This window comes from Puccinia triticina, chromosome 11A (assembly GCF_026914185.1).
Source record: "Puccinia triticina chromosome 11A, complete sequence".
Lineage (NCBI taxonomy): Eukaryota > Fungi > Basidiomycota > Pucciniomycetes > Pucciniales > Pucciniaceae > Puccinia > Puccinia triticina.
In genome coordinates this window covers 2,065,745-2,137,833 of record NC_070568.1, presented here as the reverse complement: position 1 = coordinate 2,137,833, position 72,089 = coordinate 2,065,745, and the positions used below count along the sequence as shown (strand labels likewise).

Below are 72,089 nucleotides of genomic sequence, written 5' to 3'. Positions count from 1 at the left end.
TGATTTCGATGTGGATCCTGGAAGAGACACACCTACACTTTTCTCAGGAAAAACAAAAAGGAGTTCCAGAAAGCCGAAAGCAAGATTGCAGGAGCCTAGAAGTTAACGAGAAGGGAAATTCAGGCTGGGAAGATTAGAACAGAGGTTGAATCACTGGTCAGTCGGTTTCAGAAGTGATCGGATCGTGCGAAGAGGGTTTGTTCAACTTACCGGGAGGGGTGGCGGGAGCGGGGGTGCGGCAGATAATGCAGTAGTGGTTGCCGCCACCAATCTCCTTGCCGTGGTTGGTGCAGACGACAACTTGTGGGGGAGGCATTCTTTTTTTATGGGTGAAGAGGAGGGCGAGGTGATGGTTGGAGGTAGGTAGTGCGGTCTTGGTGGTTGGTCTTTTATAGACCGGTGCAGGTGGGCTCGGCGTCTTGCGCTGCGCACGCATTGGGGCGTGACCGCGTGATCTCAAAGGGGGCGCGCGCGACGTGTTTTCATCAAAGCACTCGCACGGAATACTAAACCGCATCGCGACTTTGCTGTACATGTAAACTACACACTCAGCATGCTTTTTCCCGTTCCCGGCAAATAATAAGAATCAGATATGCCTCCTTTCGGGAAGCTATAGGGCTAAGGTGGCCTGACGGACACATCCACCGAGACCTCAAACCCTCAGAACTATCGAGCTCAACCTGCCTCAGACTTCTCAACTGTGTACGGGTCAACCTAGGGAGGGTAAGTAAAATCAATTTTTCTATCGAGCTCAATTGGTTAATACCCCCGAGGAAAAAGCAAAACAGGATTACACTAGGGGAGGGGGGCAGAAGTCATGCAATAGGGCTAACTATATTATCCAAGGGGAGGTAAAATACAGTTTTCTATCGGGCTCGATGAGTGAATACCCCCGAGCAGAAACTGGAAAAGAATCACAACATGGGAGCGAGGTGACGCTGGTTGACAGCGGTAGGCCTTATATATATTGTTGTTTCTGGACATTTTGCGAGCCACTACATTTGTCTTTGTCTCTTAAGGCAATCCCGGGCACTTCGGAAGAGCTTGCACTCTGCTCGAAGACCAGGAAACAGAGGCAGCTCGTGTTCCCCAAATAACATTAAGCAAGGGTAAATTGTGATTTCTTTCTCTCTTTCGGAAAATACACCATGCACGATTGTAAAACTTGGAATATAGATATATGCATTCGGTGACTATGAGGATAAGAAAAGTTAGGATTGCTTGAGTATCCCAGGTTTGTTCCTGAAGGCCAAAAACAATTCAAGAAGTACTCTGAGGAAGGGCTTTCGCAGTTTGAGAAGGTCACAAATCAAAGGCATTGGATTTGAGAAACACCCGAAAATAAGGACAACTAAAGATACAAAGACCAGTTTAAAAGTCAGAAAAAAGTTTGAGAGAGTAGAGAGACCGCCGCCGTCTGAAACAAGATTTCGGGAAAAGAGAAATGATTCAGTATGGAATTCATCCCGAGAGATTTCAATACCAGCCAATGCTTTACCTCGATGTTCCCATTGAGATACTTGACTAGTTGGCCATGATGAGGAAGAACAGAGACTGATACTGAAGGAAAGTCACAGAGGAATTAGCCCGATGATGATGCCAAGCGAGGAAGATGTGGATACTAAAAGAGACCTACAACTTGCTCAAGTAAACAAGATTTCGAGAAAGGCCGAACAAAGATTCCAGAAGCGTGACGAGGGGGAAAGGACATTCAGGCTACAAGGAACATGAGAGTAAAAATGGTATGTTGGGTCAATCGAGCCGCTCTTGAGGACTCGGATTGTACAAAGAGGATTCTTTTCACTTACCGGCAGGGGTGGGGGGAGCGGGGGCGCGGCAGATGATGCAGTAGTGGTTGCCGCCACCGATCTCCTTGCCGTGGTTGGTGCAGACAACGGGAGGCATTTTTGTTTTTGTCTTTTTGTTTTTCCTGAGGGGGTGAGGAGGAGGGCGAGGTGATGGTTGGAGGCAGGTACTTCGGTCTTGGTGGTTAGTCTTTTATAGACAGGGGAAGGTGGGCTCAGCGTCTCACGCTGCGCAAGCTGCCAACACCCTCGTCGAGGCGACCGCCGCGTGATCACAAAGGGGCCGCGCGAGTCGGGTTTCGCATCAAAGCACTCGTACGGAATGCTGACCCGCCTCGCGACTTGGCTAGCCCCCTAAAAAAACTATACACCTTCTGCCGGCCTGGTTCGGACAAATATAAAAAAACACTAAATTATTCCCAATTCTCCTTTCGGGAAAGTGAGAAGGGTAAAATTAAGGTGGGGCAGCCGCATCCACCCGGACCTGGCACATTGGGAGGAATCAGACTCAACCCCATTTTGCTGCGAATGTCCTGGTTACTCAGCTGGCGGTGACAGACAAGTGACGCATATTGGTGTCCTATGCTTTAAGAAGCAAGAATACTGTTCAATCTCCCAATGTCCTGCCAGAGGAAGGATCGAGTAAGAGTGTCATCAAATTTTATCATGTTCATTGTACAGATCACATAAAATTGCAAAATTCTTTCCATGAAAAGACTATTTTTTCTCAGAGCTCGATCAAGGCAAGAGGCATTGAATTTCAAAAACATCTGCAAAAAAAGAGAGAACTAAATATACAACAATATGGCTGCAAATCAGAAAGGAAACTGGGAGAGTAAAGAAACCACCGCCGTCGGAAACGCCACAGTGTTAAGAGAAGAGAGGAAGGATATCAGTGTGTGATTCAACCGAAAGGATTGCAATAGTATCCAATACCTTACCTCGATTTATCAATTGAGATAATAAGATGCTCAGCCATGATGGTGCCCGAGTGTGATACACAGACTGATAGTGGAGGAAAAAATTGGTACAAGGCTGATTTCGAGTGAGGAGGATGTGGATGTTGAAAGAGACCTACGGTTTGCTCGGAGAAAAAAAGAAAGAGTTCCAGAAAGGCCAAAGTAAGTTTGCAGGAGCCTCAGGCGGGAGGAGAATTCAGGCTGGGAACATCAAAGTATAAGTGGAATCTTGGGTCAGTCGAGTCGTTCTGCAGGAGTCGGGTTGTGTGAAGAGGATTCTTTTCACTTACCGGGAGGGGTGGGGGGAGCGGGGGCGCGGCAGATAATGCAGTAGTGGTTGCCGCCACCAATCTCCTTGCCGTGGTTGGTGCAGGTAACGGGAGGCATTTTTTTGTTTTTCTGAGGGGGTGAGGAGGAGGGCGAGTTGGTGGTTGGAGGTAGGTAGTTCGGTCTTGGTGGTTCGTCTTTTATAAACAGGCGAGGGTGGGCTCAGCGTCTCGCGCTGCGCAAACTGCCAAGACCCTCGTCCAGGCAACCGCCGCGTGTCCACAAAGGACGTGCGACTCGTGTTCTGCTTATGCAACAAGTCACCGCGTGATCTCAATCTCAAAGGGCGCGCGCGGATCGTGTAGCACTCGGACGGAATCCTAACCCGCGTCGCGACTACGCTGTAAGTCTTCTCAGAAACTGGAGACACTCATCCGGCCTTTGCCTGGCAGTAAAGATTATTCCTCCTTTCGGGGAAGTGAGAGGCCTCAGGTGGTGTGACGGCCACATCCACCGGACCTCACCGAACTCAATCGCCTCAGAATTCTCAGCTGTGTGTGTTTCTGGTTCGACCTAGGGAGCTTAAACTCTAGTTTTCTCTAGAGCTCGATTGGCTCATACCCCATTATATTAGGGCAGGGGTTCGGAAGTCATAGGGCTAGCCAGGTCTTGCGGCCACATCCAACCCGACCTCATACATTCAAATAAATCAAGCTTTACAAAACTCAAACTTTTAAGCTGTGTGCGGGGGATTCTGTGAGAGGAATGTGATGAAGAGGACTTGGGGTGCTTACCGGAAGGGGTAGATGAAGCGGGGGCGCGGCAGATGATGCAGTAGTGGTTGCCGCCTCCAATCTCCTTGCCACCCTCGTTCTTGACGACGACAAATTGTGGAGGAGGCATCTTCTTTTTTGAGTGGGTAGGGAGGAGTGTTGGAGCTAGGTAGTCCGGTCTTGGTGGTGCGTTCTTTATAGGCTGCCGAAGGTGGGCTCCGTGCTTTGCGCTGCGCAAGCTGCCAAGACCCTCGTTCAGGTGATTGCCCCGTGATCGCAAAGGGGACGCGCGAGTCGTGTTCTCATTGAAGCACTCTGACAGAATACTAAGCCGCATTGCCACGTCGCTAGCCACATAAGAGACCTACCCAACTCGCCCCGCTGGAAGAGGTTGACCTATAATCGGTGGCCAATACTGTCTCAGTGAAACACACACAAAAAGACCACTATCTGGCGCTACGAGCACATGCTTGAGGTATGCATGTTATGTAGGATCAAGATGCTGGAAGTCGCCATCAACCTTTCAAACATCCTCCAACATTCCACCAATTATACATTCAAAGGATCTGTTCCGCTAGGGTAGCGGACGATTGCTGCGCTTAGCGAGTAGCGCAGCGGTGTTGTCGCTGCGCTATTCCTCTTTGGTCTGGCCATGTAGCGGTCAACTGCTGCGCTACGCTAAAAGGTTGCTTTTTTTAGTGTAGCCCAGCGGATACACCGTTGAAAAACTGCAGAAAGAGAATGATACATCATGATTTTGAGGTGATCTTTGATTGGATTGGATGATTACAGATATATGATTTGATGATTTTCAAGATACAGGGGAGGAAAGACAAGCACGTCAAGGAGGCCAGAGAAGGTGAAATTGAGAAGAAGAAAAAAAATCACAGGAAGGTTAATAACCATCAATATATTTGAGTGTTGTGCAGTAATGTGGTTGATCCTAGTTTGATGTGGGTTTTTGTGGTTCTGAGTGTCTGAAAAACTAGAGTATCCTCCAGAAGAAGGTGTGACTGTGCTCTTAAATTTTCAAACTTTGATTACATAATATCCTTAATATCCTATCTAAATGTGGTTGGCACATGCTGTGTTTCTTAACATGCACATTATGAGCAAGTAAATTCTGTGAAGGAGTGGTGTATTTGGTGGATAAGATGTCAGCCACAGAGTACACGTCAGTGGTCACAGTACTGTACACATACCAAGTACCTGCAATTGTCTACATTACACACAGTACTCTATTTTACATCTGTATTACACATATACATCTAGTTACATCAATGTACTGTCATTATAAGAGTTTAGTTACATGTAACATTAATATTACAGTACACCTTAATATTTATGGTTTTCAAAGTTGGAATTCACGCATGCATAAATGTGTAAATCATAAATTCATGAAAAAGCATAACTAACTATAAGAATACAAGTAGTACATACGGGCTACTTTATCTTAACAACAAAGTTTTATGAATTTATGATTTATGCATTTATACATGCATGAACTTCAACTTTGAAGACCATAATTACAGTACACCTGAATATTACAGTACACGGGAAATGAACTCGTAACAGGGTATCACTCATTTATCCCTTCTCACACTCATATTCCGTTACGCATAAGTGGGGACTATGATACAAGTAATACTAGAGTTCAAGGCGGCTACACTGCTGCACTTTCAGGGGAAGAGGGTAACATAACATAACCCACAACCCCACCCCACATCTCTTATGTGATGAACTGGATACTTCAGGAGGAAATATCCTCAAAAACATGTATGTAGATATTCAAACAGCAGCAAAATTGCATGCAATTTCACTTCAACAAATATGATGGATGATAGCCAACAAATGGAGAACCAAATTATCCCACCACCCCAAAAGTCTTTGAAAAATCTTCACAGCATAATCAAGTTTCAAGCAGTGGTATTTTCTCAGACAAAACATCATCTTTTATCCAAATCAGGCAATATGCAAGTGGAAACACTAAGCTGGATTACTGCAGCTCTTGAGCCCAAGAGTGACCATAATGACAGCTCATGGTAAAAAAGTCTGTGTTCTCTTCAAAGAGTGGGTGTACTCAACTGTCATGGTGTAATTCTCTCTTTCCATTTCATGTCACTTTCCTTTTCTTGTAACTCAAAATCCCTTGAATGTCACTTCATTTTGTTGTGTATTTATTCTTATGCATTGCTCATGCATATCATGTGACAACATTCTGCAAAATATTTATTTCACCAGGGGGGAAAGTGTGGCACTCTCTGGAGAGTGCCAGGCCGTAATTCTGTCAGTCAAATGGTCTGATGTGAGTTAGATGTGAGTTGCAACTCCTTGTTCAATTTTCTTCCCAACAGATGTGTAACTGTAGGTGAAGTGGTTGCGGGATGATCTGTAACTCAATTCCAACACATGGAAATATCTTAGTTGAAATTTTCTGTTTGGTTCATATCAAACAAAATCCAGGATGTGAGCTTCAATTCACAACATGTTTTGCCAAGAATGTAACTATCCTGATGCTCAATATATCCTTGACCAAGTGAGAAGGAAGATTTTTCAGGGCTGATTTTTTTCAATCAAAACCCACATAAAATCACATAATGAAAGATAGCTGTAAATTATAGCAACCGCAAAGACTCAGCTAACTGGTAGATTAATCCTTGTGGGATATTTCTGCCATGCTTGTTCCCTTTATCAATTGGGAGGAAATTTATGTAAAATTAAATTTCTCTTTTTTGAGTATCACACAGTGTCAAAGCTGGGAAAACCTCTGTAACCTGTCTTCCCTCCCTGTAATATGAAATGTGAACAATCAAAGAGGCCTTTTCACCAACCATGTTTACCAAGTGATGGTCCACTTATGCAGGCTAAAGTTTGCCATACGGTCAGCTGTTCATTTGGGTCCATGCACCTTTTGTATGTGAATACACATTGCAAAATTTTCCTTCACTTGACCTCCATCTGACTGAAAAATGCAGCAGCTAGAGGTTAAAATTATTAAGCTTCACAGAGGGAAGGGGGCAGATTGGTGGATATCAATAGATGCATCAACATTTTGATGATCCTGGAACCAGCAGGAGAAAGATTTCAATAGCTGGTCTGAACTCTGAGGTGAAAAGTCAACTCTGAAATGTCCACACACATCTCAGCATGCAGGGTCATACCGTTTGTCTTGCAGATTGGTCATCTTCACACCTTTTGCCTGACTGTTTTGGGCAATTTTTTCCTTCAGGTAGCATACCTTCATCACACCTACCATTATGTCCATGGCCATTGTGCAACAAAATGGTGTTGATTGCTCTTATCACATGGTAATTATTAGCACCAGGTGTAAGATAAGAATGATGCTCTTTTGACCTGCTGTATCCAGAACAATCAAAATCATCATCATTTTGTAGTGGCAAAAATGGTGTTCATATGTGTTTCAAATCACCAAAAAAGCTTGTGTTCCAGGAGTTTCAATCTGTGCACAAGTCAACTACGGTGGCAGCGGGGCAACAGGGATCAGCTCTGCATCCCCGGGTGTCCCCGGGGAGCGTGTTTTTTTTGTCGCTATGTCCACCGTCATGTTCGGCCAAACATCAGGGTGGACATTGGCGAGTTGCTTGTTTACACGGGCTCGATGACCTTTGTTTGCTGGTCATGGAGCTGGGAAAGCCCCAACTCAATGAACAGTACATCAAATACTGTTCATTCAGCTTGGCTTTTCCGAGGTTGGTGGACAGTACAGACTGCTCACCAAGCTCAGACAGGCCCAGAACAATGACCAATAGGTGCTGGTCATTGGACCAGGGCTTCTCCGACTGGATGGTCAACACAAACTGGCCATTGAGTTCAGAGAGGCCGCGCTTGACAGGCATCATGCCCTGGTCATCGATCTGCAGCCTCTCCGAGCTCAAATCCGATGACCAGTAGATACTGGTCATCCAGCGAGAAGCCCTGGCCCAACGACCAGCAAATGCTGATCATCTAGTCAGCCTTTCCGAGCGCGGTAGGCAGCCTACACTGGCCACTCAGCTTGGAAAAGTGCAGCAGGATGGACAGTACATACTGTCCATCAAGCCGGGACTTTCCCCGCGCTGAGTACAGTACATACAGTCCTTAAAGCTGGGAGAGGCCCGGCTTAATGACCAACATGCAGTACTGGTCACTGCTCTGGGATTTTCCCAGCCTAGTGAACTGTGATCAAGTGGAGGGTGTCTCCACTCAATGGCCAGTAGAACCAGTCACCGAGTAAGGAACCCCCCCACTCAACAGCCAGTATACACACCAGTCCTCGAGTGGAGAATCCCTCCACTCAATGACATTAAAAACCAGTCATCGAGTGGAGGATGTCTCCACTTGGTGGCTGGTAATTTAGATATGGTCATTGAGTGGACACAACCTCCAATCAATGGTTGTCCAACAGTCATCAAGTGGAGGGAATCTCCACTCAATGACTTTACAACCCATTCATTGAGTGGAGGGGGTCTCAAATTGATTCCTGAAACACACCACTAAGTGTAGAATACCAGGGTGTACCAGGCATCAAGTGGGGGTACTCTCAACTCAATTACCAACATGTTCACCATGGAGTGGATCAAAGATCAGCCTGAGTTGAACATAAGGTCAACATATTTGAAGCCTAAATCCCACATGCTCACACATAATTTGACATCAGACAGTCTTCCCAAAGGAACATACGGTCTGGCACTCTCCAGGGAGTGCCACACTTTCCCCCCTGGTGTTTGCTACTTGAAGATTGTTTTCCCATTCAAGAAATTTCATCATCAGTTCTAAGCCAAACTGGTCCTAAAGTTGAACACCTTTAGCCTCCCTTTTGAGTAATTCTTGCATCAATACATGATAATTATACTTGAAAGTTTGATAATTGAAGCTTATTAAACTCAGTGTGATCTTGGCGACTCTGCCTCTCTCAATTCTCCAGTTGTTATTTCTTTTTAGTATTTAAAAGCAAGGTGCAAATGTGATATGCTCTTTGATGTCTATCCCTGGATGAGATATTTTAGCTGGTGGGCTGTGTCTAATTGGTTTCAGAAGATACTAAATACAGGCAAAAAGTGGAATGAGAGATGAAAGATGGTGTCATGCTAATTCAAGGAGTGCATAAAAAAAGTGGGTAAATGTCAAATATAATAAGGGTTGAAGGATAGCAAAGCAAAATTGGAATTCTCAAAATCAACTCCTCTGAAAAAATGAGTTTCTTGTAATGCACATTATTGGCCCTCATGTAAAAAATTAAAGTAAAAGTCAACTTGGTATTACTGGTTTTAGAATAATGGAATGTGGAAATGTTGCAGTAAAATGAGTCAAACCCATTTTCTTGGAAATGGAAAAAAACCTCATATTAATCAGGAGTTGTGTATGACTTCAGAAAATATCCCCAAAATCATTTGTGCACATATGGCTGAACGTTATAAACAATTTTTGAAGGGTCCACCTAAGCCCCTGGCTCTGCATGAGCACTCAGGCTGGCATCACTTGGCTCAGTGATGAAAAATGTGACACACCAGCACACATGTGTAAATTTGTGTGGCACATTCTTCAGCTGCTAAATTTTGTCCCAAGGGAGTTAGAATTCTGGGACAAGTCCAGGGGAACCTCAGATTACCCAGGGTTTGTGTACGAATTCAGAAAATCTCCTCAACAGGATTTCTGTACTGATGGATGAAGATCAGATACCATTCTTAAAGGATTCAGCTAATTCAACCCTGGGATTTCAGGGCACTCATCTTGGCATGATATGGCTGGGTGATGGTCTACGTGTCACACAAACGCGCGCGCGTACGTTTGTGTGACACAATGTGTCACAGAAACCCGCACAGGTTACATGGTTGTGTGACAGCTGGCCCTACAGCACAAAAGTCAAACCGTAGTACCAGAGAAAAATCAGACCTCCCACTAGAGCTGACACTTTGCACCCGGGTACCCGCAGCGGGTGTGGGTACCTGCCTGAATGGACACCCGGAACCCGCTGGAAGTTACCTGCGTACTTCCATGGGTACCCGTCCACAGGTACCTAGTACCCGCCAATGGGCACTAGGGGCAAGCAGAGCTGTGCAGAATAGCAATTTGTGCGCGGGTACCTGCCTGAATTTGGACCCAGACTGGACACCCCAGAATAGCAATTTGTGCGCGGGTACCTGCCTGAATTTGGACCCAGACTGGACACCCGCACCTGCACCCAGCGGATACCTGCGCTCTTCCACAGGTACCCGCCAACGGGTACTAGGGACCAGCTCTACCTCCCATAGTATCACTACACTCCATCCAAAGTTTTCACCATGTGTAATAGAAACAACTTAGAAATAACTGGCAGCTTTTTGGTGTGTGCCCTGAAAATAAATACAAAAACCATTTCAGAGAAAACTACTGGGTATGGGCTTTCAAAGAGTTCAAAAATCATGATAATTGAGTTATGAGGAACTTTGGTCAAGCTTGAGGATCAAGTAAAACTTATCATTAAAATGGCCTTGTTTTCAGCATAGGTGTGGTATACATTTTACACATACATTACACAATACATCAAGTATTGTTCCAGATCCTTTCAGGATATTTTATGGCAGACATGAACCTTGCCTTCAAACCAGAATCTAAGTGAGATCCAACCAAATCTATGACTGAGTTAAGAGATGGCACTTGCACGCAAGTGCTGAGGAAACTCCCATGGTGACACAAGCTCTAAAACGTTCTTTTCTTTGGGCCATCAGATCAACCAGAAAGCTAACCAAGCCCTTGCCAACTTTGGCGCTCATTTTTTCCTCGGAGAGTGCGGGAATCTGGCCAAGTTGGGGGGCGATCTGCAGCTACATAAGAAGAGCAAATCAGGCCGCGTGGCTGTCGAGTCGGGCTCTAACAAGAGCAGCCGCGGCTGAGGCCGTCGCCAATTGAGACACCAACGGGGGAGATTTCCGTCTGCGCACCCGGGCTTGCATTGCTCCAGATCTCCTCTGCCTGCCCCTTCGCCATCCCGCAAAAGGATTACCCGGCCTTCCAGAAGTGCCTGTTTGTGATTGGTGATTGCGTCAACGGCTTCGGCGCCATGAAGGCTGGTCACATTGGTTGGAACATGGCCAGGTCTTCCCGTCGCCAATCCTTTCTCCAATTCTGCTCTAGAGGCCGGGCACCTGGACCAAGTTGAGCTCAAACAGCATGTATCCAGTTCGCCCATGATCAACTTCACCCTTGGCCTCATGAGTCGCCCTCTCTTCCATTGCTTGCCTATATTTTCCTCTGCACATCGGCTTCCTTTTTGGAAGAACCACGTCTTCCCCCAGCTGCGCTCCTCCAAAGAACCCGCTCAGGTTGCTGCCAGGGAGAAAACTGTTGTATCTGAAGCCAAAAGTGCCAATGGGCAAGGCAAAGGCCGGACAACCACCTTGAGAGAGATGTGGAGCCGCTATGAACTTTGATGAGGAAAAGATCTTTGATGGTCAAAAATGAAAACCAAGTTTGCAATGTTGTTATAGAATGCAGCTACCATTTCATTAAATTTTCCCCTTGCACTTTTACTAAAATCAAGGTCACACTGCTCAACAAGAAAACATACTCTTGCACCTGAGAGTGCCTGAATGATGAATCACTTGAGACCACCAAGTTTTAATGAGCTTATGAATGAGATGGAAAGAAATGTCTCATTGTCATCAGCTCAATTGAAACTTTGTAATAATCATATTCTCAGCTCTCTATTTGAGGATGAACAATGTGTTAAAGTTAGGATATCTTCCAAAACATATGAATGATAAAAACACTGAGAGGGGCTGAATTAACTAAGCCTCCTGGGACTGGGGGTGCAGATCACCTCAATGTGAAGCATCTCCCATCTCCAATGGAAGGCTTATGAGTTATTGGGATTCTTCTGCATGAGAGCTTTGGCAAATTCATGGCTTTTGGCCACCTTTTTGAATCCAAGTGACATTAAAGGCAGCAGGAGCAGGACCATCAAATCCATAATTTTGATAAGAATGGGAATGAAGTTACATATTGGGGAGTTCTACCCACTGCATTTGGGACTAAAACAATGATGATGAAGAGTGCTGAAATTTGAGGGCTTTGAATTGATATAACATCTGGATTGATAGAGTGCTCCAAAGAGGGAGAATTATATCAAGGAATTAAAGCCATTCAAATTTGGATTTGCAGCGGCAAAGCCGCCTTGGCCTCTAGTATATGAGAAAATGGTGTCATTATATTAATAAAATTAATACAATTAAATACAGAGGGGCCTGATAAAATCAGGAGTGTTGAATCCCTCAAAGGTATCTTGCAAAAACAGAGGATTTAGGTACCTGTTACACACTGGGGCCTGTGAACAGGGGTGTTTTGAATCCCAGTAAAGAATGGTGGAGAATCTCAAGAGAAGGGGTTTAAAATTACTAGTATAAAGCCCTTGAAGTCTTGAGGTTCTTCAGGGTAGAAACTGGGAAGTTGGAAGCGCTTGAAGAGGTTGATTCTGGAGGCTGGGTGGACACTGGGCAGTTTCTGGCGAAAAATGGGGCTAAAAAACAACTACTAAGGGGCTTACCAGACTAGGAACAGGCTATTGAGCACGTGTTGAAGGCGGGTAAGCTATAGTAGGTATGTCAAAGCGTGAGGAAAGGGCTTTTGGGGCGGACAGAGTGCCCTTTGGATACTCGTGGAAGCTCTCTGGGGCGCTCAGGGGAAGTACAGGGCTTCTGGCCAACTTGTGGGCGCTTTCACACGTATTTTTGGCCTGTCTGATGTCGCCATACACAGCGGGGCAGATTGGGCAAAGCCAATGCGTCCAGCTGGCGTCCCAGCACTCCATGCGCCACGGTGGCGTGACAGGGACCCAGGGCCGTACAGGCGCCACTCTGTCATGCTAGGGGGAGCCACCGGGACTGTGGGCATAGGTGGCGCCCCTCGGGTGCCACTGAGATGCCACAAGGTGGTGGCAAAAAAAATGCTTGAAGATCCGCAACTCGTCATCCTTGTTCGCTCCCTTGCGCCACCGCCCCTTGCTCCTGATAGTCAGATCCTGCAAGAGCAGCTCCAAGTTGGGAGTGAATCAAAAAGGAACTACTTTGGGGTGTATGAGGTTCAAGCCTTGACCAAAACAGATGCCATAGTCAATGTGGATGACTTCGCATGTGCTGTCTGAAACAAGTATGTTTCCAGGATGCCGGTCCCCTTGGCGCCCACCCGGGCCAACCTTTCGCCAACCGCGCCGTTGGGCCCACGTCAACCCAAGCTCAAATTCAAGTGGTGGTGTAGATCCGTACAGAGGGGGGCTGAGACGTGTGGTCATTTTTTCTAGAATGGGCCACAGTATTTCCCAATTTTCCCAATCTGGCGTACTGTATATGTACTAGTCTTTCTGTTGCATGAGGAACGTTCCATGACATCATTCCATGTGTAGGGCATTTGTACAACATTTAACGTGTCACGTTTTGGGCTGATTATGTCATATTCTTTCCAGGATGCGTACTTGTAACCCTTTGGGGACATGTAAAAGCCTGCACGGGGGTTTGCGCTCATATAATACAAAATGGTTTGTCACAGGTTTCTGTAGTGTGCAGCGCGCGGGCTCTGAGAAACCTGTCACACATGGGCTGTGTTATTCAGCGCACAGCACGCGGGTTTTGGCAAAGCATACCTGTATTGTGCTGTCTTCTAAGCTAAACATAACACTTCAGTTTTGTTACTGAAACTGCGGTATAAGCATATGTACATACGCTTATGAGCATACATATCACTCCTTTTGAGTGTACCTGTTAAATTTTCAATGCACATTTACACAAGGAAGCAGTAAAAATTAAGGGTACCTTGAAGTGAGGTACCCTAAGTTAAATTGGGTTTAGATTCAGAATCCGGAATCATATTCCAGGTTTTATATCTGTAAGTATAAGTAATAGCAGTAATAAGGTCTTATCTAATGATATTTCATGTTTGCTTTGGATATTATGTCACAGTGGCTCTGACATAGTAGCCAGCTGACAAAGGGTTCAATAAGGTCAAGCTCACTGTAATAGACGCCGACGGCCTCCTCCACAATAAACTTGTCTTGGCCACTTATAATCTGCTGTCAGCCATTAAGAGCAAAAGGCTGGGCTGGTGCCGTGTCCCCTTTGACTGGGTAATAAACCTCATCTTTGGCTCCAAGCATTGCCAATTTTCTTAACAAAAAAACATATTTGTTTAAGTTTAACTGGTAGGACATCAATGACCCTACATACAACCCAGACCTGACAATATCAAACATCCAGAATGGCTACCAAGACTTGACAGCCCGGCTCCTCAACTGCGACCCCAAAGCTTCCCAACTCAAGGTCCAAGTTTGGGGTGCGGACATGAACCCCTCCACTCTGGGCTTTCTTGGGTCTTGCTTCTAACAAGCAATCCTGGCCGCTGTTTTGGCTGTCCACATTGCGCTCTTGCTGTGATATTTACCACAGGCTTCTATGGAATCCAAAACCACCTGTCACTGAAATTCTTTCTGCTGGTCTTGGCCTTGTCAAGCTCAGAGCCCAACAAGCCAAGGGTATCAAGCGCCTTGCCAAGCACAATTCACAAGGCCACTTGACAACTCTGGGCATAGGATATGTCAACATTAATGGTGCATCTAGACTCAGAACCTCCATCATTGTGATTCTCTACTGGAGCTCTAACCCTTCCGTCTCCCCAACCCGCTCTCACACACCATATCCTTTGATTGATAGATATGTAATTGGCATGCCTGTTTTCCCATTGAAAACATCTGGTTTATGGATAGCCTTCATGGTCTTCCCACTAGCATTTAACTTTTTTTGGGTTAATGATGTGGATCATGGCCCCTCTTGCTCATATCATGCTATCACTCAAAGTCCTGAACTCCTGACATGTACAGTGGGTGCGCTATAATTTTTGGCGCACCATTTTTTAATTTTTGAGGGACAAGGAGGACTTTTAAAGCTCCATTTTATTTCTCAGGAGGGCTCAAGGGGTCAAGGAAAAAGATGCAAAAGACATTATAATTACACAGCAAGTAGAAGAAAAGATAAAACATGATGAAATTATCAGAAAATGTTTGACTTGCTGGATATTTTTTCAAAAAATATGAGAGAATCATGAGGGTATGCGGAGGGAGTTGGGAATGGTTTCATGAGGTATTGGGGGTGTTGCTGGTGTTGATTGCTGACCAATGATGAGAGGTGAGCTGGGTCATGGGTGATATGCCTCTCAGTTAAACTTGGGTGAACTTGGGTTGTTACATGTTTTCACCCCGCACCAAAAACTATAGCGCACCCACTGTACACATCTTAACTATGTTGAGATGTTTTCTCTTACACCACAGCAACCCAAGACTTGGGAGCGCGTAAACAAACATTGTGGACTTGGATAATGTATTAGACAAAGAACTTGGTCATATTTGTTTATCATCTGTCTTGACCTCCAACTGATTTCAGCAAGACTTTGCACCAGAGAAATTGGGGATGTGATGTTTCCTGCTAGATTTTGGGCTTTTGCTATTGTTGTCATGTCTTGTGTTGATAGCCTATCTGTGGCGGCTGACAGAGTCAAAGAGACACCTGGCAATGATTGATGAGCTGGCCCAGGACTAGGAGACACCTGACAAGTGAAGGCAACTGCGTGGGATGGGGCTCTTGGGAATGAGGAAGATGGCAGAAAGGAGTGGTTGCCTTGGAGGGGAAGGGAGGGGGAGCTCTTCCCTGCAGCGGCAAAGCTGCTTTGGCCTCTAGTTATATATGTAAGATACATTATTCATGAATCTTACACATGTAATACTTAGAATATTATTGTAGATTCTGAACCACTTTCCTTTTTCTCTATCCTTTTCTTCTGAGATCAAATTTGTATATACTCACAGAGAGATTTTGTGCTTCACATTTATCCTGTCTATTTGTTGATAAGTCACTGTTTTGCAACTTTTTTTCACATTTGTACCTTGAGGAAACCATTATTGTTGTTGTGGTGACTTTGCAGGGGGAACCCTTGTTCTGGATTTTTTTTGGATTTTGTAAAAACTGCCTCTTTAATAAACCTGGATATGTACATAATAAGTTCTGGTCTGTGGAGAGGAAGAGACAACCTGGGGTCTGGGGTTCTGGGGGTTCTGGATCAAATATGGTAGATTTTGGGATGAGGAAGGAGCTTGGATCTCCAGCCTCTCAAAACATGAGTGTGCAATCTGTGACATGTGTTTAGTCCATACAGTAGTTACACAGTGATTTCATTCTCACCCATCTTTTAACTTTTAAGTCAGGAATCAAACCTGAGAGAAACTTCACCGCAGGAGCTTTCTGGATGCAGTGCTAACAGTGAGCCATGGTTAGCTCCCAAGCTGATGTGGCATCCACCACATGGGTGGTATCCTGAGAGCTAAACTTGGCTTTCACCAAGCCTTGAGTTCTGTTGAACTGGCAGTACAGGGGTTTCCTTTTTCACCCTCTGCAGCACATTGGTGGATGCCAAATAGTGGTATTTATTAAACCTGAACCTAGAATGTTGCATGTATATAGTTAAACATGTTTTGTTGTACATGTATAAAAAAATGGTTCCTGGTCTTCAGGGTGTTGTACCCTGCAGCGGCGCAGCTGCCTTGGCCTCTAGTGTATAAAAAAAAAAACTGGATAATTCCCAATTCTAGTTTTGGGAAAAAGGTGGGACAGCCATATCCACCTGGCCCTGGAAAATTGGGAGCAATCAGGTGCAAACCTATTTCCTTGCAAATGTTCATCTTGCATTGCTGGAAAAACATGTTGGTTGGTTCTCAACCTTATCTACCTGCAAATGTCCTGTTTACTCAGCTTGCGTTACTGGAGAAGTGACACTGTTTTCTTATCTTAGCCCGTCGAAAAGAGACAAGACTGCAGTTCAGTCTCCTTATAACCCGCAAGAGGGAGGGTTGATCAGTCAAAGTGTTCATCATTTGTTCACAAGGTTATCATGGATTTTTTTTTCTTTTTTCAAAGCTTGAGTAAGGCAAGAGGCATTCAATTTCAAAAATGGCTACAACAAAAAAAACAAACAAAAAAGAAATAAATAGAAATATAGCTGCAAAGCAGGAAAACAAAAAAGGAAGAGTGGAGATACCGCCGCCGTCTGAGGTATATCGCAAAGTGTTAGGAAGAGAGGGAGAATATCAGTGTACAATTCAACTAAAGTATTTCAATAGTATCCAATCCCCACCTTGATTTTCCACTTTAAATATTTTGATTTTCGGGCATGATCAGGACCGAGTGTGATACACAGACTGATAGTGGAGGAAAATCACGAAGGAATTAGTATGAGGATAATTCGGGGCGGGGAAGGTGTGTGGATATTGAAAGAGACCTACACTTTGCTCGTGTAAAAAAGAGTTCCAGACGGAGCAAGGGTCCAGGAGCCTGATCAGGAGGGGGGATGAAAATTCAGGCTAGGGATACGAGAGTAAAAGTGGAATGTTGGGTCAGTCGAGTCGCTCTTCAGCAGTCAGATTGTGCGAAGAAGATTTTATTTCACTTACTGGGAGGGGTGGGGGGAGTGGGGGCGCGGCAGATGATGCAGTAGTGGTTGCCGCCACCGATCTCCTTGCCCTGGTTGGTGCAGACAGCAGTAACTTTGGGTGGCATTTTTTTATCCTGAGGTCAGGAGGAGGGCGAGGTGATGGTTGGAGGTAGGTAATTCGGTCTTGGTGGTCCGTCTTTTATAGACAGGGGAAGGTGGGCTCAGCGTCTCGCGCTGCGCAAGCTGCCAAGACCCTCGTCGAGGCGACCGCCGCGTGATCACAAAGGGGACGCGCGAGTGATCTCAAAGGGGGCGCGCGGATTGTGTAGCACTCGGACGGAATGCTAACCGGCGTCGCGACTACGCTGTAAGCCTCCTAAGAAACTGGACACACTCAGCCGGCCTTTGCCTGACAGTAAAGATTATTTCTCCTTTCCTGATAGTAAAGATTATTTCTCCTTTCCGGAAATTGACAGGGCTCAGGTGATGCGACGGCCACACCCACCGGACCTCACCGAACTCTACTCGCCTGAGCGTAAAATCTAGCTTTCCCTAGAGCTCGATTGGTTCCTACCCCTGATCAAAAAGCCGAATAGGATTACACTGGGGGAGAGGGTCGGAAGTCATAGGGCTAGCCAGGTCTTACGGCCACATCCAACCCCGATCTCAAACATTCAAAGAAATCAAGCTCTACACACCTCAGACTTCCAAGGTGTGTACGGGCTGACATAGGTGCCGTAAAATAAATTTTTCTATCCAGCTCGATAAGTGAATACGCCCGAGTGGACACGGGTACAGGAACAAAATCACACCAGGGGCGGAACAGCGCTCGGCCCTATTTCTCTGGTCCCTTGCCGAGCCAATGCATATATCTTGAATGCCCTGCCTTGGGATGAGGTTTCCCTCTTTTCGAAGACCCGGAAACACAAGCAGCTCATTGCTCCCCAAGTAACATCAAACAAGGGTAACTTGTACTATCTTTCTCTGTTATGGATAACACACGATGTAAGATCGGGAAGCTTGAATAAATATATGGATTCCGTGACTCTCAGGATCAAAAAAGCAAGAAAAGGTAACATTATGAAAGATGGCGATAAAGAGAAAAGTGGCGATAAAGAGAAAAGCGGCGATAAAGAGAAAAGATGGCGACAAAGAGAAAAGATGGCGACAAAGACAAATGATGAATAGATCAGAAAGGAGGGAGCTCCTATGTACTTAAAGCTGGGAGAGGATCAAAGAGAGAAATCAGTCCAATAGTCAAGCAATGTTGAGAGCACAACAAGTCTTACATTGTTGCGCAGATCTGTCAGCTTGATCATTCTGCGGTGATCAACTGACCGGAGTGTTGTTTGTGCGAATGGGTAGGAGGGAGAACTAAGGGCGACCAAAAATATTTAAGGAGTTAGTACAAATAATACCAGATGATTATTCATTGAAGCGAACCTACGCCGCGAGGAGGAGTACGATGGGGAGACTTCCAGGCGCCAAAGCATCATATAAATAAGACCAGGAGAGGGGTTCAGGCTGGGAATGGTGGGAAAGCAGAAGATGAGCCTGTCGAGGGGATCTAAGCTAGCGAGTAATGCGATGAAGAGGATTTGGGGTGCTTACTTGGAGGGGTAGGTGGAGCGGGGGCGCGGCAGATGATGCAGTAGTGGTTGCCGCCTCCAATCTCCTTGCCACCCTCGTTCTTGACGACGATAACTTGTGGAGGAGGCATCTGTTTTTAGTGGGTAAGCAGGAAGGTTGGAGGTAGGTAGTCTGGTCTTGGTAGTGCGTCTTTTGTAGAGCGGCAAAGGTGGGCTCAGTGCTTTGCGCTGCGCAAGGTGCCAAGACCCTCTGACCGCCGCGTGATGACAAAGGAGGACGGGCGAGAGGGGACGCCCGAAAGCACTCGGACGGCATACTAAACTGCATAGTCATGCCGGAAGCCACCTGAGAAGCCTACTCCGCTTGCCTTAATGCTTGACGAGTGGCTCTCATCTGTGGCCGATACTTTTGCGGTGAGACGCACCCACTATTTGGCGGTCTGAGAGCATAATCCAGGTATGTAGGATCAAGGTGATAACAACCTTTTAACGGCAAGGATGCAATGAAGGATTGCTTGAGTATCCCAGGTTTGTTCCTGAAGGCCAAAAACAATTCAAGAAGTACTCTGAGGAAGGGCTTTCGCAGTTTGAGAAGGTCACAAATCAAAGGCATTGGATTTCAGAAACACCCGAAAATAAGGACAACTAAAGATACAAAGACCAGTTTAAAAGTCAGAAAAAAGTTTGAGAGAGTAGAGAGACCGCCGCCGTCTGAAACAAGATTTCGGGAAAAGAGAAATGATTCAGTATGGAATTCATCCCGAGAGATTTCAATACCAGCCAATGCTTTACCTCGATGTTCCCATTGAGATACTTGACTAGCTGGCCATGATGAGGAAGAGCAGAGACTGATACTGAAGGAAAGTCACAGAGGAATTAGCCCGATGATGATTCCAAGCGAGGAAGATGTGGATATTGAAAGAGACCTACAACATGCTCAAGTCAACAATATTTCGGGAAAGGCCGAAGAAAGAGTCCAGAAGCGTGACGAGGGGGAAAGGAAATTCAGGCTAGGAACATGATCAGAGTCAAAATGGAAATTTGGGTCAGTCGAGTCGCTCTTCGGGAGTCGGATTGTGCAAAGAGGATTCTTTTCACTTACCGGCAGGGGTGGGGGGAGCGGGGGCGCGGCAGATGATGCAGTAGTGGTTGCCGCCACCAATCTCCTTGCCGTGGTTGGTGCAGGTAACCGGAGGCATTTTTGTTTTTTGTTTTTTGTTTTTGTTTTTTTGTTTTTGTTTTTGTTTTTCCTGAGGGGGTGAGGAGGAAGGCGAGGTGATGGTTGGAGGGAGGTAGTTCGGTCTTGGTGGTTCGTCTTTTATAGACAGGCGAAGGTGGGCTCAGCGTCTCGCGCTGCGCAAGCTGCCAACACCCTCGTCGAGGCGACCGCCGCGTGATCACAAAGGGGGCGCGCGAGTCGGGTTTCACATCAAAGCACTCGTACGGAATGCTGACTCGCCTCGCGACTTGGCTAGCCCCCTAAAAAAAACTGTACACCTTCTGCCGGCCTGGTTCAGACAAATATAAAAAAACACTAGATTATTCCCAATTCTCCTTTTGGGAAAGTGAAAAGGGTAAAATTAAGGTGGGGCAGCCGCATCCACCCGGACCTGGCACATTGGGAGCGATCAGACTCAACCCCATTTTGCTGCGAATGTCCTGTTTACTCAGCTGGCGGTGCTGGACAAGTGACGCATATTGGTGTCCTATGCTTTAAGAAACAAGAATACTGTTCAATCATGAAAAGACTATTTTTTCTCGGAGCTTGATTAAGGCAAGAGGCATTGAATTTCAAAAACATCTGCACGAAAAGAGAACTAAATATATAACGACATGGCTGCAAATCACAAAGGAGAGTAAAGAAACCACCGCCGTCGGAAATGTATCCCACAGTGCTAAGAGAAGAGTGGAAAGATATCAGTGTGTTATTCAACCGGAGGGATTTCAATATCCAATACCTTACCTCGATTTTTCAATTGAGATAATCGGATGCTCAGCCACGATGGTGCCCGAGCGATAGACTGATAGTGGAGGAAAAAATTAGTACAAGGCTGGTTTCGAGTGAGGAGGATGTGGATATTGAAAGAGACCTACGGTTTGCTCGGAGAAAAAAAAAAAAGAGTTCCAGAAAGGCCAAAGTAAGTTTGCAGGATGCAGGAGCCTCAGGCGGGAGGAGAATTCAGGCTGGGAGCGTCAAAGTAAAAGTGGAATCTTGGGTCAGTCGAGTCGTTCTGCAGGAGTCGTGTTGTGCGAAGAGGATTATTTTCACTTACTGGGGGGGGGTGGTGGGAGCGGGGGCGCGGCAGATGATGCAGTAGTGGTTGCCGCCACCGATCTCCTTGCCCTGGTTGGTGCAGACAACAGTAACTTTGGGAGGCATTGTTTTTTTTCCTGAGGTCAGGAGGAGGGCGAGGTGATGGTTGGAGGTAGGTAGTTCGGTCTTGGTGGTTCGTCTTTTATAGGCAGGGCAAGGTGGGCTCAGCGTCTCGCGCTGCGCAAACTACCAAGACCCTCGTCCAGGCAACCGCCGCGTGTCCACAAAGGACGTGCGACTCGTGTTCTGCTTATGCAACAAGTCACCGCGTGATCTCAATCTCAAAAGGGGCGCGCGGACACTCGGACGGAATCCTAACCCACGTCGCGACTACGCTGTAAGCCTTCTAAGAAACTAGAGACACTCATCCGGCCCTTGCCTGGCAGTAAAGAGTATTCCTCCTGTCGGGGAAGTGAGAGGCCTCAGGTGGTCTGACGGCCACATCCACTGGACCTCACCGAACTCAACTCGCCCCAGAATTCTCAGCTGTGTGTGTTTCTGGTTCAACCTAGTGAGCTTAAACTCTAGTTTTCCCTAGAGCTCGATTGGTTCATACCCCCGACCAAAAAGCCGATCAGGATTATATTAGGGCAGGGGTTCGGAAGTCATAAGGCTAGCCAGGTCTTGCGGCCACATCCAACCCGACCTCATACATTCAAATAAATCAAGCTTTACAAAGCTCAGACTTCCGCGACTCTGAGGATCGAAAAGGTAAAGTTACAACAGATGGTGATAAAAACAAGAGATAGATAAATCAGAAAGGAGGGGATCCTATGTACCGAGAGGGCCGAAAGGGAGAGAACGATCAAGAGATCAGCCCAATAGCCAAGCAATGTTGGGAGGATAGCAAGTCTTACATGGTTGTGTAGATATGTCGACTTGATTTTTCTGCTGTGATCAACAGGGCTTTTTTTTTTTTTTTTTTTCGGAGAAAACGTGAGGGGCGAGCTAAGGGCAACCAGAAATGTCTGGGGAGTTCAGTGCAAATGAGACCAGATGAATATACATTGAAAGGAACCTACGGCATGAGGAAGAGTATGGTGGGGAGACTTCCAGGCGCCCGACCATCAGATCAAGAAAAGCAGAAAAGGTTTTCAGGCTGGGAATAGAGTGAAATCAGAAGCCGAGTCCGCCGAGGGATTCTGCGAGAGGAATGTGATGCAGAGGACTTGGGGTGCTTACCTGAAGGGGTAGGTGAAGCAGGGGCGCGGCAGATGATGCAGTAGTGGTTGCCGCCTCCAATCTCCTTGCCACCCTCGTTCTTGACGACAACAACTTGTGGAGGAGGCATCTTTTTTTGAGTGGGTAGGGAGGAGTGTTGGAGCTAGGTAGTCCGGTCTTGGTGGTGCGTTCTTTATAGACCGCCGAACGTGGGCTCCGTGCTTTGCGCTGCGCAAGCTGCCAAGACCCTCGTCCAAGCGACCGCCGCGTGATCACAATGGGGACCCGCGAAAGCACTCTGACGGAATATTAAAACAACGCAGCCATTTCGCTAGCCACCTCAGAATCCTACTCAGCTTGCCTTGTTGGACGAGTGGCATTTATCGGTGGCGAATATGCCGAGGTGAAAGTTAAACGTAGGCAACAAGCCCACTATTTGGCAGTATGAAAACATGATCATGTAGGATCAAGGCGTTGGAAGTGGCCAACAACATTTCACCACTAAGTATACATACAATGAAGAATTGCTTGAGTATCCGACGAGTGCTTTGAGACGGAATGTAAATGGGCTTTCCCACTTTGAGAAGGAAAAAAATTGAAGGCTTTGAATTTCAGAAAGGCCGGAAAACAGGGAAAACTAAAGATACAAAGACATGGTGGAAAAGCAGAGAAACAATTGGGATAGTGGAGAGGCCACCGCCGTCTGAAGTATATCACAAATTGTCAGGGAAAGGAGAGGGATTCAGTGTGGAATCCAACCCGAGAGATTTCAATAGTATCCAATACCTCACCTCGATGTTCGCATTGAGATACTTGGCTGTTCGGGGGTGATTTGAACTGACTATGATATGTACACGCACTGAAATTTGTGGAAAATCAAGTCAGGACAAAGGAACAAATACAAGGCTGATTTCGATGTGGATCCTGGAAGAGACACACCTACACTTTTCTCAGGAAAAACAAAAAGGAGTTCCAGAAAGCCGAAAGCAAGATTGCAGGAGCCTAGAAGTTAACGAGAAGGGAAATTCAGGCTGGGAAGATTAGAACAGAGGTTGAATCACTGGTCAGTCGGTTTCAGAAGTGATCGGATCGTGCGAAGAGGGTTTGTTCAACTTACCGGGAGGGGTGGCGGGAGCGGGGGTGCGGCAGATAATGCAGTAGTGGTTGCCGCCACCAATCTCCTTGCCGTGGTTGGTGCAGACGACAACTTGTGGGGGAGGCATTCTTTTTTTATGGGTGAAGAGGAGGGCGAGGTGATGGTTGGAGGTAGGTAGTGCGGTCTTGGTGGTTGGTCTTTTATAGACCGGTGCAGGTGGGCTCGGCGTCTTGCGCTGCGCACGCATTGGGGCGTGACCGCGTGATCTCAAAGGGGGCGCGCGCGACGTGTTTTCATCAAAGCACTCGCACGGAATACTAAACCGCATCGCGACTTTGCTGTACATGTAAACTACACACTCAGCATGCTTTTTCCCGTTCCCGGCAAATAATAAGAATCAGATATGCCTCCTTTCGGGAAGCTATAGGGCTAAGGTGGCCTGACGGACACATCCACCGAGACCTCAAACCCTCAGAACTATCGAGCTCAACCTGCCTCAGACTTCTCAACTGTGTACGGGTCAACCTAGGGAGGGTAAGTAAAATCAATTTTTCTATCGAGCTCAATTGGTTAATACCCCCGAGGAAAAAGCAAAACAGGATTACACTAGGGGAGGGGGGCAGAAGTCATGCAATAGGGCTAACTATATTATCCAAGGGGAGGTAAAATACAGTTTTCTATCGGGCTCGATGAGTGAATACCCCCGAGCAGAAACTGGAAAAGAATCACAACATGGGAGCGAGGTGACGCTGGTTGACAGCGGTAGGCCTTATATATATTGTTGTTTCTGGACATTTTGCGAGCCACTACATTTGTCTTTGTCTCTTAAGGCAATCCCGGGCACTTCGGAAGAGCTTGCACTCTGCTCGAAGACCAGGAAACAGAGGCAGCTCGTGTTCCCCAAATAACATTAAGCAAGGGTAAATTGTGATTTCTTTCTCTCTTTCGGAAAATACACCATGCACGATTGTAAAACTTGGAATATAGATATATGCATTCGGTGACTATGAGGATAAGAAAAGTTAGGATTGCTTGAGTATCCCAGGTTTGTTCCTGAAGGCCAAAAACAATTCAAGAAGTACTCTGAGGAAGGGCTTTCGCAGTTTGAGAAGGTCACAAATCAAAGGCATTGGATTTGAGAAACACCCGAAAATAAGGACAACTAAAGATACAAAGACCAGTTTAAAAGTCAGAAAAAAGTTTGAGAGAGTAGAGAGACCGCCGCCGTCTGAAACAAGATTTCGGGAAAAGAGAAATGATTCAGTATGGAATTCATCCCGAGAGATTTCAATACCAGCCAATGCTTTACCTCGATGTTCCCATTGAGATACTTGACTAGTTGGCCATGATGAGGAAGAACAGAGACTGATACTGAAGGAAAGTCACAGAGGAATTAGCCCGATGATGATGCCAAGCGAGGAAGATGTGGATACTAAAAGAGACCTACAACTTGCTCAAGTAAACAATATTTCGAGAAAGGCCGAACAAAGATTCCAGAAGCGTGACGAGGGGGAAAGGACATTCAGGCTACAAGGAACATGAGAGTAAAAATGGTATGTTGGGTCAATCGAGCCGCTCTTGAGGACTCGGATTGTACAAAGAGGATTCTTTTCACTTACCGGCAGGGGTGGGGGGAGCGGGGGCGCGGCAGATGATGCAGTAGTGGTTGCCGCCACCGATCTCCTTGCCGTGGTTGGTGCAGACAACGGGAGGCATTTTTGTTTTTGTCTTTTTGTTTTTCCTGAGGGGGTGAGGAGGAGGGCGAGGTGATGGTTGGAGGCAGGTACTTCGGTCTTGGTGGTTAGTCTTTTATAGACAGGGGAAGGTGGGCTCAGCGTCTCACGCTGCGCAAGCTGCCAACACCCTCGTCGAGGCGACCGCCGCGTGATCACAAAGGGGCCGCGCGAGTCGGGTTTCGCATCAAAGCACTCGTACGGAATGCTGACCCGCCTCGCGACTTGGCTAGCCCCCTAAAAAAACTATACACCTTCTGCCGGCCTGGTTCGGACAAATATAAAAAAACACTAAATTATTCCCAATTCTCCTTTCGGGAAAGTGAGAAGGGTAAAATTAAGGTGGGGCAGCCGCATCCACCCGGACCTGGCACATTGGGAGGAATCAGACTCAACCCCATTTTGCTGCGAATGTCCTGGTTACTCAGCTGGCGGTGACAGACAAGTGACGCATATTGGTGTCCTATGCTTTAAGAAGCAAGAATACTGTTCAATCTCCCAATGTCCTGCCAGAGGAAGGATCGAGTAAGAGTGTCATCAAATTTTATCATGTTCATTGTACAGATCACATAAAATTGCAAAATTCTTTCCATGAAAAGACTATTTTTTCTCAGAGCTCGATCAAGGCAAGAGGCATTGAATTTCAAAAACATCTGCAAAAAAAGAGAGAACTAAATATACAACAATATGGCTGCAAATCAGAAAGGAAACTGGGAGAGTAAAGAAACCACCGCCGTCGGAAACGCCACAGTGTTAAGAGAAGAGAGGAAGGATATCAGTGTGTGATTCAACCGAAAGGATTGCAATAGTATCCAATACCTTACCTCGATTTATCAATTGAGATAATAAGATGCTCAGCCATGATGGTGCCCGAGTGTGATACACAGACTGATAGTGGAGGAAAAAATTGGTACAAGGCTGATTTCGAGTGAGGAGGATGTGGATGTTGAAAGAGACCTACGGTTTGCTCGGAGAAAAAAAGAAAGAGTTCCAGAAAGGCCAAAGTAAGTTTGCAGGAGCCTCAGGCGGGAGGAGAATTCAGGCTGGGAACATCAAAGTATAAGTGGAATCTTGGGTCAGTCGAGTCGTTCTGCAGGAGTCGGGTTGTGTGAAGAGGATTCTTTTCACTTACCGGGAGGGGTGGGGGGAGCGGGGGCGCGGCAGATAATGCAGTAGTGGTTGCCGCCACCAATCTCCTTGCCGTGGTTGGTGCAGGTAACGGGAGGCATTTTTTTGTTTTTCTGAGGGGGTGAGGAGGAGGGCGAGTTGGTGGTTGGAGGTAGGTAGTTCGGTCTTGGTGGTTCGTCTTTTATAAACAGGCGAGGGTGGGCTCAGCGTCTCGCGCTGCGCAAACTGCCAAGACCCTCGTCCAGGCAACCGCCGCGTGTCCACAAAGGACGTGCGACTCGTGTTCTGCTTATGCAACAAGTCACCGCGTGATCTCAATCTCAAAGGGCGCGCGCGGATCGTGTAGCACTCGGACGGAATCCTAACCCGCGTCGCGACTACGCTGTAAGTCTTCTCAGAAACTGGAGACACTCATCCGGCCTTTGCCTGGCAGTAAAGATTATTCCTCCTTTCGGGGAAGTGAGAGGCCTCAGGTGGTGTGACGGCCACATCCACCGGACCTCACCGAACTCAATTGCCTCAGAATTCTCAGCTGTGTGTGTTTCTGGTTCGACCTAGGGAGCTTAAACTCTAGTTTTCTCTAGAGCTCGATTGGCTCATACCCCATTATATTAGGGCAGGGGTTCGGAAGTCATAGGGCTAGCCAGGTCTTGCGGCCACATCCAACCCGACCTCATACATTCAAATAAATCAAGCTTTACAAAACTCAAACTTTTAAGCTGTGTGCGGGGGATTCTGTGAGAGGAATGTGATGAAGAGGACTTGGGGTGCTTACCGGAAGGGGTAGATGAAGCGGGGGCGCGGCAGATGATGCAGTAGTGGTTGCCGCCTCCAATCTCCTTGCCACCCTCGTTCTTGACGACGACAAATTGTGGAGGAGGCATCTTCTTTTTTGAGTGGGTAGGGAGGAGTGTTGGAGCTAGGTAGTCCGGTCTTGGTGGTGCGTTCTTTATAGGCTGCCGAAGGTGGGCTCCGTGCTTTGCGCTGCGCAAGCTGCCAAGACCCTCGTTCAGGTGATTGCCCCGTGATCGCAAAGGGGACGCGCGAGTCGTGTTCTCATTGAAGCACTCTGACAGAATACTAAGCCGCATTGCCACGTCGCTAGCCACATAAGAGACCTACCCAACTCGCCCCGCTGGAAGAGGTTGACCTATAATCGGTGGCCAATACTGTCTCAGTGAAACACACACAAAAAGACCACTATCTGGCGCTACGAGCACATGCTTGAGGTATGCATGTTATGTAGGATCAAGATGCTGGAAGTCGCCATCAACCTTTCAAACATCCTCCAACATTCCACCAATTATACATTCAAAGGATCTGTTCCGCTAGGGTAGCGGACGATTGCTGCGCTTAGCGAGTAGCGCAGCGGTGTTGTCGCTGCGCTATTCCTCTTTGGTCTGGCCATGTAGCGGTCAACTGCTGCGCTACGCTAAAAGGTTGCTTTTTTTAGTGTAGCCCAGCGGATACACCGTTGAAAAACTGCAGAAAGAGAATGATACATCATGATTTTGAGGTGATCTTTGATTGGATTGGATGATTACAGATATATGATTTGATGATTTTCAAGATACAGGGGAGGAAAGACAAGCACGTCAAGGAGGCCAGAGAAGGTGAAATTGAGAAGAAGAAAAAAAATCACAGGAAGGTTAATAACCATCAATATATTTGAGTGTTGTGCAGTAATGTGGTTGATCCTAGTTTGATGTGGGTTTTTGTGGTTCTGAGTGTCTGAAAAACTAGAGTATCCTCCAGAAGAAGGTGTGACTGTGCTCTTAAATTTTCAAACTTTGATTACATAATATCCTTAATATCCTATCTAAATGTGGTTGGCACATGCTGTGTTTCTTAACATGCACATTATGAGCAAGTAAATTCTGTGAAGGAGTGGTGTATTTGGTGGATAAGATGTCAGCCACAGAGTACACGTCAGTGGTCACAGTACTGTACACATACCAAGTACCTGCAATTGTCTACATTACACACAGTACTCTATTTTACATCTGTATTACACATATACATCTAGTTACATCAATGTACTGTCATTATAAGAGTTTAGTTACATGTAACATTAATATTACAGTACACCTTAATATTTATGGTTTTCAAAGTTGGAATTCACGCATGCATAAATGTGTAAATCATAAATTCATGAAAAAGCATAACTAACTATAAGAATACAAGTAGTACATACGGGCTACTTTATCTTAACAACAAAGTTTTATGAATTTATGATTTATGCATTTATACATGCATGAACTTCAACTTTGAAGACCATAATTACAGTACACCTGAATATTACAGTACACGGGAAATGAACTCGTAACAGGGTATCACTCATTTATCCCTTCTCACACTCATATTCCGTTACGCATAAGTGGGGACTATGATACAAGTAATACTAGAGTTCAAGGCGGCTACACTGCTGCACTTTCAGGGGAAGAGGGTAACATAACATAACCCACAACCCCACCCCACATCTCTTATGTGATGAACTGGATACTTCAGGAGGAAATATCCTCAAAAACATGTATGTAGATATTCAAACAGCAGCAAAATTGCATGCAATTTCACTTCAACAAATATGATGGATGATAGCCAACAAATGGAGAACCAAATTATCCCACCACCCCAAAAGTCTTTGAAAAATCTTCACAGCATAATCAAGTTTCAAGCAGTGGTATTTTCTCAGACAAAACATCATCTTTTATCCAAATCAGGCAATATGCAAGTGGAAACACTAAGCTGGATTACTGCAGCTCTTGAGCCCAAGAGTGACCATAATGACAGCTCATGGTAAAAAAGTCTGTGTTCTCTTCAAAGAGTGGGTGTACTCAACTGTCATGGTGTAATTCTCTCTTTCCATTTCATGTCACTTTCCTTTTCTTGTAACTCAAAATCCCTTGAATGTCACTTCATTTTGTTGTGTATTTATTCTTATGCATTGCTCATGCATATCATGTGACAACATTCTGCAAAATATTTATTTCACCAGGGGGGAAAGTGTGGCACTCTCTGGAGAGTGCCAGGCCGTAATTCTGTCAGTCAAATGGTCTGATGTGAGTTAGATGTGAGTTGCAACTCCTTGTTCAATTTTCTTCCCAACAGATGTGTAACTGTAGGTGAAGTGGTTGCGGGATGATCTGTAACTCAATTCCAACACATGGAAATATCTTAGTTGAAATTTTCTGTTTGGTTCATATCAAACAAAATCCAGGATGTGAGCTTCAATTCACAACATGTTTTGCCAAGAATGTAACTATCCTGATGCTCAAAGATATCCTTGACCAAGTGAGAAGGAAGATTTTTCAGGGCTGATTTTTTTCAATCAAAACCCACATAAAATCACATAATGAAAGATAGCTGTAAATTATAGCAACCGCAAAGACTCAGCTAACTGGTAGATTAATCCTTGTGGGATATTTCTGCCATGCTTGTTCCCTTTATCAATTGGGAGGAAATTTATGTAAAATTAAATTTCTCTTTTTTGAGTATCACACAGTGTCAAAGCTGGGAAAACCTCTGTAACCTGTCTTCCCTCCCTGTAATATGAAATGTGAACAATCAAAGAGGCCTTTTCACCAACCATGTTTACCAAGTGATGGTCCACTTATGCAGGCTAAAGTTTGCCATACGGTCAGCTGTTCATTTGGGTCCATGCACCTTTTGTATGTGAATACACATTGCACAATTTTCCTTCACTTGACCTCCATCTGACTGAAAAATGCAGCAGCTAGAGGTTAAAATTATTAAGCTTCACAGAGGGAAGGGGGCAGATTGGTGGATATCAATAGATGCATCAACATTTTGATGATCCTGGAACCAGCAGGAGAAAGATTTCAATAGCTGGTCTGAACTCTGAGGTGAAAAGTCAACTCTGAAATGTCCACACACATCTCAGCATGCAGGGTCATACCGTTTGTCTTGCAGATTGGTCATCTTCACACCTTTTGCCTGACTGTTTTGGGCAATTTTTTCCTTCAGGTAGCATACCTTCATCACACCTACCATTATGTCCATGGCCATTGTGCAACAAAATGGTGTTGATTGCTCTTATCACATGGTAATTATTAGCACCAGGTGTAAGATAAGAATGATGCTCTTTTGACCTGCTGTATCCAGAACAATCAAAATCATCATCATTTTGTAGTGGCAAAAATGGTGTTCATATGTGTTTCAAATCACCAAAAAAGCTTGTGTTCCAGGAGTTTCAATCTGTGCACAAGTCAACTACGGTGGCAGCGGGGCAACAGGGATCAGCTCTGCATCCCCGGGTGTCCCCGGGGAGCGTGTTTTTTTTGTCGCTATGTCCACCGTCATGTTCGGCCAAACATCAGGGTGGACATTGGCGAGTTGCTTGTTTACACGGGCTCGATGACCTTTGTTTGCTGGTCATGGAGCTGGGAAAGCCCCAACTCAATGAACAGTACATCAAATACTGTTCATTCAGCTTGGCTTTTCCGAGGTTGGTGGACAGTACAGACTGCTCACCAAGCTCAGACAGGCCCAGAACAATGACCAATAGGTGCTGGTCATTGGACCAGGGCTTCTCCGACTGGATGGTCAACACAAACTGGCCATTGAGTTCAGAGAGGCCGCGCTTGACAGGCATCATGCCCTGGTCATCGATCTGCAGCCTCTCCGAGCTCAAATCCGATGACCAGTAGATACTGGTCATCCAGCGAGAAGCCCTGGCCCAACGACCAGCAAATGCTGATCATCTAGTCAGCCTTTCCGAGCGCGGTAGGCAGCCTACACTGGCCACTCAGCTTGGAAAAGTGCAGCAGGATGGACAGTACATACTGTCCATCAAGCCGGGACTTTCCCCGCGCTGAGTACAGTACATACAGTCCTTAAAGCTGGGAGAGGCCCGGCTTAATGACCAACATGCAGTACTGGTCACTGCTCTGGGATTTTCCCAGCCTAGCACTGCCAGCATTTAAGCCTCGGATGCGTGCATCCCCGTTAATCTGGGATGCACACAACCGATTTAACATTGGTTGCGCGCATCCGATGCAATCCGCATCCAATTTGACATCGGGGGACAGTAACCCAAGGGTTTTGCCACCCAATTCAAACTCGGCTGCTCCGCGGCCGAGCCAAAATCGGCAGGCTGTCCGGCCGAGGAATTAAATTCCTCGATCAGTGGCCAGCCGAATTAACCTCGGCCGCCACCAATCGAGCAATGGAAGCTCGGTTGACAGTTCAACCGAGCTTTCATATGATTGGTCATTCATAACCAATCATATGAAAGCTCGGTTGCGGACCCACCGAGCAAAATGAATATCGGCTGTTGACTCACCGATGATTTCGAATCATCGGTGGGTCAACAGCCGATGATTTTGAATCATTGGTTGTTAGCTCATCCGACGAAATTGAACTGGTCAACAGAACCTCTCCGGGGAGAAGTTACCCTCCCCGGATAACTTTCCCGGGGAGGAGCCCTCTGGCAGTTAGCACGTCGAACCAAAGTGGCCGGAGCCTGCTCGCTGGTCCAAGACGTCGACTTGCCGGTCCAAGCAGACTGCTCGGACTGGCGAGCAGTGCTGGCCGATCACTTAGAGGTACCTCCTTGGCGAGCAGGTCAGCCTGCTTGCCGAGCAGGTACTTATACCTGCTTCGCCAGTAGGTCAACCTGCCAAGCTGCTGGCCGAGCAGGTTCAGGTACCTGGTCAGCGAGCAGGTCAACCTGCTGGCCAGGAAGGTAACAGTACCTTGTCGCCAGGCACCTGAGCACCTGCTCGGCGAGCAGGTTGACCTACTCGCCGAGCAGGTAAAAGCTCGCCGAGAGGGTACTACCTGCTTGGCCATCAGGATGACCTGCTTGCCGAGCAGGTACAGTTACAGGTACCTGCTCCGGCTCGGCCGGCAGCTCATCCTGCTGGCCAAGCAGGTAACAGTACCTGCTCGGAGCAGGTTGACCGACTCGCCAAGCAGGTAAAATCTCGCCGAGAGGCTACTTTTACCTGCTCCGCCATCAGAATGACCTGCTTGCCGAGCAGGTACAGTTACAGGTACCTGCTCCGGCTCGGCCGGCAGGTCATCATGCTGGCCAAGCAGGTAAAAGCTCACCGAGAGGGTACTTTTACCTGCTCGGCCATCAGGATGACCTGGTCGCCGAGCAGGTACAGTGCTGCTCCGGCTCCGAGTTTAACAAGCCTCTCCAAGGAGGCGCGAAGCGTCTCCGAAGGAGAGGCTTAGGACTAATGTCCCAATCTTTGCCTGAGGCTGAGAGATATTTACACGGAAAATCAGGATTTCTGTGTTTACATCTCTTTTACTCATTTCTCTCAGCACAAAATTCAAAGCCTCCTATAACATGTTGTAGCCCTGCTTCTCAGCTTTTTTGTACATATTTTTTCAATTAAATTTGTCCCAAACTCGCCGCTCAGCGGCCATTCCTGTGACTGTGAGGGGTTGTCTTGAGCTATGCAATGAAGCCATTGGATCATCCAAAGGTCAAGGTTGGACACACTCTCACGGGTTTTTTCAGTATTGACTTAAGAATGACAGGTCTCTTGTCAATACAGAATTTAGGAGGCTTGCGGCAGTTATACACATATAAGGGTATTGACGTCTGATGTCTAACCTTATCTTCATGTGTTTAGGCCGGATGGGCGATCCGGTCTACATCAGGCCGGATAGGCTCTCAGGTGGAATTTTTACATTAATTTTTTTATTAGGGGAAGGCGGTAGGTGTTGTTTTGGACCGCTGAGATTATGTAGAAATGAAAGAGGATTCTGATGGTACTGGAGGCTGTGAATAAATCAGAGGGGTATACGGTGATATTTGGGTTAGAAGGCATTTTTCAACATTTGGCTGGGCAGCCTCAAGCCAAATGTTGGACATTAGGCACAAGTCACTCCCGCAAGCGGGAGGGTGCTCGCACCCCGCGAGCACAGGGAGGGACTTGTGTTAAGTTCGCTCCGGCTCGGCCAGCAGGTTGGCCTACTCGCCGAGAAGGTAAAAGCTTGCCAAGCAGGTACCTCTACCTGCTCGGCCATCAGGATGACCTGCTCGCCAAGCAGGTGCTTTTACCTGCTTTGTAAACAGGTTGACCTGCTTGTCAAGCAGATACCTGAAGCCGCTGCGAAGCGGGAACAATTACCTGCTTGCCGAGCAGGTACATGGATGTGCCGCTCGCCAAGCAGCAACCGTGAAACCATTACGACACATGTATTGTAATGGCCAATACAGAGCATTGCAAGCGGCAAAAAATTCATGTATTTTTTGAAAGTTGTAGCACATTGCTGTAACGATGCACTACTGCTGAAATGTATTGGCCTCGCAGATCTGCATTTCTCAGCGCATGGGGAAATCTTGGCCGGCCGCTACAAATACTGCTAAAGCAGTTTTCCTGGGAGCAAAACTCCACAGGCAAATGCCTAGGACCAAACTGCTAAAGCAGTTTGCCTAGGAGCAAACTGCTAAAGCAGTTTGCCTAGGAGCAAACTGCTTTACAGTTTGCCTAGGAGCAAACTGCTAAAGCAGTTTGCCTAGGAGCAAACTGCTAAAGCAGTTTGCCTAGGAGCAAACTGCTAAAGCAGTTTGCCTAGGAGCAAACTGCTAAAGCAGTTTGCCTAGGAGCAAACTGCTAAAGCAGTTTGCCTAGGAGCAAACTGCTAAAGCAGTTTGCCTAGGAGCAAACTGCTAAAGCAGTTTGCCTAGGAGCAAACTGCTAAAGCAGTTTGCCTAGGAGCAAACTGCTAAAGCAGTTTTCCTAGGAGCAAACTGCTAAAGCAGTTTTCCTAGGAGCAAACTGCTAAAGCAGTTTTCCTAGGAGCAAACTGCTAAAGCAGTTTTCCTAGGAGCAAACTGCTAAAGCAGTTTTCCTAGGAGCAAACTGCTAAAGCAGTTTTCCTAGGAGCAAACTGCTAAAGCAGTTTTCCTGGGAGCAAACTGCTAAAGCAGTTTTCCTGGGAGCAAACTGCTAAAGCAGTTTTCCTGGGAGCAAACTGCTAAAGTAGTTTTCCTGGGAGCAAACTGCTAAAGCAGTTTTCCTGGGAGCAAACTGCTAAAGCAGTTTTCCTGGGAGCAAACTGCTAAAGCAGTTTTCCTGGGAGCAAACTGCTAAAGCAGTTTTCCTGGGAGCAAACTGCTAAAGCAGTTTTCCTGGGAGCAAACTGCTAAAGCAGTTTTCCTGGGAGCAAACTGCTAAAGTAGTTTTCCTGGGAGCAAACTGCTAAAGCAGTTTTCCTGGGAGCAAACTGCTAAAGCAGTTTTCCTGGGAGCAAACTGCTAAAGCAGTTTTCCTGGGAGCAAACTGCTAAAGCAGTTTTCCTGGGAGCAAACTGCTAAAGCAGTTTTCCTGGGAGCAAACTGCTAAAGCAGTTTTCCTGGGAGCAAACTGCTAAAGCAGTTTTCCTGGGAGCAAACTGCTAAAGCAGTTTTCCTGGGAGCAAACTGCTAAAGCAGTTTTCCTGGGAGCAAACTGCTAAAGCAGTTTTCCTGGGAGCAAACTGCTAAAGCAGTTTTCCTGGGAGCAAACTGCTAAAGCAGTTTTCCTGGGAGCAAACTGCTAAAGCAGTTTTCCTGAGAGCAAACTGCTAAAGCAGTTTTCCTGAGAGCAAACTGCTAAAGCAGTTTTCCTGAGAGCAAACTGCTAAAGCAGTTTTTGTGGGAACAAATTGCACAGGCAAACTGCCAAAGCCGTCTCCCTGGGAGCAAGGCAAACTGCCAAAGCCGTTTTCCTGGGAGCAAACTGCAAAAGCAGTTTTCCTGGGAGCAAACTCCACAGGCAAACTGCAAAAGCAGTTTTCCTGGGATCAAACTCCACATGTAAGCCTTAGAGTCAACACAGCTGACCTAAAGTCTGCCTTTTTTCTACTTTTTACATATGAATTACTACATATCTTTTTCATCTTAAGAGATATCCTTGTTCTGACCTCATATTCTGTTTCCTCATGCAATTTCAACCCTAGTTACAACTTACCAATTCTTTGTAACTCTACTCCTTCCCTGAGTTCTTGAGTTGTGGCGCGCATGCGCAGTTGTGACGTGTCAGCGCTACCAGGCGCGCCAAACCACATGTACATATGTAATTACATAAGCAAACTATGAAAATTTTCAAAGTCAGGATCCCCCTTGCCCGAGCAGGATCTACAGACTTCAGACAACCAGAACCACGCCCCAGATAACCCAGGATCACCACCAAAGAGGATACCACACTCCCAGTACACCTACCGTCACAGGCGCCTAGGTTATTGACAGTAAGTATAATCTTTCTCTGAACCTTGATTATCCAGAGTGCTACTCTGTGTCTCTTGATTGCTTCTCTTTATTTCTCTTCACACCAACCCCTCTCAAGATCAAGGTTACTCTGTTAATCCTAGACTTAGTCTAAAAATCAGAGCAGATTAGTTTTACTATTCTGTGTCCCCCCACCGTCTCCTTGGTGCGCGCGGAGGCTGTAGCCCCTGTTGGTATGGCACAGCTGTCCTTACCACTTTTCCAGGTGGTTCAAGGTGACTTTGAGGATCCTCTTATAAAGAGTAGATAGACCCCCTCCAGATCATATCTTTCTCTTTCTCCTTCTCTTTCTCTCTCTTTTTCTCTCTCCTTCTGTTTGTAGTTCTTTATCCCAAGAAATACAACCAGTGTCCCCCATTTCTCTTGTGTCCTGTAGTCACTTTAGAGGCTCAGGCTCACACCACAGGCAAACTGCAAAAGCAGTTTTCCTGGGAGCAAACTCTGCCAAAGCAGTTTTGCTGGGAGCAAACTCTGCCAAAGCAGTTTTGCTGGGAGCAAAATCCACAGGCAGCTTTGCCAGGACGCCAACCTGCTGGCCGAGCAGTTTAGGGTGCTGGCCAAGCGGGTAACAAGATGGTTGTCTTATTGGTTGATTAAACTTAAACAGATAACTCAACCTTCAGTCTCAAAATTCTCAGATTTCTATACCTTCAATAGCTTCAGCCGGCTCCTGTGCCACTCTTAGGTAAAAACACAGATTTCTAGCTTACTACAAGTCCAGCATTTGTAACTAGTTCTAGCTCTATCATTGAAGCAATAACACTCTTAGTTGTTCAAGTTTTACAGTCTTGTAACACTTCACCAGGAAAAAAAAGTAGTTACTTGATGGCAAGTGACATGACACAGCTTTGTTTTCAGCTCCAAAACTGCTCCAATGCTGCTCCTCTCCACCAGCACATCTAGGGCTCACATGATAGGTGTCAGGATCAAAGAACTCAATGTGAAAAAAACAGATGATGCTCAGCTTTGGCCCTGGCCCAGCTGATGCTCAGCTTTTACCCTGGCTCAGCTGATGCTCAGTTTTTTCCCTGGCCCAGCTGATGCTCAGCTTTGGAACCGGCCACCTGATGATCATCTTTGGCCCTGGCACAGCTGTTGCTCAGCCTTGGCCGTGGCTCAGCTGATGCTCATCTTTGGCCCTAGCCTAACTGATTTTCAGCTCTGATCCTGTCCAAGCTGATTCCCATCTTTTTCCCTGGCCTTGCTCAGCTGATACTCAGCAAGCTGAGCATCAGCTGGCCAGCTGGCCCAGGACTGGGTCAAAGCTGAGTGTCAGCTGGGACAGGACTAGGAAAAGGCTGAGCAAAGACTAGTACAAAGCTGAGCATCAGCTGCGCCAGGACTAGTACAAAGCTGAGCATCACCTGGGCAATGACTGGTCAAAAGGCTTTATTCCAATTCTAAGAGTGAGCTGCGTGAAAAAGCTGAGTATGAGCTGGGCAAAAAAGCTGAGTATGAGCTGGGGACCAAAGCTGAGTATCAGCTGGACAGAACTGAGGATCAGTTGGGCTCATCAAAAACTGAACAGGACCTCCTTGGTAAATTTTGGAAGTTGAGGAGATGGTTGGGAGATTGGGGTAGATAGTGGATAGATATTGGATAGATGTTGGGTAGCTGGCTGGAGCTGGTGTGATGTCACTTGCCATCAACTGACTATTCTATTTTCCCGGTGCTTGAACCAGTCAACCTCAGCAAATAGCTAGGAGTGGAACAAAAAATGGCTGGTAGATCTTGTGAAACAGCTAACTCCAGTGCTTTCAACCCCTCTGCAGTAAATTTGAGTACAAGTGACAATCAAGACTCCGTAAAGTGCCCATAACTGGAACCAGATGGCAACAAATTTCCTATCTGGAAGCAAAAATTGAAGGGTGAGATCAATCAACCATCAACAATGTCAAGATAGTATAATTTTAAATTATAAAGTACATTATAAACTACATATTAATCTTTTTAGTACAAATATTTTACATTAAATCTTTTTCCTCAGATTTCACGTCTTTTTATCACCCAGAAAACCTGTGATAGTTCACTCAGCAGAATTAAATCACGCCACAAATTAGCACAGTAAAATATTAGTTTCACACGTATATTCAAGCTCATATTAGGCGCACAGCCACTTCTGTCTGTTTTGTTTTCACACAAAATTCCCCACAGTGATTTACATTTCACATGTTGGTAAATCTCATCTTAGACATGATTTTCTTTCCCAATGTAGCCATTTCATTTCACAACACATTAATTTCTTTTTCAAACCACATTAATTTCTTTTTCGCACCATGATAATTTATTTCACACTACATACATTATTGCAAATCACTAAGGCCCTGTTTGGCTGCCGCGTTATACGTCATAAATGGTTGAATTTATGACGCCGCGACCCAAAGTTCGCCCCCCGTTGCCACCAAAACGTTGACACCCCCGTGGGTCGCGCGTCATAAATTCGACCATTTATGACGTATAAAGCGGCAGCCAAACGGGGCCTAAAACCACTCTCAGAAAATTTTTCATCTATAAAAGGAGGCCTTCCTTGCCCCTTCCTGTTACCTTTTTCCCCATGCTTGCACTAAATAGTATTATTGAGAGATTACTTCTGCATTCATCAATTTATTATAGTTAGATCATCATAGTTAAGAATTAGATCATATCTTTAGAAATTGATAATTATAAATTGCCCTTGATAACAAACCCAATCACTTCATTCATAACATCTCTTTATGCGCACAAAACCTGGTTCTTAGGTTCTGAAAAAGCTAGATAATAGAATAATTCAGTAGATTGCGCCACACTAAAATTTTTAGTGTCAAATTTTTCCAGAGTTTATTATAGGAAGGCAGCCCTTCAAGCACCTTTAGCCTAAACTTACCTAGTTTTGCTATTATTCCCTTCCAAGCTCAGATCACGCCTTGTGTAGAAGTCCCATAACACACACCCCTCTCCCGGGGGGATGCCCACGCCAAAGCCCTTCAAAAAGGGCGTGTGGGGCCACATGCCCGTCTCATGCCCTATTTTATCCCTTGGTGTGGGACCCAAAGGGCATGCAAGGGCGTTCATGCCCCTACTTACATAATGCACTATGTAAATTATGTACATAGAACAGCCCCTCCCCTTGTCCTGCCCCCCCCCCCCCCCCCCAGGCCCCCACTCCCTGCTGTTCAAAGGGGAAGGAGGGACGAAGGGGCAGAGATCTCGCCCCTCCCGGCCCTCTTCAGCTGTGAGGGGCTGTTATATGTACATAATGTACATAGACATGGGTGTGCACGCCCATGCAAGGCTTTGCACACCTTCACACGCCCCTGCAGGGCCTTGCGCACCCTTTCACGCCCATGCAGGGGCATGCACGCCCTTCGGGTCTCACACCGAGGGCTAAAATAGGGTGTGGGGACCTGTAGAGCGCAGAGGTCATAATAGTGTACAAAATAGGAAAGCTCCCCCAAGGGGAAAATGATATGGCCATAGAGGTATGGTATTTATAGTATTTACAAGTATTTAATTGGGTTGGTGAGAAACTATGTGAAGGAAAATACTAGAAATATGTAAATAATTGTAAGTAAATAGTATGTTGATATGGAGTAAAGTGATGAGAAATATGTAATAAACTATAAAGCCATAGTCCCGCCACAACAGGCCCCGCAAGCCCTTTTCAATGGGTGTGGGTGTGGGTGTGCCCCCCGGAGAGGGGTGTGCGTTTATCAACACCCCTAAAAGAGATTCCTCAGGACAACTTTACTACTGCCAATGAGAACAACGCAGGATCCAATTTGAACAAGCCAGTAAAATGGCATAACTGTAAAAACCCCGGGGAAGAAAGAAAAGGTACCACCCGACTACACGATTGTAGCAGGCATCAACTCTCCCCCAGGGAGGTATAACACCAGGCCATAAAACTCCCTCACAAGCCAATATAACTTATAACAGAGGTGATATTGGATTAGACACCAAATGGGCTGGTTTGAAACTACATAAAAATATAAGTGTTCCCTCCCAACAGATGTCAACTTTCACACATACTGGCTACTATACTAATAATATGTTCAAGAGGATACTCTGTTTTATCTAAAGATGGTACTTTTGGCACCCATGTACCGTGGAACTATTTTAAGGCAACCACACTCCTAAATCAATAATCAATAATATGCTTATATATAAGATTAGAAGTAGCTATGACAGTTATGTCATGTAATGTGAGGGTTAAAAGCTGGGGAGATGTGACATGTGTGAGATGTAGGCAATGGGAATTGAACAGACAACAGAGGCAAAGCTGGGCTCATAACCTGTAAAAACCCCGGGGAAGGAAGAAAAGGTACCACCCAACTACACAATTGTAGCGGGCATCAACTCTCCCCCAGAGAGGTATAAGACCAGGCCATAATTACAATAGCCGCCTCGGAAATGCTGGAAGGAAAAGAATCCAATCCATGCTCAACTTTGAAATCCCTACCAATGTGGTAAGAGCATGTGATGCCTGTATGAAGGGCAAGATTAAACATATGCCTTTTAGCAGCCACTTCAAGCCGGTGTCAAATCCGCCAGAAGTTGTACAATTATCAAAATCCCTTATTGGAATATTTAAAGCTTTATCCTTATAAGTAGTTGCCATAAGACCACCACCTCTGTCAAGCAGCCAATCAGTTTAAGCGCTTACCTAATACTTTTTACAGCAAATTTATTACCTGTAATCCAAGTTTATTAAAGACACAGTTTTTGTCAGCCTTAGAGATACAACAAGTATCCAAAAGACTGCAATAACTTAGTAAATAATAATAATTATTAAATTATTATTGCAGAATCAGATTCCTCATCATAAATTAAGGGGGGTCACCCACTTAAAGTACCCCCTTATTCCTACTCCTTCATGTATTAATTGTATAAATAAGAATTGGCCCCAGAGAGCGCCCAAAAATAGTATTACATACATAAATTTAGTAAAACAAACAGTGTACATAAAATTAAACTGTTGTACATTAATGAGTAATATTACTTGTGTAAAAATACCCCGTGAAAGTATTATGTAGAGTTCTACTGAAGCTCTTTCACATGACAATTGGTTATAAACATGTCATGTGACAGAGTCAGGGAAATTAGTCTATTACAATACAATTAAATTACCCACAGCCAAGCCCTTTTCACGGCTACACCCCTGGATACTCCCATAGGGAGAAAAGGACTCAGTGTTTACGCCCACTGAAGTCCCCTCTATAAATAGAGGCCTATTTGGCCCTCAGGAAAAGATCCCCCAGACCATTCACCGCCTACAAACTGTAAGTTACTGTGAATATTCTCCTCTGCTACTATTGTAGCCCCTTTTTCCTTTAAAACCATCCCCAGCACGTAAAATCCACTGGATTAAACCCTTTAAATTATCAAAAATCCCTTATTAGCATATTTAAAGCTTTATCCTTATAAGTAGTTGCCGTAAGACCTCCACCTCTGTCAAGCAGCCAATCAGTTTAAGCGCTTACCACCTACTTTTACGCCAAATTAATTCCCTGTAATTAATAATTACATATTATTAATTACATAATTAATCCTTCCTCTGTTACAGAGTGTTTAAACCCTTGTAGTGGCCATATTTGTCACGTAACAAGATTGGTAATTTATATTACCAGTGTTTACATCAGCACAGTTATAGTGCTAGGGCCCAAAACCCTTATTTTGACGGGTTTTTTGCCCTAAGCTTCATAAACAGAGCTGTCATTTGGGGGCCTCATCGTGTTTTTTTACCCAGAGTACCTGCCAAGGATTAAACTGACTTTTTGCTGAGTTTTTTTCCTTATTTTTAGCAATTATCCCCAGATTTTTGCCGTCAGTACTTCAAATTTTACATAAAAACCCATTAAATCCACTAAACAAGTACGAGTCTTTTTTTGTTTCTGACTTATTGTGCAATAGAGATAAAAATAGTAAAATCTAAGTTAACTAAAACCCGTAACTCATGGGTTTTTGGATCAAGGGTTTCCCCTTATCCAAAGTGAATCAATGTTACCATCAACTCAGAAGGGCTGGCGCGAGACCCGCTAACCAGTACCCTTAACCCCCGTGCCTCTGACACACCCCCGTGGCTTTAAAGTGCCTAGGTGGGGGTGCGTGCGGGACACAACACATCAAGATGGGCCTCTTTTATACCTTCAGATAGATCCGTCACCCCGAACCAAACCCGTGCATTCAGCGCAAGATTTTTTCCGCCCTCACCAGCCATACTTCCTTGTTTGACTGCATTCGACCCGCGTCCCTGGCCCCCACGGAACGTTTCAGCCATTGGATGCCGCTTTTACTTCCGTAAATGGTCACCTCCTACTCGTCTCGCGCATGGTGCTGACAACGTGATCTCAGGTGGGCTTTCTTCTAAGTGTTTCATCTGCTTGTGTATTGGCTTTACTGAGGTTATCTGTCGCACGGATAATCCCCTTCCGTTCCTCTACTCTGGAATCATTTGGCAACGCCACATCGAACGCCGTCGGGTTGCCTTCGTCGACCAATTTGGCTGGACAACAACGTACTGGAACCGTAACACCTTCTCAGCCCCCCTCGTCGCATGCTTTGGGCCGCCCTATTTTTCCGACTCTTCTCCTCAATCCAACCATGAAAAATTGCCTGATACCACCCCGTAACACCCTCACAGGCCCGACCCTGTCGACCATGGCGTTTAACCGTCCGACTAGATCCCTCCCAGCCTCTAATTTTATCCGTCGCCACGCCGCCTACAACAAGAATCTCCATGGCACATTATACTTTTTCGCTGATAGACTTGCTTTGCGCCTCGTCATCGCACAATTCACCCCTCTCCCCCTCCGTTACAACCTCAGGTGATTTCAATATTTACCCTTACGACGCCCGTTAACGGCGCCCATTCTTCGCAAGGGATCAAGTTCCGCTATTCTCTCCGTAACTTACACCCCGGCCACAACCACCTAGGATGTCTCTCAAGCGCCCTCATATTTCACACCCCTCTTCCCCTCCTTATAAAACCAGTCTTTGACCTCACCCTCCATAGATCATCTCACCGCAACCTTTTACTCAATACCCATCACAAGTGCTTATTTTGATCCCGCTTTGGTCATGTCCACTAACCGCATCATCAACCACCCTGGAATAATCTCTGGGCTATTTGAAGCTACCGCGGATGTGAGTCACCAACCTCGCACTGCTGGTTCACGAAATTTCTCTGACTATCTGACCCTCTCCTCAGTCTGAACTTAATGTAGTCCAAGGAAACCAGTACGGTGTTGTCACTACACCTTCTTTTTTTTCTTGCGCTGGAGTGAGCGGCGATAAAGAAATTGATTTCGAAGTTAATTTAGCGTCCAACACCTCCATCCACAATACACTCGAGGAGGGTTACATTTATTCCTTGACGGGCGGCCGAATGATCGCTCTCAACGACGGCTCTCCTCCAACAATTACATATTCCCACGATTCGTTGACCCGCCTTGGACGCGCCTCCGACCTCTCCTTGGACCTTACCAACAAGACCGGTGTCGTCGGGTTAGGCTCGGTCATTCAACGCACTGAAATTCCAAACCCCAACTCGAAGTGATTGTCTCCCATACCGACTGGGACCCCCAGGTCGGTCTTTTTCAATAACACTTCCTGTACCCATACTTATTGTTCATTTCCTCAGAACCGCACCCACCGCCCCTTCGTCATGAAATATATCATTCCATCAACGAAGAATATGGTGAAAACCCAGTCTTTATACGTTGTCGGCCGCGAAGTCTCGATCGTTGGGCAGTTAGTTGACTGGGACATCAGGAACAAAATGGCTGTCATGCTTGTAAGGCCGCATTAATTTCGATCATGACCTATCCTTTCTCCACTATCTCCTGCTTCTAATGAAAACTAAACTTTTAACTATGCCATATTCTTTAAGGTCGGGGGGGTAAGCGTGACGAGCGGACATCAGAATCCAAAGACTTCCCCAAAAGGGGCATCGGGCCCGGTGACCCCCGGTGGGCGTGGACGCAAGCTGTGAGTCAACTAATTTTTAGGTTGACATCATCAATTGTTGGCTCATCATCTCTCATTTAAGTCACCAATGGTCTAAAGAAAGCGCTGTGCCGCCCACCCCCACCCCCACCCTGACACCTTCGGGCTCGTCAATCTCCCCTTCACTCAATCCATCGGTCAAGGGCAAAGGGAAAGCGGTGTTAGAGCCAGAAGCCAAAGAATACGTCGAAGAAGAAGTCGATGACAACAACGAAGAAGACGAAATGCCCGTCCTAAAGAAGCGAGGCCGGCCCCGCAAAGAAATCCTCAAAGATGCGGCAAAGCGCCTCAAGAATCCGTGATCTCAACGCGTCACTGGTTTGTTCTTTCGGCCGCTCTTTTTTTCTTTGCCATTTCCTACTCTCTCTCATCATTCGAAAACCATTCAAGGAGACTTGCCAGACCCACTCAGTCAAACAGTCCGGTCTTCATTTTTTGATTTTTTTAACTTTGTAATACTGATGCTCTTTCGTAAAACAAAAAATAAAATAAAAAATCTATGTATAATGCGGCCCCGCAAGGAAATCCTCAATTCTGCAGCAAAGCGCCTCAAGAATTCATCATCTCAACGCGTTACTCGTTTGTTCTTTCAGCCGGTCTTTTTCCCTTTGCCACATCCTACTCCCATTCTCATCACTTGAAATCCATTCTAGCCAACGCGCAGAACGAACTCAGTTCAACGGTCCGGTCTTCAATTTTTCATGTTTTTCCTTTCTAATACTGTTGCCTTCTTGTAAAACAAAAAATAAAATAAAAAATCTATGTATAATGAAAATTCTCCTTAACACATTTCGACGAGTACTCATTCTACTTTCTGGAAACCAACAGGGCCACAGACCGAGGCAAACGTTACCAAATGAACCATGAGCTAAACGAGAATACTTTCCTTCTCACGTTATGCATTTATTTATCCCACCATTTGATCAAGGCTCCACTTCGCCTCGGTTGAAGTATTACGGTGCCCACACAGGCCAGACTTTGGTGCACGCACCCTCAACCATGATTGCCGTCTTACATTATGCACAGTCCAAACTGACAGTCACTAAAAAACCGGCCTAAACTCGGCGTCCCCTTTGCGCACGCTTGTGACCGTTGACAAGTTCCTGCTGAGATTTAGCCTAGAGTTTCACCTGACTACGCTCCCTCCCGCTCTACCTTGCTTGCTGTGTTAACATCTTACTTCTCCTCGACCACGACTCGAGACATTCTTAGATCATCTCTGAACTCAAGCATTACCATGTCCTTCAAATTCAAGGTCGTGTCACTGCCTTCACAGAACAATGAGCAATATATATTGAAACACCCGCTTCTCAGCCTCCCTCATCGACTCGGGTTATGTGACGTCAAATGCAACGCCTGCTCCGCCCTGCACTGGAAGGCCGAAGGCACTAAACTCAATCAACAAAAGGATACGCTTGATTTCACAATGTGTTGTCAGAAAAATCAAGTAACGCTCCCCATGATGCACGAGTCGGCTCCCGCATTCCCCCCTGAACTCGAAGCACTATTTACAGGGACTGATGACCGTGAGTTTCCCTCATGGCAGATGCCCACCAAATACTCATAGCTTTCATTTTCAGGTTCGGAAAATTTCCTTGCCCTCATCAGGATGTACAACAATGCAATCAGTTTTACGTCTCTAGGAGCTACGATTGACCCGTCGGTTCGCGGGCCTTACGGCATCGACATTTTTCGTATTTCCGGAGGCGTCAGTCACCTGGTGCCCAGCGTTGAGCCGCTTAACGCAAATGATCCTGGTTGGGCCCAAATTTACGTTGTAGGGAACGGCAGAACAGAAGAGACCCAGTTGAGAATATCAAAAGCAACTGGCCGGAAAGATCAAACAGGCGCTCGGTTCCGTTTGCGTGAGGATATTGTATCCGACCTAATGGTTTTGATGTACAAGAGGAATCCTTACGCAAAATTATACAAAAACGCTCGCGAGATCTTAAGTGACAACCCGAACAAAACACTAGCCTTGACCACGATTCACAAGCCGGGGGCGGACCAAAAACGGTATAATCTTCCCACACCTGAAGACGTTGGAATTGTAGTAAATGGTAGCGGGGCTATAGACAAAACTCGTCATATTTGGCTCAAGCGAAAGGCCGGCAAGTTTGACCACATCTCCGATCTTCATTCATCTTATTTCCCCCTGCGATACCCAATTTTCTTCCCGCTGGGGTCTCAACAGTGGGATAACGTCTACAGATTTTCTACTGCGCATGGTAAGTAGGTTTCGAATCTTGTATTGTACTCCAACTTTGCGCTAACTCAAACTTATTTTAGTGTCAAACCGAGCTGTAAGGGCTCTTGAGTGGTTTGCATTCCTTTTCTTCAGACGATCCGCCCTATTTTCACCAATTCTAGGTGGCCAAACGTTGTTACAGGAACTCGTCGTCGACATGTACGCATGCGTCGAAGGTTCTTGCCTACACTTCATCGTCAAGAATCAATTACGCCTCAAGGCCAGTCAGTACAGCACCCTCATGAAATTAATTGAGAATGGTGTCGAACCCGAAGGTCGACGCGTAATTCTGCCTTCAAGCTTCATTGGTAGTCCCCGGGCAATGGGACAACTCTACCAGGACGCTATGGCCATTGTCCAAAAGTTCGGACCTCCATCCCTGTTCATTACTATGACTGCTAACCCCAAATGGAAAGATATCCTCGACGAAATCGGCAAGGAGGCTTCGTCTGCTGATCACCCGACTATCGTCACGCGCGTTTGTCGGCTCAAGGTTAAAGCCCTGATGGAAGAACTAATCAAAAATGCGCGGCTCGGACAAGTTATCGCATGGGTGTCTGTCATAGAATTTCAGAAACGCGGGCTTCCACACCTCCACCTGATGGTAACGCTCGATGAAGCCGATCGTCCAGATACACCGGACAAAATAGACTTGATTGTTTGCGCAGAAATCCCCGACCCAGTAAAAGAACCCAGACTTCATGACATTGTTTCTCGATTGATGCTCCACGGCCCTTGCAAAGGCCGGCCTTGTTGGAAAAAGGGAGACAAAAGTTGCACTTCAGGTTATCCCAAGCCTTTCTCCCCTAGAACAATCACGATAACCGGTGCTTATCCTGTCTACCGTCGCCGCGACACCGGAAGAGTCATCCATAAAAATAAGACGACTTTTGATAACCGCTCTGTTGTCCCTTATAATCGGTACTTAAGCTTGAAGTTCAAGTGTCATGTTAACGTCGAGATTCCAGTGGATACAACGGCGGTGAAGTACCTCTACAAGTACATTACGAAAGGTCACGACAGATCGTCCGTCGAAATTGATTGCGGCGACGAGACGAAGGTGTTTCTTGACACCCGGTTCATATCAGCTCCAGAAGGTATGTCAAATTACTTTCACTCCCACCAGACTATTACTAAGACCTCGTGCCTTCAGCTGCTTGGCGCCTCTTCAAGTTTCCGTTATCTGACAGATCACCCGCAGTTACTCGCCTTGCCATTCACGATGACGGCGAACAATTGATTTACTTCAAGGACGGCGGCGCAATTGCCGATAAACTGAAAGTAACCGAACCTGATGAAACGACACTAACTGCGTTCTTCGAGGCAAATGCAAATGACGACATTGGTGCGAACGGCATGAGGGCTAGGTTATTGTTTTACGAACAGATGCCTGAATACTTCACTTGGGACAAAACTAACAAAAAGTGGAAAGCACGACAACATAAAACTCTCGCAATTGGAAGGGCTTTTTCTGTCTCCTTCAAAGCCGGAGAGAAGTTTTACCTGCGGACACTTCTGATGCACAAGAAAGGCCCAACTTCTTTTCTTGACTTAAGGACCGTCGATGGCATCGTCGCACCTAATTACCAGACGGCTTGTAACCTTTTGGGTCTACTCGTCAACAATACACTGTACGACAAGGCAATCAAGGAAGCATCTACCTATAGATCCGGCAACGGGCTCCGGCATTTCTTCGCGTTAATCCTTGTAATGTCTCCACCTTCCGATCCATCAGTCCTGTACGAAAATAATTGGGAAGCTATGACAGACGATCTCATGCGAATAGATCGGAGAGACCGGAACGGTATTCTCTTAAGTCCTATCCGAAGACGTATTTTTGGGTTATTCAAACTTCAAGAGGTTCTCGAGGAAATGAATTCGTCTCTCACCCGCGCTGGCATCTCTATTTCTAAGGACGACGCGAGGAAAATGAAGCAATTCGCCGTGCGACCCGGGGAACACGAGTCATTGGCTAGTATCGCAATTAGACTAGACGAGGCCCGATTGCGTTTCAACCCCGGACAACAACGGTTCTTTTTGAGGGTCATGGGAGCGCTCGAAGCACGTGAATTGCAGTCATTTTACTTGGACGGGCCTGGGGGGACGGGAAAGACTTTCTTGCTAAACTCCATTATCGACCTCTGCAAGTCAACTGATAAGAAAACAGTTGTGGTCGCGTCTTCCGGAGTGGCTGCGCTCCTGCTTAAAGGCGGCCAGACTGCGCATTCAGCATTCAGCATACCAATAGAGCTTAGCCCTGACATTGAGTGCAACTTCGAACCCCAACACAAACTCGGAATCGAACTATCTAAAGTTGACTTAATTATTTGGGACGAAATTGTTACGATCCACAAGTTTGCTATCGAGGCTGTCGACCGCTCGCTTCAGCGATGTTGTAAATCCACGAAACCATTCGGGGGAAAACTTGTCATCTTTTCAGGTGACTTCCGACAGATTTTACCTGTAGTCAAATTTGATGAGTTCCCGGCCTCGTTTCACGCCACCTTGAAATCTTCTTTGCTTTGGGAACAAATTGAGACATTCAACCTAACCCAAAACATGAGAATTATCACCGGAAAAGAAGTATCAGAAGAGGCGCGACAAAACTTGGAGTTCGCATCTTCTCTTCTCCGCATGGGACAAGGCACAGGTCAAACCGAAGACTATCACATAGTAGAAATGCCAGAGGTCTCACAATACTCGACCCTGAGTGAAGACGATGCAAACAAAAAGCTCATTGATTTCGTCTACGCGGACTTGAAAACACCCCCTCTAAATAACTTATCCCGCGATGCACTCTACCTTTCAGAAAGATGTATCCTGGCTCCGCTTAATTCAGACGTGCGGAAGCTTAATACCAACGTGATGAACCGTTTAACAACTGATCTGGTCAAATGCAGGTCGATTGACTATCCCGACCCTGATGGAGTTGATAGTCTTCCAGAAGAAGTTCTCAACAAGCTTAGTGTTCCAAATTTTCCCCTCCATCTCCTGCAATTAAGGGTCGGCATGCCCATCATGGTTATTAGGAACATGGACATTGCTAAAGGTCTTTGCAATGGAAGTCGAATGATCTTAACGAGGATAGGTCAAGGATCAATTGATGGAACTCTCATGTCTGGGCCTTTTGCAGGCGAATCACGCACACTGCCAAAGATAAAACTACATCACGCCGGAAGCAAAAAATCCGGCTTGAGCTTCTACCGCCACCAGTTCCCAATTACGCCCGCCTAAGCCATGTCAATTAACAAATCCCAAGGCCAAACTCTCAAACGTGTGGGAGTAATGCTAAAGAATTCTTGTTTCGCCCATGGTCAACTCTATGTCGCTCTTTCAAGAGTCACCAAGAAACGGAACCTTTTGATCACAAAGGTTGACAAGAACCCGGGTTTGGTTAATGTGGTGCATAAGTCAATTTTTGGTATGTCCTGATCTTGTTCGTCATCAAATTGCGCGGGTTTCACTGATACATTGTTGCACCACAGGTGAAGTCCAGGAGGAAGAAGTATATTCTTAAGCTCCGTCTGTAGACTTCAAGATGGAGGAAACACACAGTAACAACATCCGAGGTCATTTTAGGATACAATAGCTGATAGTTTTAAAGAGAAATAGAAGTAGTACCACGCCGGATATTAACGTTCCACGTTTCAGAGATTCCATGTCATCTGGAAGAAGGCCTCGCGAGTCTACAATTTTTGCGGTGTTTTTTTTGAATTTCCATCATGTATCCGATGCCATCTCAAACGAAGTTTCCGTGTATGACCCAATATCTAATCCAGAATCAGCCACCCTCCACATTACCTGCCCAGCCAAGGATCAGGGAGTCTTATATGGGATGTATTTATGACATGATTTATGTTGTTATCTCTGGCTGCTCTCATGGTCTTGCCTTTTAAATTTCACACATATTTTACCTTATTACGCATAAGGAAGGGACTCAAACATCTCGGAAGTTAACGTCGACTTACCACCAACACTAGATGACAAAAAGTACATGCTAAGCAAAATCTTTGTTCGAAAGAACAAGCGTCACAGATATCTGTTTCGTCACAAGCCCCTCCATGTTCTTGCAACTGTGACACCACAAAACTTCAAAAATTTCTCCCAACGCAGGCTTGCAGCTCTAACATATCGTAGGCAGCCAATTACAACATTAATAGGCGTAGACGTCCGAATCAGGTGAAAGTGTCGATCTCGCGAGCTGGATATCAGCAAAATTTACAGTTGCGCTGCGAACCTAATGGGTGAGGTTCAAGTCAATAGCTGTGGCGCGAAAATCTCCAACCAACGTTTTACTGCTGACCTCGATGACCATGCGACCACAGGAAGATGCCCAGCCGTCGAGAACACCTTCGTAAAATATCTTACTTCCAACATACAACGTCGTATCTTCGGGCACCTTACAGAACTTCCAGCCCAACAGGCATTGCACGCGCATGGCTCCGCCAAACCGGGCCTACGTATTGAAGCGTTAGCACCTAATTATGAGGGATAATGTTCCGGAGATGATTAGAGAAGCGTACCTCTGCCAAATGTTCGACCGTGATATCAATAAGGTCATCTTCGGTACCACTCCCTATCTCGACAACACGAACTTTCTTGATTACTCCAACTCCGGAAACCCTGACTCGCTGCCACTCAGCATAGCGCTTTCCTAAATTGCTCAGGCGTTGATCCCCTGGAATCCATGTAAACCTCGGCACACCCAACGAGTCTATCCCGGTAATTTGACCCTCCAGAGAATACAATCTCCCCTTTTCAAGTTGAGTGTCAGAATCGTCTGAGGTCTTCAAGAGCACAGGAAGAACACTTCGCCCGCCGTTCCACACGCCCGTTGACCGAGCAAGTGTTCTGCTAGCAAGCGGAGTTCTCCCGTCGGGAAGCCTAAGCATTTGAAGAGCCTAGGGCCGTATAAGAATGGTAGCCCGAAGAAGATTATAAATGATAACTCACCTCTCCAACAGATATGAACTTGCCATAAAAGCGCAGTCGAGTTTCCTCATTGAACTGTGAGAAATTTGGGTCCACAAGGAACATTTTCGTGAGTATCGGTAGTTTTGCGAAAGAATAGGAGGATGTTCAAACGTGGTTTGGGGGTAGCTTATGATGGATGAAAACTGTTGAGTGTTCGAAGGAACAACATTCATACTATTTATAGTCAAACCTTGACTTGGCGCGCTCAACTCTCGAGCATGCTGTAACATGGTCCATGATCGTTGCCTGCCATACGCAAAAATATTAAAATGAAGGGCCTTTTGGCCTAGCACCGAGGCACTTTCACTAATATTGACCTCATGTGGGGTCAGGGTTACTAGGGGCTCTATTCTGGTCACGGCCGCCATGGAGGCCATAGTTTTGGTGACTGGATACAGGCCTCCATGGCCGGACTAACCTGAGTTAACCATCGAATGTTCCGTAATCCGCGCTCGACCCTTGTTCCTGGGAGGCATGCTTCTGCTTGGCCCTCTCTACTTAATGGTGTTGTCTTCATCTACATATTATTAACTGAGGGAATGACAACGGGGCTTAGAAAGATTGCAAGTACGTTACCGACATCTTGTCGAGTTGAGCCTGGTTGACATGAGAATTACGACTTCTTTGGCTGGCTGGTAGAGAACCCGTCAAAGTAATAGCTACTGTCGCAAGGGTAAAACCCCTGTTCGTCGCGCTTCCGCACACACAACGCGATAGAGACTTCGAAAGGGAACCTTCGTGGGTGACAGATGGTATCCGGAAGACTTCGCGCTCTCATGCGAGACAACTGCTTTAAAGCATCAATCAAGTTTGGATTGATCCACAATTAATGGTTCCACGATCCAACATTAGACTTAAATATATCATTGACCAAAAAGGAAGCATGCTCACAATCAGCCCTCTCGAGAAATACGCTTGGTTCAATTTCGAAGGGACTTTTGCTGTAACACACACGGTAAATAATATTTAAACTTGTATCTCACAGAAATCGATGAATAACTCACCCAAATTCTTAATTCAAAGTCTTTTGATGGATCGGACCTCGGTGGGAAAAACGTTGAGCTCATGACCCGCGGCAAATACCATGTCGCCGGCGGCTTGACCAGTCCGGATGACCATGCATGTGTCAGGTTGATGTATCGCACCACAATAGCAAACAAGTTAACTTACGGCAAACTTTACGCACTAGAAGGGTTTCTCGTTGGGGCCAAGCAACACGAGATGCCTTTCCTGCTGATTGACGTCGACGGGAAGCGGGAAGTTCCCAACACGTTTGCCTTCCAAGAGACGCGAATCGAATCCCTTGGCCTTGTAGAGGGGTGCATTGATCCTGAAATAAACCCCGAACCGCAAGGAATGTTATCAGTAATTGTGAAACACGACGGTATCGATGAGAACGTAAGTTAAAATTCTGCTCGATCTGTCGGCAGTGCCGCTTATTCCCGGTTTCTTAGGATCCCCACGACGGGGCTATGGTCGTCGAGTACGTTATTCCCCGGAACTTGTTCTCGGGCCGAGCCACAGAAGTTTTTACGGCGGGTCGGCGAGTCTTATTCCGCGGAACTTTAGCGGGCTGGAATCGAGACCGAGATATGGTTAGAGTGAAGGTCAGCTTTTCAGTCCATTCAACCTCACAGGTGATTGTAAACTGACGCGATTTTCAGGTGTCGAGCGGCACTCTCGATAGAGGCAACGGCAAAACCCCTCATCTTAAGGCTCGTGATTAGTACCTGCAGTTCCACGCGCGGGTACTTATCTTGATTCGTCTGTGCTGTTGGCAAATCCCAGAAGACTCAACCAAGTGATTGTGCTCGACGTAACCAGACCGTATTCCTCGTACTTGTTGTTCGCTTTTACTTTTCTTGTGTTTGAAAGAGTTGAATAAAAAAAGCGAGTCGCACCTCTTCCAATCTAAATACTGTTCGAGTTGAAATAGACGTTGATGACGGGTCGAGCTCGCACCTGTTCGTTTGTGTGACTCATGGGGAGTGATAGGTAGCCACCTACGCGTTCTCTCAACCATTATGATTGAGGACAATTAAAAGGTCAACGCGAACTCTTCATGGAAAGCAGAGTCCGCCTTTGAGTTGCTATCACCTGCTGCTATAACCTTACAATTTCTCAACTTTCATATGTTAAACTTAGCAGTTCCACGATCCGCCTCCCACTCCTGCGTGTAAACAGTTCTTCAATTTTTCATATATGAATGGTGTTTTTTTCTAACTCATATGCAGGTTGGTATTCGACGAAGAACAATCCCTTTCTAGCGCGGATTGGAGTTACAACAGTCGTTGTGGCGATGATTCGAGTTACAGCAGTGATCATAGTCGAGAAAGGACTTCAAGATTCTTGTTGTGTCGCGATCTGCTGCATCATGGGAGGCTTGCCGGATCATTTGCCTCAAGGATAAGGATTGGGGGAAATCAAGAGACTTTTCATCAAAATTCCGAACTTGATCAACTCTCAGAGGTATGACTTCTTCATATTCTAAAACGAGCGGCGGCGCAGCCGCCTTAAAAGTCTAGTACATATAAAATACATAAAAACTAAAACATTAAAAAACATTTCTGCCATTTTATCTCATTACCCCGACTTTAGTGTCTGCTCCCGTGCCAGCCGCTAAACTAGTCGACAACTACCCGGATACCACCAAGTCCGCTGATCCGAAGACCGCGAAAACCGAGAAACCGGAGAAGAAAGCCGAACGCACCGCCTCTTTCCCACCGGGCTTCTTCCTTAGCCCGTACCAAGAGAGGAAACGACCGCACCCGGCTACGCTACCCGCCAGGATTATCGAGAAACAGTTCGACCCGAAGGCCGCGGCACTCAAATTACTCGAAGGTTAGCTTTTATTTCTTTTTTGACATAAAACCAACAAAGACATAAAAACAACAAACAAACCAATAACTATCTAAGTTCCCTCCCGATATGGTCTATACCAGATCAGGAAAAGACCACTCAGCGAACCCTCCCCCCACCAAAAGAGGTCGAGGAAGGCAAGGCCGAGGAGGACGAACTCGAGGTAGTAACCGAGGCACCCCCTCGAGGTTAGTCAATACACCATCTAAGTTTACTAACGCCGAAGACTCCATATTAACGTCGCTTGGCCCTAGTCCTCAACAAAGCACAGGAGGACGCGATAGCGATATTCAAAGCGACGAAGGCCGCATACTTGAACGCCAAGAACTACGACGAGATGGATCTCCTCAAGTCGTACCTCGAACAGGTGATCTCCTCATTCAAAGTCGTCCAGAAATTCCTCCCGTGGAAGGAGATCTTGACAAAGCACTCGGACGGCTGGAACCCGTACACGGAGCGCAAACATACCAAGGTCCTCGAGAAGAACAAACAACCGGCAAAGGAAAGCAAAGAGCGCAATCCGAAGAAGCCGTACAAAATCCCGAAAATCGACCGAACCAAACCGGCAGCGTTGGGATCGAAGCCGAAACCTTACGAGCGCAAGCCAAAGAAGGGCGAGAACAAATGGAAATAAACGTTCCGCATGGCCCGAGTACTCATGGAGGTCAAGGACGCGATCAAGGAATAGGTAACAGTCCTAACAACTATATACCGGTACCCTCTTCATCTCAGCATGGTAAACCCGACATTATGAGCAAACAACCCTATATTTCCAACACAGAGCCTGTCGTTTCACACCTTAACCTGTTTTCTAATACAGAGATCATTTCTTCATCTGCCAAACAGACCGCATTATCTAAAGAGCCTGTCTTACCTATTCCTAAAGAGCATGTCCTACAGTCCAAGAAAGAAACTATCTTAATTTCTGCGAAGCAATATAAACACGTTACCGAGCCAGAGAAACATAACACATTGAAACCAAGCACTGTTGTGCGGGAGACCCAAGCGACAGGAAACAATAAAACAGTGCGCCAAGAAGTCCAACGCTTGAATAAGCAAAGACAACCTAGTAAACAGCCAAAAGAGGTCAAACGGACCAACAAAAAAGATAAGACAGAAAACCTTGAAGAGCTTATTGACCCAAATGAGCCTCTAGCACGAGTGGAAGATTTTTTTAATCAAATCTTGATTAAAAACATAGAGCACATTGATAGTAAAATCAATGCAATCCACCAGAATGTACATGATAGTGCCTTTAAAATCAAAAATTTAACAGAACATGCGGTGGATAGCGCTAAAGATATTAAAATTATTGTACCAGAGGTTAAGAAAACCACAGGCATAATACAACAAATAAGCAACATAAAATTAGGACTTGTAGATTACAACAATAAATTACAACAAGTTACTACAGAAATTCAGACAAATGCTAAAGAAACTACAGTAATTGCCAAATTAAATGCAATACATACGGATATTAACAGATTGGATATTACCAGTAAATTGGACCAATTAAAAATAGATAGTGAGCATGAGTCAGAAAACCGTGAAACTCAAGATGAAAACATAATTGAGATAATGGACAAAGTTGATAAACTAGAACAACTTATTATACACAACAGTGACAATATGGCAGATGAAATCATCAAAATTAACAATAAGTTTGATGAAATGCAGAGTAAACTTATGGCCAGCATGGATAATATAGCACAAAAAATTGGCAACAATATACAGGTGCAACCACAAGTTCAGACACCATATAAACAAGGAATAAAAGATGTACCACCACATCAATCTAGTAATCCTTTCAGAAGAATGGCAGAGGAAGAAACACCCTTGAGAAAGGAGTACACAGTTCCACCAACACCATTCTTGAAAGAACAATCATACAATCCAAGTATCCAAACTATGAGGGATAACTCTAAAGATGTACCCAGAATTAAAGATTGGCCATCATTTAGAGGCGAAGGAGAATATGACCACTTGGACTTCATCAAAACAATTGATTTGTACCAAGAAGATTTTGAGCTTAGTGATTCCTCAATTACTGGGAGACTGAATAGCCTCTTCAAAGGCTGTGCCAAGCGCTGGTTCACAGACTTACGCTCAACCCATGGCAAACAATCTTGGGAATGGTGGAAAGAACAAATCAATAGCAAATGGGGAAGCCCAGCATGGCGCTTCAAAATTGAGAATAAATTTGATGAAAGCACCTTTGATATTGAAAAGGACAATCCACCTAAATGGGTCATCTCTCAGAAAGATAGATTGAAAGCCATATGGCCCAACTTAACAGACAATGAAGTCCACCTGAGAATCCTCAAAAAATGTGGAGGAGATCTAGAGCATGCCATCAAAAGTAGACTACCCTACAATGCAAGTACAGAAGATATTGTTAACACATTAGAAGATATAACTACACGTACACGCATTGGCAGAAGGTACAAGCCTAAATATCAGGGAGATAAAAATGAGAAAACAGAAGAGAAGAAGCCTTCTACTTCAAAAGACCAGAGTTATCAAAAGGATAAGAAGTGCTACAACTGTGGTAAAATGGGCCACACATCACCAAACTGCCCTCAACCAAAGAAAAACATTAACAATGTTGAAATAGAAGCAGAAGAAACAGCTGAAGAAAAGACTCAATCAGACACAGAAGAAACACATGATGATGGGTCATCAGTCTCATCAGGGTCTTGCAATATGATCAATATAGACATAGCAATGGCTGAAGCTGAAACAGAGTACAATTTACCACAAGAATGGCATCCTGGACAACCTATAGGAAATATACAGGAAGCTAGACTGATGAAAACTAAACCTACAAGAGGAAAAGGCTACACAGCTGGAAAAACCAACATTACACATATACTGTTTAATGGTAGAGAAGCTGAAATGTTACTTGACAGTGGCGCATATTGCTCAGTAGTACCTGAGACATACTTGATAAAATTATGCCCAGATTACAAGGATATTCTTCTACCACTAGGAAAAGTAAGAATAAACAGTGCCAGTAGTACCATGAAACCAATAGGAGTATTTGAATGCCCCATAATAATTCCTCACCCAACAGGATCAGTCAGAATGACAGTGGAATTCATTGTAATAGAGGATGCAGTAAGTAAACACTTCATCCTAGGAAATGACTACTTAAACATCTATGGATTTGACATAACCAATAGCAGAGAAAGATACTTCACTATTGGGAATGACAATAAAAAGAAGAAATTCCTATTTAAATCCAAAGAGCCTTTACCTGTAGAACAAGTAGAAATACATGATGAGGAAAAGGAGAGATTTGGAAGAGAACAATTAGCAGAAGCTAATTTCAATGATAAACTGAGTGTAGATCAACTATTACAGTAACGCAATATGCTGTATAGGAACAAGACTGCATTTGCATCAGATAAAGAACCACTAGGAGCAGTTATAGGCCACGAAGTGGACATAACATTAAACATTGAGCGCCCCTACCCACCTTTACTAAGGAGACCAGCTTATCCAGCAAGTCCCAGAGCAAGGGAAGAGCTTGCCAAACACCTGGATGAACTAGTAAGGCTCAATGTACTCAGGAAAGTAGGGAATAATGAAGAAGTGGAAATAACCACACCAGTAATTATAACCTACCATAATGGTAAATCACGCATGGTAGGAGATTTCCGTGCACTGAACACCTACACAGTCCCAGACAGATATCCTATACCTAGGATACAGGAGACTCTGACTAACCTAGCCAAAGCTAAATACATTACAAGTATGGATGCTTTGAAAGGATTTCATCCGAATGTAGTGACAGAACGTGCAAGAAAATACCTGAGAATTATAACACATAAAGGAGTTTATGAGTACCTTAGAATGCCTTTTGGAATTAAAAATGCCCCATCACATTTCCAAAGAATGATGAATACCATCTTCTGTGAAGAACTTGGACTGGGATGGCTGATTATATACATAGATGACATAATTATATGCTCTGAAACATGGGGAGACCATATGAGTAGAATAGAACTAGTTCTAACAAAAATAATTAATGTCAACATGAAAATTTCATTAAAAAAATGTGCATTTGGATTTGCAGAAATTAAGGCACTAGGACATGTAGTTTCAGGACTAGCATTATGCATAGACCAGAATAAAGTAGCAGCAGTGTTACAGAAACCAGCACCAACAAACAAGAAAGAAATGCAAAGCTTTCTTGGATTTGCCAGCTACTACAGACAACACCTAGAAGGCTATGCAGCTATGGCCAGAAGCTTGTATGAGATAGCTTCTAATGATACTGCCTTTGAAATGACCACAGAAAGACACATGGCATTTAATAAGATAAGAGAACACCTGACTAGAGCACCTCTACTATTAATGCCAGATTTTAAGAAACCATTTGTGTTATACGTGGATGCCTCAATGGAAGGACTGGGAGCAGCCCTCCACCAACTACAAATTATCAATGATAAACCAGTAGAGGGTCCCATTTGTTTTATATCCAGACAACTCAAGAAGACTGAGGCACGCTATGGAGCAAGTCAACTGGAATGCCTATGCCTAGTTTGGGCACTAGAGAAACTCCACTACTATCTAGATGGAAGTGTGTTTGATGTCATTACAGACTGTATTGCACTAAAATCACTCATCAATATGAAAACCTCTAACAGACATATGCTTAGATGGCAGATATCCATTCAAGTGTACAGAGGTAACATGACAATAATTCATAAAGAAGGGAGATTGCATAAAAATGCAGATGGACTTTCTAGATGGTCCCTACCAAACACACCAGACAATCCAGCCTGGGCGCCTGAAGACCCAGATGAACTGCCAATTATGGGAATTAGCATTACTGAACTAGAAGATGAATTCTTTGAAGAAATCAGAAATAGTTACAAACAAGACAAGAACTGTACATTACTAGTACAAATATTGTCCAAAACAGATTCAAAGGATGATGACCTGATTGCAGCACTAGACACACCATGGAAAAAATCATACCAAGAGGGAAGATTCCACCTGTTTGACGGAATCATCTATCACAGATCCAAACATACATGTGTACTAACTGTAATGGACAGAGTATTGATCAATACACTATTACATGAATGCCATGACAGTACATCATCTGGCCACCTATCTTCAGACAGAACAGAGGACAGAGTTAGGAACCTAGCATGGTGGCCAACATGGCAACAAGATGTAGAAACATACTGTACTACATGTGAAAGATGCCAGAGAGCAAATAAAGCAACAGGCAAAAGGTTTGGGCACATGATAAAAATAGAAGAACCCACTAGACCATGGGAAACAGTTAACATGGACTGGGTCACAGGATTACCACCTGGAGGAAAGAAAAACTATAATGCATGTCTAGTTATTGTAGACAGATTTAGTAAAACACCTATATTCTTACCATGCCACAAAGATGATACAGCTATGGACACAGCCATAATGATTTGGCAACAAGTGATTTCATGGACAGGTTTATTCAAAAACATCATCAGTGACAGGGATCCCAAATTTACATCAGATCTATGGAGAGGACTGTACCGCCTATTTGGCACTAAACTCTCTTTCTCAACAGCATACCATCCACAAACAGATGGGCTAGCAGAAAGAATGATCCAAACTTTGGAAGACATGCTAAGGAGATTCTGTGCCTATGGATTAGAGTTCAAAGACTCTGATGGGTTTACTCATGACTGGGTCACACTATTACCAGCCCTAGAACTAGCCTACAGGACATCAACCCATGCATCAACAGGGAAAACACCAGCTATTCTAGAGAAAGGATGGAACCCCAGACTACCACAAGACAGCCTGAAAAAGGACTTGGTTGAAGTACACCCCACAGCAGCAAGCTTTAAGAACATGCTGGACAAAGCCAGAAAACACGCCCAACAAAGCATGGATAATGCATTTGAATATAGCAAAGAAAAATGGGATAAAAAGCACAAAGTACCCAGCTTCAAAGTAGGAGACTTAGTATTAATATCAACTACAAACTTTACTAATATTAAAGGACCTAAGAAACTGAGGAATGCATTTGTAGGACCATTTGTAGTTAAAGCATTACATGGACCAAATGCAGTAGAAGTGGAACTATATGGAGAATTAGAAAAGAAACACCCTACATTTCCAGTAAGCTTACTCAAACACTATAATGAATCAGATGCTGAATTATTTCCTTTACGCAAGGAAATACCTGAAGCAGAAGTACCTCCACTTGAAGAGTCAGAGGAGAAGAAGATTCATAAGATCTTGAAAGACAAAAAGATCAGAGGAGAGAAAGATAAATTATATCTTGTAAGATACAGGAACCCAATTCATGAAGATGAATGGCTACCAGAAAAGGACATTAAAGATGCGGATAAATATCTAAGAAGATTCAAGAACTCTAAAAACAAAGATTAAATTATTTCAGAATTTAACCTTTTTAGAGGGGGCGAGTGTCAGCCTTAGAGATACAACAAGTATCCAAAAGACTGCAATAACTTAGTAAATAATAATAATTATTAAATTATTATTGCAGAATCAGATTCCTCATCATAAATTAAGGGGGGTCACCCACTTAAAGTACCCCCTTATTCCTACTCCTTCATGTATTAATTGTATAAATAAGAATTGGCCCCAGAGAGCGCCCAAAAATAGTATTACATACATAAATTTAGTAAAACAAACAGTGTACATAAAATTAAACTGTTGTAAATTAATGAGTAATATTACTTGTGTAAAAATACCCCGTGAAAGTATTATGTAGAGTTCTACTGAAGCTCTTTCACATGACAATTGGTTATAAACATGTCATGTGACAGAGTCAGGGAAATTAGTCTATTACAATACAATTAAATTACCCACAGCCAAGCCCTTTTCACGGCTACACCCCTGGATACTCCCATAGGGAGAAAAGGACTTGTCAGAATATCTGTCTCTCTGTCCGCTCACATTCCCCTACCATCCCCAGTCCCCAGTAAATTTTCCAGTGCCCAGTCCCCAGTAAAGTATTCTGTATTCAGTCCCCAGTACCCAGTCCCCAGTAAATTATTCAGTCCCCAGTACCCAGTCCCCAGTAAATTATCCAGTCCCCAGTCCCCAGTCCCCAGTAAAGTATTCTTTCCCAGTCTCCAGTAAAGTTCCCTGTTCCTGTCCTGTCCTCTGTCCAGTTCCAGTTCCTGTCCCTGTCCCCTATCCCAGTTCCTGTCCTGTCCCTGTCACTGACTTGTTATTACAGATGTTAGTTTATTTTGTCTTGTATGTTACATGCTGTTAGGCCCCCTCTGGATCTTGTGCAGGGGGCTCTCTAGTTGTGTATACAAGTCCGCTCCTCGAGTATGAAATAAAATCATCGAGTCAGAGCCCAACAACAAGAGACCCACTTTTGCCCAACCTGAGTCAAGCTCCTCTTTCAAAAACCCCCACTACTCGCCTCCCATATTCTCAGTCAACAAGCGTAACCTCAACAGGACTCAGTGTTTACGCCCACTGAAGTCCCCTCTATAAATAGAGGCCTATTTGGCCCTCAGGAAAAGATCCCCCAGACCATTCACCGCCTACAAACTGTAAGTTACTGTGAATATTCTCCTCTGCTACTATTGAAGCCCCTTTTTCCTTTAAAACCATCCCCAGCACGTAAAATCCACTGGATTAAACCCTTTAAATTATCAAAAATACCTTATTAGCATATTTAAAGCTTTATCCTTATAAGTAGTTGCCGTAAGACCTCCGCCTCTGTCAAGCAGCCAATCAGTTTAAGCGCTTACCACCTACTTTTACGCCAAATTAATTCCCTGTAATTAATAATTACATATTATTAATTACATAATTAATCCTTCCTCTGTTACAGAGTGTTTAAACCCTTGTAGTGGCCATATTTGTCACGTAACAAGATTGGTAATTTATATTACCAGTGTTTACATCAGCACAGTTATAGTGCTAGGGCCCAAAACCCTTATTTTGACGGGTTTTTTGCCCTAAGCTTCATAAACAGAGCTGTCAGTTTTTCCAAAATTAAAAAAAATAAGATCAAGGGTTCCCCCTTACAATTATACAAAATGAGAAAAAAAACATCATGGGTTTCCCCATCAACAAAAGTTCAAAAAAAAAAAAACAGGTGGGTTTTTTCCACTACAAAAACCAGGATACAAAAAAAGGGGAATTTTACATAAGAAAAATCTAAATCTCTACCAGCCTTCCAACATCGGCAAAGCCGTGCCCCCGCATCAAGCGCACGAGTCAAAAGTGATGGACATGAAGGCCCCCGGCCCGCAGCTAAGGCTGCAGACCCGTGGGGGGCCCACTCTTCAGCCCCTCAGACTGCGCACGTGCAACAGCGGAGGAGCGCAAGGATGTACCGCCAGCTGGAATTACAGCAAAAACAGAAACACCTGGGGGGACAAACAGAGTGGCCAGATGGCCTCTTTATATATCCGTCCAAGATCTGGCCACCACCCGCCATTACCAACAGCTGTCCTGCCTCAAATTCAGTCCACCCAGCCATTGTCTGACACCAAGCCACTCAACTGTTGTTGGAAGCTGGTTCGGACACTCCACAAATTTCAACTGTTGCTCACGACCAGCTCCCCGCCAATCGTTGGTATGGCAATAAGTTTGCCTCCGCCACGCCCTTGGTCTCCAGCCAGCCCTTCAAGCATCTGTTCAGGCCTCACCACGTCTGTCTTTGCTGCTGCATTCACTGGGAATACTACACAGCTGGCCTAGCCTCCCTCGTTACAGCCGATCCGGGGGCAGAGAAATATACGAGCGGTCTTCTGTAGCAGGACGGAGCGAGGCCTTGTGCAGGACGACACTGTTGATGTCCGTCTACCCCTTCCGCCCGCCGTTCCACCGCTCCCGGATCCCCGCGCCGCTGTGAGACCCCAGCCTGGAGAGCCAGCGGGTGCAGAGCAAGGGCTCCATCCTGCTCGCCGACCTTGTCTGGTCCCATTCCCGCACTGGCGCCACAGCCCATCTCCGCCGCCAGTTCTGCTGCTGGAACACATGGCCGCGACCGAGCTGTCGAAGCTCAGCTCGGCCTAACTGAGTAACGGACTGCTCAGTCCTACGGAGTCTGACGGAGTCTGATCTAGCGGCGATGCCCAGACGGCCTCCGAAGACACTATCCCTCTCCCAGCGCCCGTCCGACCGCGTCTTGCTCACCCCCGCTCCCGACCACCCTCCTCCTCATCCACAGCCACACTTAGCTGAGCCGGAGGAGCCCAACCCTGCCTGTCAGCGCCGGTCTCTTATGTGACTCGGTGCTGATGGGATTTTTGGTTGCGGTCCGCGGCGGTAAAGTAGTGGAAGCAAGTTTAGGGTCACACTATAGCTAAAAGCCAGTGGAAGAAAGTCCAACTCGACGCCGAGAGGCGGAGGGACTGGCACCCTTTACGTAAGTAAGGGGACGCGGCGAAAATCAGCCAAGCGCCGTTGCGGTATAAGGAGTAATCTCACTTATCTTCTAGGTTACAGGTGTGATAATAACACCTGTACCTAGGGGAAGGATACACGAAGAGAAGATAAGGCTGTAAGGGAAGAAAAGGTTAGTAGATTATGTGTAAACCCCACTCACTGTATTTTCAGTAAGGTACACGGGTTTGTATGGCAATAATCTTGGTGGGAGAATCTCTACAGGGGAGAGACCTCCCTTTTTATATTGCAGGGATCAGCTCCCTCCTTCGAGTCAAGGTCCTGAAGGATCCTTAACTCCAAGGAGGAGTGATCACGGAATTCAGAAGGGGATTTACACAAATGGGTATGTAATCTCCCCATTTGTACATAAATTGAGCTTAATCAGGATAAATACAGAGAGATAAGATTATCTCTCTCTGTATGTACAACTATGTAATCAGTGTGAAATAAGGTTAATTACATATTCAAAAGAATGTGAAATATCTAATAAGTACATAATAATAGTACATATGAGTAAAAGGTACACAATTAATGTAATGACAGGGAATTGAACTCTTGACTTCATGTACATGAGTCAATTATTAAAGCAGTCTTTAACCATTAGGTTATAAGACATGTACTATACATTGTAGACACATGGACTTAGTGTCTCAGTGTCTGACATTCGCCCCCACCAAAAAATTACTCTTCAAGAGGAATTTTTAGATCTCTTGGAAGCTCTGAATTGCCTAAGCAAGAATTGGCTGTTGCTGATATTCTCAGGTTCTAGCCATAGATCTTCATCTGGTTGGCTATTCTTGAACCTAACTAAAAACAACTTGCAATCTTTTCCCTGCTTCCTTACAGTCTTCTCTTTTAAAATTTTGAGGGGCAATTTTGAACTTTGGTCCACTTCAATTGGTGGAACAACTGGTACTGCAGAAGTTCTTACAGAGTTGTCATCAGGGTCAATGTACTTTTTACATAAGCTAATTGGAAAAGTAGGGTGTCTCTGATTAAATTCTTCAGACAAGATAACTTCTACAGCATTTCTTCCATGAAACCTATTAATAACAAAAGGGCCAATAAAAGCATCTTTTAACTTCCTTGGTCCTCCCAGGTTGTTAAAGTTTACAGTTGAGATAAGAACTCTGTCGCCTATTTCAAGGTTATGATCTTTATGGGTCTTATCCCAGCGTTCTTTGTTGTAGTCAGTTGCTTCTTTAACACATGTAGCTGCTTGTTCACCTGCCTGAAACATCATTTTTTGGAAACATTCAGAGCTAGGGTGTAAAGCAATGGTTTTAGAGAGCAAGAAATCCTTAGGCATATTTGGGATCCAACCTCTTTCGAGTTCAAAAGGAGTGATTCCTGTTGTGGAATGTTTGCTTGAATTATAAGCAAATTCTAGAGCAGGCAAGAGAGATACCCAGTCATGTGTATATCCATCACTGGTCTTGAAGTCTACTCCATAGGCACAATATCTCCTGATCATATCCTCTAAAGTTTGGATCATCCTTTCAGCCAAACCATCTGTTTGAGGGTGGTAAGCAGTTGAAAATGCCAATTTGGTTCCAAGGATTTCAAATAAATTTTGCCAGAAGTCTGACGTAAATTTTGGATCTCTGTCACTAATAATTACTCTAGGACAACCAACATCACTAACAATGTTGTTCCAGAAAATCAAAGCTATGTCCATAGCACTGCTATCCTTATAACATGGTAAGAATCTGGCTCTTTTGGAGAATCTGTCACAAACTACTAGGACAGCATTATAGCTTTCTGACCCTGCAGGGGGGAGTGCTGTAACAAAGTCCATGTTAATGACTTCCCATCTTCCTTTAGGTTCTTCAATAGTTTGTAAAAGACCAAGTTTCTTACCTGTAGACCTATTTGCTTTCTGGCATCTGTCACAGGAGTCACAGTACTTAGATACTTGGTTTCGCCATTCAGGCCACCAGGCTAAACCTTGTACTCTGTTGATGGTTCTTTCCTTGGAAAAGTGTCCAGCAGTAATGCTGTCATGACATTCATTCAAAATAATATTCTTATGATCATCTGATATGAGTACTACTGAAGAATTATGTTCTCTTCTGTGGTACAATAACCCATCTAAGAGTACAAATCTTTCTTCTAAAAAATGCTTTTTCCAAACTCCTTCAAGTTTCTCTACAAGACCTTGATCTGAATTTTTAGATTTAAGCAGCTGGAGAAGAATAACTGTGTTTTTGTTGGACTCATAGCTCTTCTCAATTAAATTCCAAAATGAACTGGCCAAACCTGAGACAGAGACTGCCATTATTGGTTGAGTGTCATCAATAATCTCTTCTTCAAAAGCAGGATTATTTTCGTCATTAGGTAGAGCCCAATTAGCAAGACACTCAGACATCCTCATGGGAAAAGGCAGGATAGATGTAACTGGAACAGCTGTTTCTTCATCTTCTGCGTCATAAGCTGGATTATCTGAATTGTTTGGAAGAGCCCATCTAGAAAGTCCATCAGCATTTTTATGGATAATACCATCTCTGTGAATTATAGTCATAGACCCACGCCATTCTTGGATGGAAATTTGCCATCTTAGCATGTGTCTATTTGGTGTTTTCATATTGACTAAAGATCTTAGTGCAATACAATCTGTGATAACATCAAATTCACAACCATCTAAATAATAATAAAGCTTATCAAGGGCCCAGACTAAACAAAGACACTCTAGTTGAGAAGCTCCATACTTTTTCTCTGAGTCTTTGAGTTGTCTGGAAATAAAGCAAATGGCCCCTTCAATAGGTTTATCATCAATTATTTGGATTTGGTGCAATGCTGCTCCTATTCCTTCCATGCACGCGTCGACGTACAATATGAAGCGTAACTTAGGATCTGGATGGAAGAGCAAAGGAGCATTTGTTAAAGCAAATTTAATTGCTTCATAAGCGGCTACGCGTTCTGCAGTCATTTTGAAAACTACACTAGGGCTACACAGTTTATACAGGCTGGAAGCCATAGCTCCAAAATTTTTAATGTGTAACCCGTAATATCCTGCAAAACCTAAAAACATTTGCATTTCTTTTAAGTTTTGTGGTATAGGTTTCAAAAGAACTGCAGCTACTCTGTGCTTGTCAATTCCTAGAGAAAGTCCACTAACAATGTGTCCCAAGGCTTTTAACTCAGAAAAACCAAATTGACACTTGGAAAGTGAAATTTTCATATTCATTTTAGTGACTTTGTTTAGGACTATTTTTAATCTGCACAAATGCTCATACCAATTATCAGAGAAGACAATAATATCATCTATGTAGATAATGAGCCAAAGCTGATTCAATTCATTGGCAAATTCACTATCCATCATTCTCTGAAAATGTGATGGTGCATTTTTAATACCAAAAGGCATGCGCAAATATTCAAATACACCTAGATGGCAGACTATTCTCAAAAATTGTCTGCTGTCTGGGTGAATAACATTTTGGTGAAATCCTTTAAGTACATCCATGCAAGTGATGTATTTAGAATTATGCAGTTTACTTAAGGATTCCATAATTTTAGGCATAGGGTACCTGTCAGGATTAGTATAGGTGTTAAGTGCTCTGAAGTCTCCTACTAGTCTTGACTTGTTGTTATGCCAGGCAATAATAACTGGTGTAGTTATATCAACTAATTCATTTGCTCCCACTTTTCTAATTACTTTGAGCTTAAGTAGAGCCTGTATATGTTCTTCTAAAGCTTCTCTGCTTCTAGGACTAGCAGGATATGGTGCTTTACGAAGTACTGGGGGATAAGGTCTATCAATACTTAAAGTAATCTTAACCTCATGGCCTTTAATTGCGCCAAATGGTTCTTCTATCGTGGCAAAAGCTGATTTATTGTCAAAAAGTAATTGAAATAATTGTTTTCTCTGAATTTCAGAGAGATTTACATTTATTTTAGAACTCTCAATTACTTCTTGAGTGAAAGCTTCTTGTGATGATTGAGTCATAGCTACTACATTGTTTTTATCTTTCACAAATTGATGTTTAAAGTTATCTGTACCAATTTTGAAATAGCTGCCTGAGTCATTCATAATAGAAATTTTAAAGTGACTTAAGTAGTCATTTCCTATTATGAAGTAATTGACAACTGCATTTTCAATAACAATAAAATCAGTAGGGAAAACATAGTTGCCAAACTTAAGATGCACTTTAACTATTCCCAATGTGTTAAGCTTGTCTGAGCAACTGTGGAATTTGTCATAAGATTTTGATATGACAAATTTTTCCCAATCAGGGCAGAATTTAGATAAATAATTCTGTCCTACAACTGACTTGAAAGCTTCAGAGTCTAACAGGACTTTACATGTTTTTCCACAACATGTCATGGAAACAATCTTATTGCTACCACTGATAGGTGTGATGAAATAATCCAAAGTGTTAGGAATTACACAGAGGACATTTGGATCAGCCTTCTGGTTTCCAGAATCACTTTCTGAATCTGCTTCAGGTTTTTCTGTGTCATCCTCATCACCTATAGCAGCTACCTTCTTGGAATTTTTAGGGCAATTCCTTGAAGTATGCCCTGTCTTATCACAAGAATAACATTTGACTTCAGTATTGGACTTAGTTGAATTATCCTTATTTTTGTCTGATCCATTAGGATTAGAGTAAGTTTTGCCATTCTGCATATAACCAGGTTTTCTCTTGCCTATGTTAGTATATTCTGCAATATCTTCTAAAGCATTAATAAGAGAAGTTAAAGTCTGATTGTCTTTCATTGCATTTTGAGAAGCAAAACTAACATCTCCTTCCATCTGGGTCAAAAGCTTAAACATAAGACTTTCATGATTTGTTTGAGGTTCACAAGCCATGATCCTTTTATACTGTCTTGTGACCCAAGTTGCTGCTGGTGTAGTACCAGGAACAAATTTGTCTTTCTGGTAAATAATAAGAAGTCTGCGTCTCCATGCTGGAGTCCCATACTTCTGATTTATGGCATCTTTCCAGAAGGACCAAGGTTTATCTCCCACCATAGATCTAACACTGGAAAACCATGCATGGGCTACACCAGTGAACATGTTTTTCAATTTAGAAGTAATAACAATGTCCTCAATTCTAGAGTCTTGTTGAATTGTATCAATCCATTCAATAAAGTCTACGTGATTATATTCTCCTTCTCCAGAGAAGGTAGGCCAGGCTTCCATTTTAGACAAGCCTTGTATTATAACTTTACTGGACTCTTGAGAAATATCTTGTCTAGTTGTTATTTGGGGCTGGTGAGGAGTAGTCATAGGAATTTCAAACAATTCATTTAGTCTACCAGGGTCCATTTCTGTTTTGGTCTGGTTAACATTGAAAAAATTCTCCTTTCCTTGTTGTTTGGGTACTACTTGTGGAATTTGGCCAGGAGAAAAGGTGCTTGTGTTATTTGGATTAACATTTACATTACTTGATGGAGCACTGGACTTAGTAACCAAAGTAGTGCTCAGAGTTTTCAACTCTTCCAATTTATCAAGTAAAGTAGAAAAGCGCTCCTCATTCTTCTTCTCCATTGAAAAAATTCTCTCATTAATGTCTTTAATAGGTTGTTCTCCTATTTCTACAAGGAAATCAAGTTTGTCATTGACTTCTTTAAGGAGCTCATGCTCAAACTTAAGTTCAGAGATTTTTTCATGGCAAGAACAAATTTGCTCTGGATTTTTATGACTGTTGGAAGTTCCTACAGCAGGTGGCAATTCAACAGAATGACATTTCTCAACATTTTTCCCTTTATCCCTGCTGGATTGAGCAGTCAGGTTTGAAGGAGGAAAAAAGTCAAGAGAATTATTGTGAGAATTTTTTAAAAGAGTTTGTTCACTCAAGGGTTTCAACTTATTGACAAACTCATTCAAATTGTTTTTATTGTCTTCCAACTTATCATAGACAAGTGCAAAGAGATTATCAAACGCTTTTTTAGAGAGGTCTTCTCTCTTATTAAGTTCGACCAAAGTATCTCGAATGTTTTTGATATCAGTAATAGAGACAGTTTGTTTGATTACCATGTCAAGCTTAGAAGAGAGATCTTTACAAGTTTTATTTGTATCTACAACAAGCGGGGATTGTTTGTACAAATATTCTACTTGAGGTACCGCTCTAACAATTTGTTGCAAAGTAGCAATAGAGTTATCGGAAGAAAAAATGAGAGAGCAAAACTTCTGCTCATACAAGTCGGATTGTCTATTCAATAAGTTACCCAAGCTAATAGTTACATTGCTGTTAACCTGTTTTGATAACAAAGAGCAGTTAGAATCAACTACCTTTTCGATACTTGTAAACAAGTTCTTAAGGATTGGGATGAGCTCACCTGAGGTTAATCCTCGAGCATCTGCTCGTCCTCGGGGTGTTGATGATGATTGTCGTATCCGGCGTTCTGATTGCACAGAGATTCCAGCGCTTGATATTGCGCTTGGGTCGTACGGTTGAGGCGGATCATCTTGTAATGTATGGACATTTGATGAGAGATCCGCCGGCGCTCTCTGGCGTTGGTCGAGTTGTAAGGTTGATGATTCCTCGATTGCGCTGGAGGAGGGATCCAGGGGTCGGATCGGTTCTGTCTGGAGTTTCTCCGGCCTCTCCCCCTGCGATTTCCTCCCGACGGAGGGTTGCGGCGGTTCTGATCTGAACTCTCGGCAGCTCTTGGGGGAGGAGGTTGAGGAACCGTCGCCTGTGGATACTGGGGCGGAGGCAGGAGGGAATTTATGTTCTGAGTCAAGTTGGCCGTATGCTGAGGAAGCGGCCAAGCTGTCGACGGAGGAGTGTCCGTTACCATTGGTTGGTGGCTGGACAGCGGAGGGAAATGGAGCAAGGACTTCTCTTGCATCTGAGGGGTCATCGGCTCCAACGACGGTGCTAGAGGAGTCGGGCTCAACTCTTCCATAGGTTGGGGACCTGGGGTCGGAGTCGGTTCTTCGCCCCTCTTCCTCATATACATCCGGTGCTTCGGGCCGGATTGGTAATCCTCCCACTCCGCTTTGATGTCCCAATTCCCGTACAGTATTCGGAATTGTTCCGGACTGATGATATGAACGATCGTCGAGTTGAGACTCTTCGCTGCCTCGAGGCACAGGGTCATCATGTCGTCGTCCTTCGTCTCCTCTGCTAGATTCCGGCCGTCCAGTTGACTTTTCAGTCCCTGGAGCATCGGGTGGATTCTGGGGTTGAGATTTTTTAGCATGTCGGCCCCTAGGGGCCCCGGTAAGATCTTGGGCCTCGAGAAGAGCTGGGCGGTTGCTCCTAGTACGCGAGCGAGACGAGTTGTTAGAACTCATCTTCGGTACTTAGGATAAAAATGAAAGAAAATGCTGACCAGTGATGATATCTAAATCACTACTGTCAGCAAGTTGATGAGATTCACGAGTATCTTCGGAGCTCGGGATGATTGACGAAGTCGTAGAGTAGTTTGATACGACAGTTCTTCCCCGAGGGACGAAATAATTCTCGAGCTTCTCTTTCGTCTTCGGATCGAAGGTACCGTCGTCAAATACGGATTTTTTACTCGAAGATTCACTTAGAGCGGGTTGAGAGGGGTTAGATTTCGTCTTTGACTCTACAGTCGCGGAACCTTGAGCAGGTTTGTAAACCTTTTTTATTTTAATCTGAGTGAGAGAGCCAGGAGTGTCTCGATCGATAAGCTTAGAGACTGGTTCGTTGCTTTTGAAGGGATCAGCCGATGGGGCGGCCTTCTTCGCTTTTGGTTTCGTCACCGTAGGACCGGCGGGGTTAGCCGAACCGCTGGGAAGATTGGGAGTTTTAAGGAAGGGAGAAGGAGGACGAGCGTTGTTATCGACAGGCTCCAAGTCCCACTCAGAAGGGACGACAGCTGGGCTCTTCGGTTTGCGAACTATTTTCGGTTTCTTGGGGGCCGCTACCGTTCGAGAGCTCTCTGACGCTGCGGTTGGGATCTTCTTGACAGGTTGTCTAGTGATCGCAGGGACCGGATCGGAGGTAGGAGTGGTTGAACGGACGGCTCCAGCGTACGTAAGCTTAGAAGTAGACACTATTGAAACGCAATAGAAAGATCATCGTTAGATGGTACCGAAGAGAAAAAAAAACACTAAAATGTTAGATGATCTCTTACTGTTTATGATACAGGATCAGGTGAAGAGTTCGGAGAGCTCAGTCGTTTCAGTCAAGAGTACTGGTTATCGTGCGATGACCGGAAGCGAGGCTCAAGTCTGTGAGGATAGCGAGAAGAACTCTTTATCAGCCAAGGTGTTAAGTATGAGCCGACCGTGATCGGGGAAAGAGCTATAAAAGCTTCTAAGAGAGGAGGGTTGTCTTAGAAACGGCGACCGGAGTCGGAGCGGACTTTTAATGTAAAGAGATTCTTTATATGTAAGAATTATATGGTTTGCTGGGTACACAGGAAAAGATTCCCGGCCAGACCCCCAATTGTCAGCGCCGGTCTCTTATGTGACTCGGTGCTGATGGGATTTTTGGTTGCGGTCCGCGGCGGTAAAGTAGTGGAAGCAAGTTTAGGGTCACACTATAGCTAAAAGCCAGTGGAAGAAAGTCCAACTCGACGCCGAGAGGCGGAGGGACTGGCACCCTTTACGTAAGTAAGGGGACGCGGCGAAAATCAGCCAAGCGCCGTTGCGGTATAAGGAGTAATCTCACTTATCTTCTAGGTTACAGGTGTGATAATAACACCTGTACCTAGGGGAAGGATACACGAAGAGAAGATAAGGCTGTAAGGGAAGAAAAGGTTAGTAGATTATGTATAAACCCCACTCACTGTATTTTCAGTAAGGTACACGGGTTTGTATGGCAATAATCTTGGTGGGAGAATCTCTACAGGGGAGAGACCTCCCTTTTTATATTGCAGGGATCAGCTCCCTCCTTCGAGTCAAGGTCCTGAAGGATCCTTAACTCCAAGGAGGAGTGATCACGGAATTCAGAAGGGGATTTACACAAATGGGTATGTAATCTCCCCATTTGTACATAAATTGAGCTTAATCAGGATAAATACAGAGAGATAAGATTATCTCTCTCTGTATGTACAACTATGTAATCAGTGTGAAATAAGGTTAATTACATATTCAAAAGAATGTGAAATATCTAATAAGTACATAATAATAGTACATATGAGTAAAAGGTACATAATTAATGTAATGACAGGGAATTGAACTCTTGA

The 72,089-nt window shown here is 44.9% G+C and overlaps 4 protein-coding genes across 4 annotated transcripts; 3 read left to right on the top strand and 1 right to left on the bottom strand.

Moving 5' to 3' along the window:
• Positions 1-12,724: 12,724 nt before the first annotated feature.
• PtA15_11A229 (uncharacterized protein) lies at positions 12,725-15,668 on the top strand (the record flags this gene model as incomplete). The annotated part of the gene is made up of 2 exons (XM_053161116.1): positions 12,725-12,852; positions 15,629-15,668. 2 exons carry the CDS (start codon positions 12,725-12,727, stop codon positions 15,666-15,668), a joined length of 168 nt encoding a protein of 55 aa, XP_053025095.1.
• A 26,429-nt stretch (positions 15,669-42,097) lies between these two features.
• Positions 42,098-42,325, top strand: PtA15_11A228 (uncharacterized protein; the record flags this gene model as incomplete). Its single annotated transcript, XM_053161115.1, has 1 exon — positions 42,098-42,325. The coding sequence occupies one exon, from the start codon at positions 42,098-42,100 to the stop codon at positions 42,323-42,325; it is 228 nt and encodes a 75-aa protein (XP_053025094.1).
• Positions 42,326-49,902: 7,577 nt separating this feature from the next.
• PtA15_11A227 (uncharacterized protein) lies at positions 49,903-50,786 on the bottom strand (the record flags this gene model as incomplete). The annotated part of the gene is made up of 4 exons (XM_053161114.1): positions 49,903-49,986; positions 50,053-50,205; positions 50,273-50,380; positions 50,703-50,786. The coding sequence occupies 4 exons, from the start codon at positions 50,784-50,786 to the stop codon at positions 49,903-49,905; spliced, it is 429 nt and encodes a 142-aa protein (XP_053025093.1).
• An 820-nt stretch (positions 50,787-51,606) lies between these two features.
• Positions 51,607-52,450, top strand: PtA15_11A226 (uncharacterized protein; the record flags this gene model as incomplete). The annotated part of the gene is made up of 4 exons (XM_053161113.1): positions 51,607-51,678; positions 51,747-52,121; positions 52,178-52,330; positions 52,388-52,450. 4 exons carry the CDS (start codon positions 51,607-51,609, stop codon positions 52,448-52,450), a joined length of 663 nt encoding a protein of 220 aa, XP_053025092.1.
• Between the last annotated feature and the right edge of the window lie 19,639 nt (positions 52,451-72,089).